This window comes from Schistosoma haematobium, chromosome 2, assembly GCF_000699445.3.
Source record: "Schistosoma haematobium chromosome 2, whole genome shotgun sequence".
Lineage (NCBI taxonomy): Eukaryota > Metazoa > Platyhelminthes > Trematoda > Strigeidida > Schistosomatidae > Schistosoma > Schistosoma haematobium.
In genome coordinates, this window is record NC_067197.1 from 46,133,761 (window position 1) to 46,194,708 (window position 60,948).

At 36.2% G+C, this 60,948-nt stretch overlaps 1 protein-coding gene across 1 annotated transcript; it reads right to left on the reverse strand.

Moving 5' to 3' along the window:
• Positions 1-10,432: 10,432 nt before the first annotated feature.
• MS3_00007110 (uncharacterized protein) lies at positions 10,433-59,682 on the reverse strand. The gene is made up of 9 exons (XM_051215366.1): positions 59,377-59,682; positions 58,969-59,339; positions 58,660-58,785; positions 57,371-58,574; positions 51,318-51,391; positions 48,331-48,814; positions 31,814-32,041; positions 17,443-18,035; positions 10,433-13,056 (listed from the first exon to the last, which is right to left on the reverse strand). Exons 2-9 carry the CDS (start codon positions 59,001-59,003, stop codon positions 12,837-12,839), a joined length of 2,964 nt encoding a protein of 987 aa, XP_051068580.1. The 5' UTR covers positions 59,004-59,339; positions 59,377-59,682; the 3' UTR covers positions 10,433-12,836.
• Between the last annotated feature and the right edge of the window lie 1,266 nt (positions 59,683-60,948).

The window sequence follows — 60,948 nt, forward strand, 5'->3', positions numbered from 1 at the left end:
AAAGTCAATTACTAGAACTTAATGGTCATCCAGTTCTTCTAAATTTTCAATGGTAGTCTAACCTTGATCGGTGGATGATCATGATTTAAGTATCATTCTTGACCTACTATAAGCTCATTTGCACACTGTGTATGTAATCTCATATGCTGATTTCCCAATGTCCAGCTAATCAGTTCATTTAGTTGGCAAATACAACCATATGAACCAATTGTACTTCATTAATTTGCTTGAAATAATCTAAACTTATGTAAATATGACAGATTGTGAAGGTAATTGATGTAAATCAGTATTGGTTAATGATTCAAAGAACTCATCTTCGATATTACTGACTACTATCAACTGACTAGATATCAAATTCATTTCTTCTTGTTTAAGATTACAATTTATGATGTACATCACATAATAAGTCCAACTAGGAAACCTACGGTAATCAGAGGAGACTGAATATCAGTATAGGGGTTGTGGAGATCAATACGTTTTTGATGGCAATGATGAACCGAATTGCCGAGGAGCCCCATAATAGGACGAAACGGCCGTCGAGTGCTTCTAGGTTTCCATTGGTAGTCTAACATCAGTCGGTTCATGATCTCAATTGGAGAATGAATAGTCGTTTTTCCATAGTTTGAATGTATTCAGAAATGTACAACCACAATTAAACAAAGGATGTAATCCAAGAACTTTAAACCTAATAGCGAATATGTTACATTTAAACGGATGAATTTGTATTTATTCAATCCTTAGTATTGCATGACTATAAACCATTGCCATCAGTGATAACTTTCACACTCCTGATATAAACTGAAGTCGACCAGTCACATTTGTTTATTGAAACTTTGGAAATCATTGCCCAACAATAATGACTATTACGGACTAACCTATCAGGTATGTAACAGATATCATTCACATCAATAGATAATACTCATGTATGATTGCTGAACCTCTGAATTGTAAATTATCAATGGTTACATATCATCAGAATGTTTTGAAGATTCAGTACATACCATAAGAGTTGAAGATGCTGACTTCAATCCTTGATGAAGAGATGAATACTACTTTCTTGGTGGATAATCAACCATTCTTCACCTATGATTAGTTCATGATGACAATATACCTTTAGAACACTATTCCTGTTTCTGTTCGTTGGAAACGTTGGATTATTTTTGGTAACATATAACTAGTGATTCTTTTCCAAGTCTTTAAAGCGTATTTATCATATACTTTGTCATATTGTGGTAAATGGTTCAATAACAATCAGTCTAGACCACCAACGTAAATGTTCTATGTTGAACGATTGGGGGCCTACTCAAGTTAGATGAAAATGGTATGACGAACCAGCTAACTTCGAAGTCACACCTCACCGTCAGCATCTAACGTAGATTACTCATTCAACGTTTCAAATTATTATGACTGCTTTGAAGACCGTATAAGACAAGGGACGTTATTACGGAAATATATTAGTAAGAATGAGTAAAGATAAGTCAATGAGACCACCACCGAATGGGCCAGTCCATGTTATATGATTAATTGGTGGGCTTTGATTGTCGTTGACTTTGACAGAAATCGATTATCTGTTCGATATTCAGTGATACAATTACCGGATGATTTGGCTAGGGTTCAGTGGCATTTCACTGGCTCTACAAGTCTATCATCTATATTTATTCACTTAAATTTCATTTGAGTCTTATCCTTTTTTCAAAAATAAATAAGGCGTTGATCAGTGTTACATTTGAAAGCTTTGAATTCATAGGAAATCTTCACAGTTACATAAGAGATAATTTCAACTTGATAACTTAGTTTAATCTTATCGAATAAGGTATACAGCTGTATTGATGTTTCAACGAGTGTGTATTTCTGCACGTACATATATCTAGAATTTAATAGTTGAATTCATGAGTCGATTTAAGTTAGACCACCATGAAAAGCCTAGAAACACTGGACTGCCGTTTCGTTCTAGTATGGGACTCCTCAACAGTGCGCATACACGATCCCGCTCTGTTTGTCTTGACCTGCATTTATTGATGTAAATGGGATAGAAAGGCCTGGTCATCTGCGAAGTCTAAATTATCTAATTGATTCCAAGCTAACCATTGTATCCCGTGCATGCCCTTCAGATGTACAAGTCTCCATAATCCAGTCGATCACCACCAGAAGAAAGAGTAAGAGGGAGATTTGACAGCCTTTTCTGACTCTGGTCTTTACTTGGAATGTGTCTGTCAGCTGTCCTCAATGACACATATGCTAGAAACAAAATACAAGGTGGAAGAATTACTAATGTACGGTATTGCTACGGTAACTGTCTAACTACAATAAGAAACAATATGAGTTGTTTTTTTTCATTTGTAAACACTATTTAAGCAAATATTTCACTAGCAACAATGCAGTTGGTCATATTAATGATGCTTCAATGAATGTTTGATACGTGATAAGTGTCCCTCAATAAATGCATTAGCTATTTTTATCATTTCATAGTAAACTATAGTTATTTTATTGGTGTATATTCCGGTTACCATAGTAACAAAGTTGAATAATATCGAAACATTTTCAACAATAAATGTCATAATGCTAAAAAATTCCATTCAAACTTAACCTTAGAAAACTATGTAAAAACACTATTTAGTTTACATTGATTTTTGATACAAATGTAAATTATGGTATTCACAATAACTATTAAAAGTTGTATAATTTTTGATGGAGTTTTGTTCTCTGAGCTAGATGGTTTAGTCGTGGAGCTTTCATCGTTCTCCTTAACGACATCATCGGCGCAAACTTTAGATAGAAGTTTATCTAGCTCATAGAACAAAACCCCATCAAAATCATCCACTTGAACTACAAATCTTCTCCACTATCTCGAAGGTGTATAGTTTGCAGCAGTAAATAAATCCCTAAAAGCAATAGCTCTGTAAATTTTGGACATTAGATGCTGACCACATTAATTTTAATCAACTCATCTACCTGAAGGCAATCGGTTATGCGTTCGTATCAGATCACGTGTGGGAACGCCGTGCTCAACTTCCTTTGCAATCGCTAGCCAGTTTAGATCAGTCGATTCTCGATATATTGATATCTTCGAACCTTTTCGATTTCGACTTTTGATTTCACTAGAGGGGCACGATTCATAATAGAAGTTGTTACTGGTTAAAGCGTTGTCAAACTCCAAATACCTATGGCATCTTCAAGTTAATCAAGGACAATAACAATCTTCAAATGATTATGATTATTTCCCTATGATCTTCAATAAACACAACCAATAATATTTTTTTAAAGTAGAAACTATGATTTTAACACATTAAAAACAAAACAAAAACCAAATTGAAAATGTTTTCCAGAAATATCAATATTAGTAATTGATAGATTTATATACAAAGAAATGGACTGTGGTGGATTTCAGTCCCGAAGTGAACATCGACTCTGGGATGTAGGTACATTCAGCTAATGAGTCCCAAATAGGACGAAAAATCCATTCTGGATTCCACTACTAGTCACTATTCATCTTTGCTTATCAGACAAGTTTCTTTGTTTAATAAATAATTGAGTGGATCCTTACACTTAAGTAAGTGAATTTAAACTTACCCCATTACACAACCAAGTGGCTATCAGCTTCTCAGTAGCTAAGTGGATAACACGATGAAGTTTGAAGCAAATGGCACTGGGTTCGAGTCTCAAAGTGAACATCAACTCTGGAATGCAAGTGCATTCGTCTGAAGAGTCCTAAATAGGACGAAACATGCATCGAACTGGATTCCACTGTTAGCCACTGTCCATATACTCTTAGAATGACGTAAAGCGATATCGAGACACTTTGGACAGAATAACAGATAATATTGATAGGTTTACCTGTTTTCTGAATAAATAGATTTATTAGACTACTATAGAAAACCTGGAACCATTGGACAAATATTTAATCCTAGTATAGGACTCATCATTTACCTAAATAAATGGTTTCTCTGGCTTTCAGAGGGGGCATCAGCCTCGTGGCTTCCGAAGGAACTCGGTTTTCACCATCAGACATCATGACGCTTCTAAATGAAGACCTTCTAACTCCCAGGGCAGAGTTTATATGGGATGCTCAACTCCCCTCCTTTATCCGGGCTTGAGACTGACAGTAGATCCAGAGTGGCTCCAGGCGGAGTTACATAAATGGTACCACTATTTATTTATACATTGATTACATACATTCAAATAATGGTTACTATTCAACAAAAGTATTAAAACATGATTCGCTAATTAACATTGTGTATGTCATCTTCTCTACGCATTCGTATTCTGTTTTTATGTATTATAGGTGTGGATAGAGGTACGTATTGATGCCAAACTATAAGTCATTTTTCCTTACACTATGTAAATATCTATCACATTTATTGATTATTTATTTTATAGAATAGGATGTCCTTAATCAAGTTTAACTGTGCATATACCATTGTTGACAGGAGAGAGAGAGAGAGAGGGAGATAGTAACACATTCACACACAAAGAGATCAGCTGATTTGTTATGAAAGTACAACAACACGCAAGGTGTATGTTAACAAAAACAAAGACAATGAGACTGTAAGGGAAATTTGAACAAAACATACATCAATTAATTTATATTTATATTAGTTCTAGACAAAATATCGTAGTTTTAATGATTAAACCTTTAACTGACATTAAAATACGTAATACTTGTTGATATGTTTTGCGTTATACAAAATGTAACCATAACTGTTGTTTCTAAAAACGTTTTCAATTTAATTAGAATTATTTTTAGCCAGTTTGTTTTCTACAGGATGGAGTCGCTAACCCTATGCTCAACCCTCCACCTTTATCCGAGCATAGGAACAGCAGTAGACTCAGACGGGCTCCAGGCGGAGTTTTTTTCAATCTGGACTATATATTAAATGCATCATATGGATCTAGTTATTGTTACATAAAACATTAAGATTATAAACGAAAGTGAAATGGTTTTGAATTAGACAGTTTTAGTTGGTATATGTACGTCTTGTGTAGATTGTCTTTAAAACAATTCCAAATTACAATAAAATGGATATTCATTGCACAAGTAAATGAATAACTGATGTTAGTAGCTGATTGGATAACGTGTTGGGCATTTTAAGTGAAAGGCGTTCGGTTCAAATCTCGAATTGAATATCAGCACTAAGATACAGATATATCCGGATGATGAGTTCAAAGTAGGACGAAACTAGAGTCTTAGATCTGACTTCAAGCCATATTCTATCTATTCTGTATAATATGATTGTTTAATGAATGAGTCAATAAAAGGCATTAACTTGATTGTATTGCAGTTGATGTTAATGACAAAAATGTTTGTAAGTAGTACGTAGCGGAAAATGGCGTCGAATTCGTAACAATTTTCAGATTGAGTGAAGAGTTTCAGTGCTTCGAAAGCATGGCTTCTGCAGAATACTTAGAGACCAGACGAGAAGACAGTTCGGATGGTACAGTAAACCGAATGGTGCAAAAGGACGGTTAGACGTTATGTATATGTATTAAGTAAATATTTTTTAACCTCTTGATTAAGCGTAACTCAGTGTTTATGGTCAGACAAAAATAAGGTACAGATATTCGATGAATAGAATATGCAATACAAACACATACGCCCATATAAAAACAGTCTGGGTTAATAAACAGATAATTGACAAGATCAAAATGTAGCTTGAGAAGAATGAGTAAACTTGTCTCTCCGGAAGCCAGAATAACCCATATGGGCTTGACATATTAATAGACATTATAGGTGTATGCTATTTATGTGGACAAATATAATTAGTAAGTAGCAGGATTTGTGAGTAAAATGCTTATCAAAGAAAGACTGAAATAAGAGAAGCGAAAAGAAGAAAAAGAGCAATTGCATTTATTATTTATTTATTTATTTGAACACATAAATATTGGTACAAAGGGGCACCGGATACATATGCGCCACACTTGATTTAAGTGTGGGTCGTGATACTGCCCGAGTGCCCAGATTGTATCAGGTGGTTTTCTTATGGGGCTATACCAAGAGCCTTCTACCTGAAGGTCTGATCCACAAGGCAGTGGAGTAACGTAAGGAGATACAGTCCCATGATAGCCAGTGACCAACAGTTGGTTCATACGCCATTTGTTCCTCCAGGATAATGGAGCCCATGTGCACCATTGGATAGGAATCAGGGATTTTTAAACTCCCCTAGATGGATCCTCCATATCCACCAACGTGGTTAAGGCGCCGAACATTCATTTTTCGTCCTCTCAATTTCGTAATCAACAGTAATTCTGCAAGAATGTAGTTGGTAGGACTTACCTGTCAGTGGCTGTATACGCGTGGCCATGTGAGAGCATTTCGAGAGGGAGAGTTAACTCTTCCCACCGTCGACCATTTGGTGACAATCGGAATAACAACTAAGAGTCCCAGAAATAACGCGATTGGATCAAGAAGTACTAGATAAGCACGAACTAATGTACTGTATTTGAAATTCGAAATCAAGCACTCAACAAGTACAAAGGAATCATTAGTTCATTTAAAAACCACAGTATAATAGTTAAAGAATCACTAAAATCTTTGAAGTACTGAAGAGTTGTTTTGTTCTTATGTAAGATTCTTCAGCAGTTTCATCTACAACCAGTTTTGACTACTGACGTCTAACATCAAAAGCAGTTCGAATATTTGACTTCAATTACCATACAATAACACATATGATGAATGAACTCTATTATTGTCACGACTTTATTTGAAAACCGAATGTGGATGTGTTCACCTCAAGAGTCTCTTATTAAAATGAAACAGGTATTTAATGTTTTTATGATTTTCAACGGTTATTTATCTGAAGGACGTTTTTTGGAGATTTTATTAATTTTTAGAGTTGAATTATTGAGTCAATTAAAGCTAGACTATCATACAAAACCTGGAAGCACTATGTAGAGATGGCTTCCCAAAACTACAAAGGAGACTCCAGAGGCCCAGGATCAGCCGAAGAGTCTAATCTAATCAGAACATGATGAAGCTTTCTAGAATATCAGTGTGGCATTCTACTATTGGTCAGTAGCATAACATACATCTTTGCGGATTGGCTGATTTATGTTGATATAACAAACAATAATATCTATAAATACACATGATTTTCTGTACATTTTGATTCTTACCCAACCAATCTAATCTCAAGATAGTGCACGCAATGTCGAGTCACCTAGACTAGTGGCCACATTGCAACTTGGTCTATAGCAATTGATTTGCACTAAGAAGGACTTGACACACATGACATTACCACCACCCAGTGATCAATCAATTGTGATAACATCTCAGTCCTACAGGAGGTTAGTCGCGGCTCGGATAGCTCAGTGGTAACGTCTCTGACTGTGAAACTGGGTGACACGAGATCGAATCCATCAGGGAGCACCAGTCCCCTTAAGATTACAGGCACACCTTGCTAACACGTGCCAAATAGCACGAAACCTGGATCCAGGGTTTCCTGTTGACTATCTCCAACCACCATCTAATCTCAACCAACACTTCTCCAGCTTACTTCTGTTTTCTGATTTTGTGACTTGGTGGGTTCTAACATTCCAGTGCTCAAGCTTACACGTTTCTAGGACTCTTAAAATTAATCCATAATACAAACTAATTTAGAATAGAATTCTCTCTATAAATCTATCTCATAACAATTGAAATCAACTTGAGGTAATGTCTGGACATTTATTTATATTGACAAACATATTATGACAACATACCGTGTTTCCTTTTTTGTTTAGTCCGCTAATCAATACCAGGAACTAATGGTTTCTAACAGTTTTTATAGATGTCTGACCTTTCATATCAACATTTTCATCTATAAAATGGTACATTTTTTAATATAAATCTTGTTGTTATGATGGTGATTATAAAAGAAATGACTCATTTTCAGAATACATTTTTTAAAAATATGTTTGACTCATCACTATCACTTCTAAATCATAACATTCTTCTATTGATTATATTAGGATGGTTCAGTATGACCATTCTGTTTTCAACTCTATTAAATATTTATCCAATAATTCATGTACATGAATAGGCATCAGTAAGGTTTATTTGAGAGCTTGTAGTGTGGTGTCGAGTCACGGTTGACTATGATCACCACTAAAGGAAGACTACGTGCCAGTTAACCGATAAGATCCCCTGTAGGTCAAATATCAGAAGGCAGTTGATGGCTGTAGTCGAGATGTATTCGTTGGCGATCTCGTGATATCGAAAGGATATCGAGATCGTGCCAAAGAAGTACAAGTGTGGTTACTTAGCCTAACCAAATTCGTGCAAGGTCGCAATCAAAGGAAGGAAGAATATCTTTAGTACAGATAAACAAGCAAGTACAGTAAAACAATCACTGGTACAATTGGTTATAATAATAATTGTTTCCGTTAAACCAGTCGCGTTCTCTTGATAAAAGTAGGTCACTACATGCTTGAATAAATATATGCCGCAGTCGGTTTGGTCGACTTATAGCATAGTCATGTTTAAATTAAGCACTAAACACTTCAAATGATGGGTTCACCATCCAGTATACTAATGAGTCGTGACAATAATATTTATGTCGCTATTTATTTGTTTGTAAACTGAAAAGTAACTAATATACGTCAAATGGTTTATGGCAATCGGTAGGAAGTCCTAATGGATTGGCTAGTTGTAACTCTTTATTAAAGTGTGTCTGAAATAACGAAGGTACTGTTGAATTTCATGGGATTCAAATCAACTTTAACTAGTGTCAGTTAAAGTGAAATTTACACAAACAATCGATTGCTACTTAGTGATAAAGCAATACTGTAATATTTACCCTACTAGTTGCAGACAAAATTGACCAGTAGTAAATGTCTCAGATGGCTTCAAATTTTTTGAATAGCGATGGTTGCTTCAAGACATTAGAAATACTGTATTGAGGAATATCTACTAGCATGAAACTTGGGTCATGTAGCGTAATTCGCTCCCTATCTACAACCACTGAGAATCAAAAAGCCACTTGGACTAGTAGGCACATTTCAACTTTATTGTTGCACATATAAAGATATTGTGTGATTGAAGTATAATAACAGAAACTTTTCTGATGTGTTTTCATATGGGGCATAAGACTTGAGACAGAGGTAAGCGCTCACATCGGTGGATCAACAAAAGTCAAAATGATCTCATCGTTGCTCAAGGTTATTTGTGCAAGTCTAGGTGTTTCATTGGCCATGTTATAAGTCAGAAAACGGACTAGTATACTCATACTAGAAAAGAATTTATCAAGATTTCTATTGATGCGTTTCTTGCCCGAACTATTAATAAAGGAAATAAAGTCAGACATAGAAGTAACTGGAAATATTCACCACACTCTAGGAAGGAAGAATTGGGAGAGGGAACAAGTGACAACAGATTGGAAAGAAGGATATCTCATCAAGATACCAAATAAAGATCTCAGCAACTATGAGAACTACAGAGGCAATACAGTACTATCGGTAACACCAAAGGTTTTCAACAGTGTCGCTGAACCGGACGAAAGACTCAAAAGACGCCCAACTTCGAGATCACCAGACAGGATTCCGTAAGAACCAGTCGTGCACAGACGGGACGTCGGTTCCGTTTAGCGTCCACATCTATTCCACTGAGTAATCACAATATATATAATACAATGTGACCAAGAAATGTGGAATACAATCGATCGATTTCCTGAACAAGTTTATATATAACAGCATGGTGAATTACATTTTTACTGTACGATCCTTGAAAGATATTTAAGGGTTCAAAAACTTAATAAATCAATACATCATATTATTACTAGTTAAGTCTATCCTACCCTGGTGGGCGGCCTATGCTCCAGCACGAGGAGTAACAGGCGTAATTAAGTAAGTATCCTACCCTAACTTTATCATCACAATGGGGCATATACGAAAGCCTTGAAGTTATGAGGGAATATTGTAACTCAAGATGTATTGAGTTCACTTGGTATTGTACTTATTCTATTAATTTCATTGTAACATTTATTCATTGACGTTTACAACAATACCATCTAAGCACATAACTTACTTACTAATTATGAATTTCTATAATCAATAGTTTGAAGAGAAATATCGAGTCAGTCCGCACAGGATGCAAATATGCCAACAAAAGACCGATCAATTGCAGTCCTAAACATCAATGGGAAGATACAAGTAAACAACACCAAGTGAAAATAATTTCACCGCATTGCACAAACAGGTGGCTATCAGAACTCAGTAGCTAAGTGGATAACGCGATGGCGTTTGACGCGGATGGTACTAGGTTCGAGTCCCGGAGTGAACATTAACTCTCAGATGCAGGTACATCCAGCTGACGGGTTTCAAATAGGACGAAACGTGCGTCAAACTGGATTCCACTACTAGTCACTATCTATCTTTGCTTATAAAGCTTATGAATTAAGGCAATATCGAAGCAGTCCATACAGGATATGCCAACAAGGGACTGATCAATTGCAGAAAACAATAAGAATTGTGACAATCAATTATTTTTCGACAAATAATAAAGAAAATAATATCAATAGATAAACAAATGAAAAAGAAACTGAAAAAAAAATAACAGCAACAAAATAACCCAGAAAGAAGCACATAAATGAAGGTAGTTAAACAATACATTCTTGTACTGAGTAAAGGCATGGATATACAAACAAGATAAGTTGCATCACAGAATGTGATTGAGCGAATGAATATGCATGTGAGTGTGTGTGTGTGTGTATGAATCGATTATTGGACATACAAAACAAAAATCAGAGAACCAAACAAGCATCTTCATAACATTGAATGATTGATCTTGAACAATCAATCAATAATGAGAATGCAAACTAATTGCGCACACATCCACAAATATACAAAGAGATAGAGGTATGTAAACAATATTGACAAATAAATGAATAGTCTACAAAACATTTTCACGAAAGAAGAACTTGATAGTAAAAATCAATTCTTGTAAATAGATTCATGTATGTTTGCATGTGTGAAACTCATCTCTTGTTACAATATCGTTTTCTAGTGCATCATAGATGATCATAATTCAACGAGTTATTGATCAATATAGTTAGTATTATTTACTATTCACTAGGTAAAGTTACCATTATCATCATCATCACCATACACCCTTCACAACTATTAAACATTACACGATTGGGAGAGAAAAAAAAAGGTAAGTACTGTCATTATTATGAATAAGTTTAGTATCTAATCTGTGTGCGTAATGTATGGATAAGTGATTAAGTTGGGAATGAATAAGAGATATACACACCCATATAGAATACATACACATAAATTAAATTGTATGAAAATCCAACAGGTAAAAACCATTTTATCTGTTCGCTTCAAACATTTTAACAATGATGAAAGACACAAACAAAAGTATTAAGGAATCCAATAAAACATCAATAACCTCCCACAAAACGGGACAACAAATCAACTACACAGAAAGACATTTCAAGAAAGAAACAACCAGTCTTCAGAAGCAAAAAAAAACAGAACAGAAATGAAGAAATAAACAACAACAAAAAACGAGTTTATAACTAATCGCTAAGTGATTAATGACAGTAGAAGTAATAATAAAATCACGTAAACATCATTGACTAGCACTGTATGTGTGTATAGATATATGAGTTCACATAAGATACTATTATACTAAATGGCAACTGTTATCGAACTGTATATTCAGAGGGGTATATATGCTCAAGTATACAAATAATTAACAAATTTAAGTAGTGCAAAAAGGTAATAAATATTAGTGATATAAGTTATAATAACAATATCAATTGTAATATGAATGATAATAATAGTAGTATATACATTAAAATATTGTAAATCCAATCCTATCCAATGTGATAAGAAATGAATTATTCACTTGTATATAGACATGACATATGATTGAATTCTTATTCATAGAGGATCTTGTAACTTTATATGAAATGGTATATGTTTGTATGGAATTCATCAACGTGTGGAATATTCGAAGAGAGAGTACACATAGTAAAAAGGTGAATATTCTCCCAAACTAATCAGAATGATGGATGGATGGATAAACGATAGTCAGAAAGATAATAATAAAGTATTTTATTATTATGTAATATACAATTTCTAAACGTTATAACTGAATATTAAACCGATAGAGTAGTAGTAGTAGTGTAGTGAACAAAAACACCGGTGGAGACAATCGAATGTATTTGAACACGAAATGACAGAACATCTTACTAAAATCTGAGAACCATATAGTAAATACTTCATTTACAAAATATCAATCCATTGTCTCAAACTTCACTGTATCTTTTGCAAATATCAGTTCATTGTTTCAGATTTCATTGTTCATGTATTTTCATATCAACTGTGTTCCGTTTTCGTTCTTTCCTTATTGATCTTCTACTGGAATACATTTTATGCCTGACCACCATTATATATTACTCATATGGATATAAGTAACCCACACCACTGTAGTAGTAGTAGTAGTAGTAGTAGTATTCAGTCAAACCGTAACCACTGAATATATAGGCACAAAGAAGAAAAATGCACAACTGTGTGGTGATATATAGTTAGTATATTAAAGAATAGAAAGAAGTAAAAAGCAAGATATATATGTGGGTGTGTACGTAAATATCCCAAGGAGATAATATCACAGTAAGAAAATAAACACCAAAAAAGGAAAACAGAGAACTGAAGCCCATGCACATGAACAAACAATTAAACAATTTTAACAAACATAGATGTAAAGGGGGAATATATATATATATAGATAGATATAGATACTTGTATAGGTTTATGAAAATAAACGAATCATTGAATGAATTTTCCATAATCTTAACTTGGAATTGATTTATGGAAAAAACGAATGAGGCAACATCAATTAGAACATTCTTGTATTATGTAATCTTTGAATGATGAATTGATTTTTGATATTTTGTTATATTCTGATGACGTGTTGACCATTTTTTTGGTGAATAACGTGGATTTGATGGAGCATCAACAAATGAACGTAATTCATAAGTTGCTATACGTGGATCAAATTCAAATTTATCACGTGAAAATATTAAACGTAAATCTGTATGAAGGTATAATTTACCTGAACGAGTTGTATGAAATCTATACAAAACAAAAATTGAGAATATAAAGAGAATAAGTTATGATGTTTGTTCTAGAATACAAACCAAGATTATCACATAAAAACTATATATTAATTGACTAGCAAATGATCCAATTTCTTGAAACATTTAGAAGTCATAACCAGTGGAATTCAACCGAATCTATTGTAGATGAAGTTACTCATTGAGACAATAACGAACGTCGAAGCAATTTCATGGAAGCATTAAAGTTGGATATTAACATGGTTGAATGACAACTCAGTGGTTTAAATGTTAATCGTTCACATGAGAGACCGATAGATTCTGCGTTCAAATCTCACGAGTGGGATAGGGGATGCGCACTGTCGAGGAGTCCCGTGCTAGGACGAAACAGTCGTCTATTGTTTCCAGGCTCGCTTCCATGATGGTTCAGCTTTAATTAACTCATGAATTCAACTATCAAATTACTAAAATCTCCACAAAACCCACTTCTGGAAAAATTTATCAAAAAGTCTTAAATTTGTATAAAATAATTCTGAATGATTAATTCAATACTTATCAAGTATATCGAAATAACCAATCAGAATGAAGTCCAATGTGACCTTAAATCCTATTGGTTAATTATGAGGTAAAAGCAATGTATATAGGAAGCCAATCAGAATCGAGAAAATTCTTGGACGAAATTCGAAAATGAAAAACATTTATCTTAGATAAAATTCAATTATTTGTATATAGATTGTATGTATAAAATAAATTAAACAAAAATCGTCACTAGGATCAATGTACTGACTACTTATAAACTATATGAGTATTTGAGAACGTGAAAAATTCTAAATCTATATGCATGGACTTATAAGTCAATATTTTCAATTTTCAGATAGAAAAACTTGTAAAAGAAAAAGAAACTTTTCCCTCATAAACTGTTGACTTACGATAACGTTTTTAAAGAATAGTGTTGGAACAACTTACAAGAACTATGATAGAGACTCTAGAGGCCTCAAACGAGCAGAAGAGGTTCCATCCAGTCAGAAAGTGATAGAGCTTTCTAGAATATCAATGTGACATGCTACTAATGGACAGTAGCATAACATAACTCTTTGCGGATTAGTTGAATTATAATATTGATTTACCAAACGCTAATATCTACAAATACCCATGATTTTCTGTATATTTTGATTCTTACCCGACCAATACTTCTCTAGATTCCTTCTGTCTTCTCATTTTGCTACTGTGGTGTTCTATATGTTCGAGTACTGTAGTTGTATACCGTATCATGCGTTAATCAGATAGTGAACATAGCAAATAGCTCAAACTAATCCCTACATCATAATTATAACATTCATGGATTTAGCAATATGCTGAAAAAAACGTCTGGTCTTTCATAGAGATGGGCCTTAATTATTCACTGATGGTTCGTCTAAATTAATGAATTAGCGGATCAACAACCACTAGACAGTTGTAACACTACCTTCCACATACTAATAACGTGATTTAAAGCCGAGTACACGAATCAATACATGTTTAGTAAGTGGTTTCAGTGTTTATATTGCTCTGTGGATAATATCCAATGAAGAATTAAGGTTAGGTGGATTTCGATAATAGTAATTAAGTATGTTTAACATTTGATTGAGTTATTATTGATTGAAGTGTTAGGATTAGGCGTATTAATCTAAATTCGAAAGATTACTTAAAAACTGAAGTTCACTCTCCTGTTACGACCAAAGTCACTCGGTCAGGAGACGTACCTGGCAAGGACATTGGATTAGAAGTGGTCTTAGTAATAATGTTTAATAAAACACTAATTGAACGTAGAAAAATGTTACCGGTAACCTATGGTTCGTACGCGATTTGTTTCCTCAGGATCTTGGAGCCCATGTGTATCATTGGATTGGAATGAGGGTTTTCAAACTCCCCTGGATGGATCCTCCATATCCACCAACACGGTTAAAGTGCATTTCGTCCTCTCAATTTCGTAAAAACATACCCCCGCCTCGAGAAGGCAGTGAGTAGGACTACCCTAGCAGTGGTGGTATGCACATGAGCATTTGAGAGGGATAGCTGACTCTACTCATTCTCGGTCGTACCAGGGAATTTGGGGGTTTAAATGATATCTCTAAGCACAAATAAATCCATACAAGGTGAATCCATAAATTCAATAGTGTAGATTAAATTTTAATGTTGTAGTTCCATTTAACGAAATAAGTGAGCTGAGTTCAACTCACAAAAATGAGATCCCATGAATACACATTCAACGAATTCTCGTGATTTACCATTAAGAAGTGTAAACATAGGAGTTGATAGTCATTTTCTTTTGAATTATACACCTTCTTACCCTCCAGTGTGTGTACTTGAGAAACAGGGGAATAGAACAACATAGTGATCAATATATCACATTGTTTATAACTGCTAATTTCATCACGAATTGATAAAAGTAAGTCAATTACGACGAAGTGGATAAACACACACATACGCATAACAATTACGAATGAATTCATATCATAATCCGATTATGTATTATGATACTTGGAGTGCAAGTGTGTATGTGTGAGAGGGAGAGAGAAAGAGAAAGAGAGAACGTGCAATAGAAAGAAACACGCAGATCAAGATAAAAGTGCATATAATGTGATAAATATGATTAGCAATTTTAAGGAATAAACAATTCAGATAATCATACACATAAACGAACAAACATAAATAAACTTTTGGTAAAATATGGTAACCATACATTGAATACTTCATTAGTAAAATTCCATCATTTGTCTTACAAATTCAGTATGATTCTTACAGTTCCATTCTCTTTCCGTTTCTGTTTTCTCTTTAACGTGATCTTCTTAGTTTTCTGCTGCCAGCGTTTTCACTTCCAATTAGTGTTACATGCTAACCATAAAATAGGTTAAGTAGTGGTACAAATCCATGAAGTCACTGACAAGTGGACTGAGCCATGTTGGTAGATGTAGACTACTTGGTTGAGATCCGCGAGAAGATAGAAACCGATGGTTAGAGACCTTGCATGACATGGCTCAAAATCGTTTGCAATGGCACAGGTTCATCCACTCTTTGTGTTCTCCCAAATTCTAATCTTCTGAATTCTTCATGTCTCTTTGCTTTTTCCCTTTCCAAATTTATTTTACTGGATTATACTCATTGGATAACATCTTTAAACCCTAATGTTTCCGATTACTACTAATACTCTTACTAGCTCTACCACTACGGGATTTGAATAGACAACTGCATCTCTGTGCTGATGTGGTATGGCAACTCAAACTGATGTACGTATGTACGAAGTTCTACGTTGTTAGTGACTGACTGCAATGTCACTCTTGCATATTTTCTGTTGATTAGGATTGACTGGCAAGCGACAAGTATGAATGCCAACGGAAGGAGAGAGTGAATTCTTCTTCAGGAAATCAGATACATTTTAGTTGATACATGTTAACTAACATGAAAACAAAGCTAATAAAGACTTCCTGTAGATAACTTCCAACTGATAAACACTAAACGAAATACGTATTGGTTGTAGCTGCTACTTTGGTGTGTGGTTGGTTGAGTTTGCAAAACATGCTGAATAAATTGAGTGATCATGACTGGAACGCAAGTTCTTTTATGTATGTCATATCATGGCCAGGAAGGTTAGTTGAATAGCGGTAAGACTTAAAGCAGCAACACTAAATTCCGATGGAGGAGTCTATTATCGACTATGCTATAATGTGACGGGAGTGGGGTATTTCTATCAGCAAACTAACACCAGTGGTCTACAGATTAAGTTTTCAAGCGCGAGACTGATAGGTCCTGGGTTCGAATCCCACGAGATAGGATCGTGGATGCGCATTGTTGAGGAGTCCCATGCTAAGGCAAAATGGCCGTCCAGTACTTCCAGGTTTTCCATAGTAGTCTAGTTTGAATTGACTCATGATCTCAACTATTGAAATTACTATAATATCCACAAAAAATGTAACGAATAATAATTGTGAGCTAAAATTGTCAACAATCTATTGGTCTGTTTATAAATAACATGATTAACCAGTTCATGTTGTTGGTTGACGGTAGTGAGGTATTTCTATTAGAAAAATAACACTAGTAGTCTACAAGTTAAGTGTTCATGCGTGAGACCGATAGGTCCTGGGTTCGAATCCCACGAGTGGAATCGTTGATAGGCACTGCTGAAGAGTCCCATAACAGGACGAAACGGCCGTTCATTGCTTCCAGGTTTCCAACAGTAGTCTAACATCAATCGGTTCATGATCTCAATAAAAAAAAATCTATTGATCTATTTATAAATAATATGATTAACCAATTCATGTTGTTAGTTAGTTTAAATCATTGTTTATTTAATCATTATTAAGAAAAATAAGAAAAATAAAGTTTCTCTTGATTGGTTTTTTTTTCAACAAACAATGAATATTATTACCTTAAATGAACTAGATATCGTAAGTAGGCAGGTAATTCATTACGTGTATTCAATGACACACCAGCAATACCAGTAGTATTAGTATTAGTAGTAGTAGTATTACTATTAGTAGTGTTATTATTATTAACAGCATTCTGTGAACCATATGAACTTAATGAACCAATTGATGTAATAGACGAACATGAACATGATGATGAATAAGATAGAAATGATGGTGTATTTGGTTCAGTTAATGATTTTGATGATATATCCCATAAATGATCTGTATTACAATTGGATAATGTATTATTCATTGATACATTCGTATTTATCATTGATGTAATAGGAGTACTATTACAATTTAAATGATTCGTATTAGTATGTGTTGAATGATATTGAGGTTTATGAAATGAACAAGTGGAATTGTTATGTAGAGATGTTGATTGTGTTGAATTGGAAATTATATAAGATGAATGAAATTGATTATGTTGTTGAATTGGCATATAAACTGTACGTTGTCTTAAGAATGTTTGACAATTTGGTGGCATATCAGCTAAATCATATACAATAACAAACATTTTCACTACAAGACCAGTTGGATTGAATAAAGTTAACTAAAAATAGAAAGAAAACAATAGTAACATTTAAAATAAAAAACGGATCAACGATAGTAAATAATATTGATGCCCACAAATGACCTGATATGGCCGAGAGTGGGGAAAGTCAGCTCTTCCTATCGAAATGCTCTCACATGGCTACGCCTGTACAACCACTGTCAGGGAAATCCTACTCACTGCCTTCTTGTGGCAATATTGTTGACTACGAAATCGAGAGGACGAAAAGTGGTGGACCACCAATGGTGCACATGGGCTCCATGATACTAAAGGAACAAATGGCGTATGAACCAATTATTGGTGACCGGCTACCATGGGACTACATCTCCTAACGTTGACTTGTGGATTAGACTTTTAGGTCAAGGGCTTTGGGTGTAGTCGCATAAGAAAACCACCTGCTTGGATCTGAGTACCCCAGCAGTATTACAGTCCTCATACAAAGCAATGATAACTGCCATTAGTTTCATTGTCATTGTGTGGCCTACATGTATTTGGTGCCCCCTTGTACTGATGTTTATGTGTTCAATTTATTCATTAATAGACATTTTGTTACAGTAAATAATTCATCTTCATATGCAATGTTTTTTAGTGCAGAAATAGGTTGAAGGAAACCTAGAATCCTCTAAACAGAGACGTAGGATCAACCTATAAACTGAACCATGTATATAGGTGCCAACTATCTGGCTGTGATCCATGCCATTATCATAATCCATGATTGGAAACTACTTTTCTTTAAGGACTGAAATCAACCTAGTGAAATAATGAAATCCATGGAACAATGAACAGTTGTTTTGCCTTATTTTCAGATTACTAGTCAGTAATGAGTACTCGTGAAATATCAACTTCCACAACGACCATATTATCGTTATCATGAAACTCGGCTGATATCCACATAGTTCAACTTCCCTATTGAGTTCATTTTATGATGTAATCTAAGATATATCTTACTCTGAAGAATCTTTCCGGTCAGTCGGAAATGAGCTGTTATGTTTGAAAAATATCGAAAACAATCAAAAAACTGATTTATGACATGATTTCTAAACTCTAATAAATCTAAAACCATGGAATCTCTAAATATATTAAAAAATAGGTCGATTCAGTTTGGAATCAGTGTTTTCCAACTCCGCTAAGTGGGTTCAATTTATCCACTAACCCGGTTAGGGCGCCGAACATTCGCTTTTCGTCCTCTCAATTTCGTAAACAACACCCCCACCACGAGAAGGAAGTGAGTAGGACTTCCCTGACAATGCCTTCTCGTGGCGTTACTGTTGATTACGAAATTGAGGGGACGAAAAGCAAATGTTCGGTGCTTTGACCGGTTTGGTGGATACGGAGGATCCATCTAGAGGAGTTGAAAAATCCTGATTCCAAACCAGTGATGCACATGGGCTTCAGGATCCTGAAAGAAACAAATAGCATATGAACCAATCGTAGGGTACCGGATACCATAGGACTGCATTGCCTAACGTTGCTCCACCGTTTTTTGTATCAGACCACCTGGTTTGATCTGGGCACCCTAGCAGTATTACAACCCATCTACAAATCAAGTGACTTATATGGCACGTATATATTCAGTAATTGCTTGTACCAATACTGATGTATTCAAATAAATAAATAAAATTTTGAACACTAATTTCATTAAAGTAAAAACAAATCATAGCAACAAAACTATACTACTGGTACAATTCTTAACTGAATTATTGTCAGTCTAATCACTATAACAAATCATATACAATACATAAATGTTGTTTGCATTTTTATATCAATTTCATTTTCATAATCTGAATTTTGAATTAACTGAAGAAACATTAGGAGATCTACAAATAAACCAGCACCAGTACACACATATACATACATATAATCGAATATGAATCACAAGACAATACAAATTAGAAGGTAAAACGATATGAACTAGTTATGTATAGGCAGAATGTTTATGATGAATTCATTTTATGCGTATGTACAAGTAGTACAAATAATATATTTATGTTAAATAATCGTTAATGGTGAATCTAAGCTGTGTTGCTTATTGATTGCTGATCTCAACAGTATGACTAGTTATTGGATCCCATTTTTGGTGGTTCAAATAGGAATTGAATCTAGAACATTTATACGTTACGAAACCACTTAATTGTTGATAGAATACGAGATCAACCAATTATGTCCTTAACGAATATCAAATACAAATGGATAAGAATAAGTATAGTTACATAAATTTGTTAATTTCATATTGTTTGGTTTACAGGGTCAATTGATCAAGTACAGCTAATACGATTTACAACACATAAATTAATAAAATATGAAGCGTGACGTAGTAAAGAAATGTCCGTTCGGTGATTAATGACTTGACAGTAACAATAACGATACTAGGGTTCAAGCTTACGACATATTGGATAAATGTAAAGTATTTTAACTCTAAGGCGAGATTATAATTTATGAACGAACCTATCAGAATAACGATAACAGGTCTTCGATTTTGGAGCAAAAACCATTCACCCATTTGGTTAAATAGAGTTTTGGCATTATAGCTGATGTCAGCTCATGATGAAAACCCTAACAAAAACCATCAATTATAAATTATAATCTTCATTCATCAAACTGATTTATAACCCTCATTTAGAACTAGTAAGTAGGTAGACACTCTCAAGGTCACTTCGCCATCGCCGCTCAAACGTCGGCCATAAATTATAGTCTCACCAACTCTACTTAAATAACACAAACAATAGAAACTATATAATAGACTTTACAACGCATAGTTCATCTGATGTCAAATGCATCAATTAACGAGATCTACAAGTGTGTGTCGAAAATATTCCATAACACAAAGTACAAATATCCATACATTTGTCTTCTTCATCAATTAACCATCTACAAATTAATGTGAATCAATGAGTTGAACAAAATTGGAGCATATCCACTGCACAAAACTGTACAACATCATTAACATCAACAAACATAACGAATGAAAATACAACGAATAAGAGTGGACGATAATGATTGAATAGTTTTGTTACCAATCTCATTCGAGTGAGAAGGTCAGTTGACTGAGTGAGTTGTGTATATTTAATCAGAGTGTAGATATTTGTGCGAACATCTGCTGTCATTTTAGAACTGTAGTAACATCAACAAACGAATATCATCATCCACTTCCTTTAAATGAATACTCATTACATCATCAAACCAACAGTACAATGATACATGTGTTATTCTATTCTTTACAAGTGGATTGTATATCCATAAGTCTAAACAATGAAGACTGTTTCGATCAACAACAAAAAAAGAAATCTCATTGAATGTTGAAGAGTGATTACATAAAACAGTATGAAGATAGTTGATGTAATTTTAAACTGAAATATTTCATGGAACGACAACAACAAGAACAACAACAGCGATAACAAAACCGTCGTTGTTGTGTGCAGAATGTTTCGATGTGCGAAATACATAAAGTTATATGAATTTAGTTGAGGGTTTCATTAAAGCATCATAAATTGAGAAAGTTAGTCCATTGTTATGTTAACAGGCGATAATTGAATTGATGATGAAGTCAACATTTACAAGCCTGCTCTATTTAAACATTGTGAGATAGTGGACGTGATGAATTTGACATGCATCTGCGAGTGATATGAATCAAAATTGATCGGTATCAATAAAGCCATCGGTGAGCATGATTGTGTCCGGATTCAGCTTGTAGTTTCACCTTCTTTTATTGAATGATGAGTAAACTTTGAACTGGACGTATCAGTGATAAATGATGATTTATTAGAAATTGATACAACAGCTAGTTAAAGGTCTTTCGTTAGGTTTTGTAGTACTCATCATCAGTACTTGACGCACAAAATCATTTTCATAAAGTAGTATTGAACAGAGGATCTTAAGAATCTGGCCACCAACATTAAGATATAGTTAGGCGAATAAATCGTAACTCAATAGTTAACAATATTACGTAATTCAGTCATTCAAGATCGAACTGATGTACGTACGTACGACGTTCTACGTTGTTACTGACTGAGTGACTGACATTCAAGATCATTATTATATTATGGTGTCATTGCTGATTTTTGTCAAAAACCATTTGCAACAATTTATGTTTACCTACTATTATTAACACACTTATGTATTTTTTAAAAGTTGAGATCATGAGTCAATTGAAGCTAGACGACAAAGGGAAACCTGGAAGCACTGGACGGCCGTTTCGTCCTAGTATGGGACTCCTCAGCAGTGCGCATCCATGATCTCGCCTAGCAAGATTCGAACCCAGGACCTATCAGTCTCGCACGCGAGCGCTTAACAATTAGACCACTGAGCCGACGTCCAACGGTCTTAGTGTCTAACTTCAACTAATCCATGAAATTGGGCGACACATTCACCATTGTTTTCAGGAGGGATCGTGGATGCGCATTGCTGAGAAGTCCCACAGTAGAACGAGACGGCCGTTTGGTGCCTCCAGGTTTTCCACGGTGATCTATCTTCAATTGACACATGATCTCAACTATTAAAAATTACTTTAATATCCATAAAACGACTTCTGATATCTATATATGTAGGTTTGTATTTCTTCGTTTAATGAATGAGAAGTGCAAATCAATGAAAAGTGCATCTTCAAAGACAACGAAGATATTAAGACATTGAACTGACTGAACATATTTAATCAATTATAAAATGATGTATGTGATTAAAATGAATACAAATACATACAAGAAGTTTTTATTGTAATGTAATAAATGTGATTAGCAGTGGAATGAAGGACGCGCATCTCGTCCGTTTCCGGACTACTCAACATGATATATATATATATATATATATATATATATATATATATATATGCAAATGTCGACGTTAACGATGAAACTCAAATCCAACATCTTTCGCTTTAACAAGACGAAGTTACAAACCCTTACAAAAACGTTCATACACGTTCAATATATATTAGTGGTTATCTAGACTTAATACCTCAGTGGATAGAACATTAAACGTTTGAAGTGAAAGGTACTACTAATGGATTCGAGTCTCACTATAATTTTCAGCAGGATACACGTACATCCTGCTGACGAATCCCATTTTAAGACAAAAGGTCAGTCCTCGACCTCACTGTTAGCTATATACTAAATCAGAAATGTTTTGGTTTGGTCGCCCCTAACTTTCTTGCAACCTACTCTCACACCATAAAGCATCTCTCGTCGAAATAGTCGGTGGTTGGGCATACGTAACACGTGTCCCAGCAATCTCAACTGATGAAGTTTCATTACTTTATCAATTGATTTGCCATCCTTACCTAGTACCCGTTTCCTAACAACTGCATTACTTACTCGATGGTCCCAGAATATACGAGCAATGTTTCGAAGCCACTTATGATCGAATAATAGTGACCTACATATATCCTCTACTCTTACCGGTCATGTTTCACAGCCACGAAATAGGACGGAACGAACTGCTGAGCAGTAAACCCATCCTTTGGTTGGTAGACGGATATCACGCCTACGCCATAAATGACGCAAGTTGGCAAAAGCTAGTCGAGCCTTCTGTATCCGTGCTGAGATTTCGTCACACACTAAACCACAAGGGTTGATGAGACTTCCAAGATAAGTGAAGCGGTCGACACACCCAACTACTTCACTCCCTATCACTAGTTCGGGTGTCGATGTAACCCAATCCTGAAGCAACATTTTGCATTTCGAGGGAGAGAATCGCATCCCGAACATGCTTGCATTGTTGCTTAGAGTGGTCAGAAGACTCTGCATTTTGTCAACGTCTTCGCCAAATAAAACTATGTCATCAGCATATTTTAAGTCAACAAGTGAACCTCCCGGTAGAAGTTCAACCCCTGGAAATTTAGATGAGGAGAGTGTTATCTCTAAAAGTACGTCGACCACAAAGTTGAACAAGAATGGGGAGAGTGGACAGCCCTGACGAACACCACTTGAGGTAATCAATTCTGATGACAGTTCGCCATAAGCAATTGAACAATAACTCTCCATGAAATATGAAACTGTTGTCAATTCTCATCTGAATTATTTCAATAAGTATAGGTCAACTTTATATAGTTTGATATTAGGTAATTAAAAAAATGTTTTTGAAAAGCTAGGAAGCTTTGTTCTGGGCTAATTAATATTTTTGCAAGAAAAGTTTATTGTCTTAATCCATTAGGTATACAGAGAGCATATTATCATTGAACCTAAATTGTCTGTATGATGGTTTGTGATACTGTGAAACACAACAGTAGGCAAGAGATGTGCGTTTGCTGCGAGTAGTTACAAAGTATTGATATAATACATATGTATAGCCTGCAATCGTCCATTGTCATCTTTCGGTTTACTCTATTATCTGAACTGTCTTCTCGTTTGGTCTCCAAGTTTTCTATCAAAGCCGTGCTTTCGAAGTAATGAAACACTTCACTCCATCTGAAAATTGTTGCGAATTCGACACCAATTCCCGCTATACACTACTTATAGACATCCTTGTCAGTATCGTCCACTACAATACTATGCGGTTGCCTGAACCAAATTAGATGGAGATCAGTTGTTACTTATGCCAATAACTGTTTTAAAGCCAAGCATTTTGTTACTAAACAATAAACCATTGTTCTAGTAACAAAAATGAAGGAGTTTACTATAACGTCAAGCACTTATAATTGTCTTAAATTCACAATCTGATCTAGTATTAAGATAATCAATTGATCGATTTGTTAATAAACAATCATACATTAGTTTACCTCCGTTATAACATACCAATTTCCCGATTCAAGAAGGAAGCTAAAGACTGACAAACATCTCTCTCTCTCCACTACAAATAAGACGACTTAGCAGTAGTAGGAAAAAAGATAATTTAATTCTGCATCCATTTAAAGTTTGGTGAATTATATATATCTAAAAGGGGTTTCGTGGAGATTTTAGAAATGTCATAGTTGAATTCATGAGTCGATCAAAGCTAGATCACCATGGAAAACCTGGAAAAAGTAGACGGCCGTTTCGTCCTAGTGATTGGCTTCCTGAAGTTCTAGTGAGAAGCCGTGATCAGTGGAGTTCAACCGGGTCTGTTGTGAGATAGTAACTCATTGAAGACAATGGCGGACGGTGGTGCAATTTCGTGAATTGGTTGAAGTTAAACATTAACACCATTGAACGCCAACCAGTTCAGTGGTCTAGAGGTTAAGTGTTTGAATACCGCGTGTAGGATAGTGGATGAGCACTGCTGAGGAGTCCCATACTAGAACGAAACAGACGTCCAGTGCTTCCAGGTGTTCCACAGTGGTCTAGCTTTAATTGAATAATGAATTTAACTATTAAATTATATATATGTGGCCATGTGTATACAATCACTATCAGGGAAGTCCTACTCACTACCTTCTCAAGGTAGGGGTGTTTTTTACGAGATTGAGAGAACGTGAAGCGAATGTTCGTCGCTTTAACCGGGTTGGTGGACACGGAGAGTCCACCTAGGGGAATTGGAAAATCCTCATCCAAAACCGATGGTGCACATCGGCTCCAGAATCCTGAAATATAAAAAGGGGTATGAACATATTGTTGGTCACCAGCTACCATGTGACTGCATCTCCTGACGTTGCTCCACTGTCTTGTGGATCAAACCTCGAGGTGAAAAGTCCGGGGAGTGGCCTTTTTAGAAAACTACTTGCTTCGGTTTGGGCACCTGGCCAGTACCTCAGCCCCAATACAAATCGGATGATGAAGTGTGGTACATATCTATTTGGTGCCTCCTTGTATCAATGTTTATGTAGAATTATACTACTGATATAGTTTTATTTCAATAACCGATCTTAACAATACGAAATATGAATACACTTTAATATCCAGGTCTATGGAAACATATAATACAATCCGATCAATATATAGACAGACCGATAAAATAAAAAGTTGATTAAAATTTGTAATACCCTCTCAAGAGATCAAGACATCAAATGTTAAAACAAAACACAATAAAATCACAAGACTTTTTGCATTTTTGTTTGCACACACACACACTCACACACACAAACACAAACAAATAAATAAACAAACACAAACACTCAAAATGGATCGATCGAAAGAAAATGAAGACCATATGCTTTTCATATCTTTATAAATAATAATTAATAAATAATTAATATGAGTCTTTATCACTTAGTTACTAATTTATTTTATAATGAATGAATAAATATAAACATGAAATGAAGTGTGTACAGTTCGATCACTGAAAATCTAGAACGAATCTAGATCGAATAGAAGATCATAAGTTAGCCATAATCCTCATAGAGTCTAGGAAATATAAGTGTATTAGTACAAAACACTGAGGATATTGTTCACGAAAGTGGAATTAAAAGGTGAGTGTACGAAACAACCCAAGATTGACAAGAAGATAAAAAGCTAGTTGTTCATGTGCGAGACCGAAGGCTCCGGGTTCGAATCCCACGAGCTAGATAGTGGGTGCGCACTAATGATGAGTTTCACAATAGGACGAAACGACCATGCAGTGGTTCCAGGTTTTCAATGATGATCTAACATCAATCGGTTCATGATCTCAATCAAAAAAGTGAATATCAGCTAGTCTCCAACCAAGTAGTTGGCATCTACAGAGTTCAGACCAGTACTCGATAACTATATGGTACGATGTCATGTTTTAATTTGTTCAACTCTGGCTTTATTCCGAACTACTTTGACATCAGAAAATATTGACAATTGAAAAGAGTGCTAGTTAGATATAAGTAATAAATACATGACCTCATCACCGCAGTCAACGAAAATTTACTAACTCATTAGTCGTTTTGCCATCTTTTCCTAGTACCGTATGCCTAACTGAAGTATTGTTCAATCATTCGTTTAGCGATATGTGATCAGTGTTCATAAGACGTCTATGACCGAAGACCTGAGACCTGAACATACCTCCTAAATTAACAGAATATGTTTCACAACCATACAGTAATAAAGAGCGGACTGCTATTGAGTAAACTCGGCTTCTGGGAGGACATCTTGCCTACATCATAGATAATGTTACTTGATAAAGGCCAAGTGGACTTTCTAGGTCTGTGCTACGATCATATTAGACACCAATCCACAAGGGCTGATCTTCGTAAATTTTGACTAATACTGTTTTGTACTTAGAATATTCTATACTACTGACTTCATTTGTTAACGGAATATCCCCAACGTAAACAGGTGAGGCTGGAATCGTAATAATATTAATGGATGTTGCAATTTGAAGATCAGTTTCCGTTATGATCAAGTATGAATGTAGTCAATAAGTTAACTGACTTAACATAGACAAAAACTTTATGATTCTGTTTGACAGTTTCAATCAATAACAAAACATATCTCTATGGTCTCGATAGAATTCACACTCTTTTATAGAGGGACTAAAGCTTATACGATTTTCAAAGTTAAAAGCTAGTTAATGCTACTTTTGATCTATGTACAAATGAGTCAGCTAGTCAGTCAGTTAAACACAACATGGAACCAGATATATGTATACAACGGTTCAAGTTGCCATAATCCTATTAGCATAGTGAGATGAGATGGTGGAGAAGATTTGTTATTTATTATTTATTTGAACACATAAATATTGGTACAAGAGGGCACCAAATATATATGCGTCACACAATAACTATGAGAATTCGAAGAGAAGAAAAAAGAAAGTAATGAGCGTTAAAAACAAAGAACAATAACAAACAGATTAGTGTAAGGTAGTGCAATAATAATAATAATAATAATAATAATAATAATAATAATAATAATAATGTGGGAAACGGAAAGGTACAATCAGAAGAAATCTTTCAGTTAAGGAATAAACAACCACTTTTATGAAGAAAGTAAAAGAAGGTTACAGCAGGATCGCCACTGGCTTCTATTCTGAGCCATATCTGATTACGTATCTAGCCACTGTGTAGCACCATCTCTCGGACCCCAACCAGGGAGTCGTGAAGGACCAACAGAAGCCAGTCCTTTGCAGCTTTCTTTCATACCACGACACCATGTCACGCACTGACCACCTCTCTGCTTCTTCCAACCAGTCCCAGAGCCGGCAAATAATGCACAACGTGGAATTCTCTGGGACGACATTCGTAGAACATGTCCAAGCCACCGAAGTCTCCGTGCCTGGACACACGATGCCGAACCTCTGCATTACTGACATGGTGTTGCCACTGGATGTCAGCAATACTTCGGAGACAACGATGATCGAACACAGAGAGTCGTCTAACGTCCTCAACTCCGAGAGGCCAGGTTTCACAAACATAGAGCAAAACTGCTCTCACAGACGCGTTGTAGATCCGACCTTTTACAGCCAGACTAACATCACGAAGGCTCCAAAGGTGGCCCAAACTGGCATAAGCCGCTCTGGCTTTCACTATTCGTGCATTGATCTCATCACTCACGCCACCACCAGCACTTATGCAGCTACCCAGATACATGAACTTCTCAACTACGTCTATCTGCTCACCATCCAGGGTGAGTACAGGATTGGAATCCTGCCAGTCTTGTAGGAGTACTTTGCACTTCGGAGGAGCAAAGCACATACCATACCTACGGACACTGATTGCCAACTGATTAAGTGCGGATTGCATGCCTTGGGCATTATCGCACAGTAAGACAATATCGTCCGCATACTCAAGGTCGAGAAGTCTTTCTCCAGGCAACAGATCCACATCACCATTACTTACATCCATCAGAGCTGTTTCCAGAATGTCATCGATGGCAAAGTTGAAGAGGAATGGTGAGATTGGGCAACCCTGCCTAACCCCACTGCTCGAATGGAACAGTGGAGAGAGGTGGTTGTATGCCCTCACTCTGCCTGAGGTGTTTTTATATAGGGCTTTTAGGATGTTAATAAACTTCTCAGGCACACCCTTCTTCAATAGACAATCCCAGAGAACAGTCCTATCCAACGAATCGAAGGCAGCCCTGATGTCAAGAAACACTACGATTGTTGGCCTTTGATAAGTATGGCGGTGTTCTAACATTTGGTGGAGGGTGAAAATATGATCAATACATCCTCGACCAGAACGAAACCCAGCCTGCTCCTGGCGAGTCAATCTCTCTCGGGTTTTGAACAACCTACGAAGTATGACGGAAGCCAATAGCTTGGACGCAATCGGAAGTAGACTTATCCCCCGATAGTTGTTACAGGAACGACGTGAACCCTTTTTAAAGATAGGGACAACTATCGACTCATTCCATGACGTTGGTACACTCTCTAGTTCCCAAACCTTTGTAAACAACGTCGTCAATTCCTTAGTCAAAAAGTCACTACCATCTTTAAAAAGAGCCGGAGGTAAGTCATCTGGGCCAGGTGATTTGTAACGCTTCAAGAGTTGGAGTTCCTTGCGGACTTCCTCCTCGTTTGGTGGATCAGTTGTCACCGGCCATGGAGGGCAGGACAGTCCGACCGATGTTGCCGGAGCAGCAGGCCAGTTGACCTGCCCTTCGAAAAATTCTGCCCATCGTCCAAGACGTCGATGGATGTTAGTGATTGGCATCTCATCATCCTCGCAGATTGTTTCACTCACACCAGACTTCTTGCTGCCAGTGGCTCGGATGAGCTGGAAGAGCTTCCGGTAGTTACCAGATGCAGCTGCTGCTTCCAACTCATTAGCACGATTCGACCACCAGGCTACTCGGTCCTTACGCAAGCTTTGCCCAATTTCCTCACGTAACATCCTTCGTTTATGGTCAAACTCACGGTCACCCGGAGTAGACCGACGGGCTTCAATGAGTTGTAAGGAACCTGAAGAAACCCAGTGCTTATAAGCGGGACGTTTCACGAACCCACAACTGACTGTACCCGTCATTTTCATGGCGTCATGAAATTGCAACCAATGCTCATCTATAATTTTCGGTGGAATGGTAGCTAGCCTAGAAGCTAGCTCGGTTCGATACTTTCTTGCAACAGAAGTTGCAACCAGCTTGCTAACATCAATCCGTTGGTGGAGGTCACTTCGTTGGCCACTGAAAAGTAAAGTAAGATTGGCGCAGACCAAGGCATGGTCAGAGTCCAGATAGATACTCCAAAAGGAGCAGCAGTCTTTTACACAACCACGCCAGCGGTAGCTGATCGCGATGTGATCAATCTGAGTCCAGGCTTGAGGTGCAGAGGGAGGACGCCAGGTGGCACATCGGCGATGACTGTGCCGAAAGTTAGTGCTAGCCAGAACCAGGTTGTGGTCTGTGCACAGTTGCAGTAGACGGTCTCCGTTATCTGTCCTGTGACCAAGTCCCCATCGGCCGACTGAACGACTCTTCTGTGCCTAGACGCCCGACCTGAGCATCCAAGTCTCCGGCTAGTACTACAATATTTGTCGAACGCACTTTCTGGAGAAGAACAGTTAACTGGTGGTAAAACTCATCCTTGATTGCATCCGGGCTGCAATCTGTCGGGGCATAGGCGGAGATGACGAAAAGACATCGTTTCTCACACCGATTTCTTCTCACTTTGATGGAACTTTCTAATCTAACAGCACATAACCGACTGTTAATGGGGATCCAATCGACTAGTGCTGCCTCAGCTCTAGCGCCTAGTGCGACACCAACGCCAGCAAGACCAGACGAAGATGCCACAGGGTCCTCGGATAAGCGCACGTAAAACAAGCTTTTTGAAGTCACAGATGTAGAGCGAATTTGTAGTACATCACCAGAGTCTTGAATACGGGTCTCGGATAGACAACAAACATCAATATTAAGACTTTTCAAAGGCATAGCCAGCCCTATCTGTTGACCAACCTGAATAAGTGTGCAAACGTTGAAGGCAGCCAGTTTGAATGGCGCACGTGGTTTCAGAAAAACTGCTTCAGTACTCATATTCGATGGTAACATACAATTTTCAACCAGGCAGTGACTCGAGAACGTTTAGATAGAACCGAGTTTCCACCATAGGCGAGCTGCTGTATAAGTCGAAAAATAAGGATACACAGAGTGGGAATAAAAGAGAGTGAATAAGTGACGTCAAGATAATAATAATAATAATGATAATAATAATAATAGTAATAGTGTGAATCATTTGATTGTTAATCGAAGCAAGACAAGTATTTTCCATAAATATCGACATTTCATCATATTTGTGTGTGGGCTGTGATACTGCCTGGGTGCCCAAACTAAAACAGGTGGTTTTCTTAGGGGGGCCACACCACGAGCCTTGAACCTAAAGGTGTGACCCACAAGGCAGTGGAGCATCGTGAGGGGATGCAGTCCCATGGTAGCCGGTGACCAACGATTGGTTCATACGCCATTTGTTCCCGCAGGATACTGGAGCCCATGTGCACCATTGGTTTGGGATCCGGTTAAAGCGCCGGACATTTGCCTTTCATCCTCTCAATTTTGTAATCAACAGTAATGCCACGAGAAGGCAGTGAGTAGGAATTCCCTGGCAGAGGCTGTGTGAGAACATTTCGAGAGGGAGGGCGGACCCACCCCACTCTCGGCCATACCAGGGCATTTGGTAGTTCAGGTGGATGATTTTTCTGGAGTTTTGTTCTCTGAGCTAGATAGACTTCTATCTGAAGTTTGTGCTGATGATGTCGTTCAAAAGAAAGATGAAGGCTCCATGACCAAACCATCTAGCTCAAAGAACAAAACTCCATCAAGAAAATGTAGTGAGATGATACTATCAAAGCAAATCCTAGAGTATTAGAAGTAGCAATACTATTGGTGATTATAGAAAAGATTAAGAATTGAGACAATATAGGTCATCATTAACGTATCATAGAATAATGAGTTAGATGCATTAACTAAACAAAATAACTAGCTATCTAATTAACTAAATGATTGATAACAACTTACAAACAACAACAATGAACTTACTTGAATAGAACCTTTCTTCGGTATATGATAACCTTTATTACTAGGTAATTGTTTTAAATCAGCATAGCCTAAATACGGTGATGGTGCATTATCATCAGATAAATTGAAAAAATATGCTTTCATTGGAAGACGTATATGATTTGGATAGAATGAACCACTAGCGCCTAATTCAATTGAAAATCCTTCAACTTGTCCAACTGGATGTATACGTCCATTAAGCATACTTTCCTATATGTGTGTGTATTTAGAGGGTGAATAAAAACAACAACAAAGCAAAACATATATGATATATAGATGTGAGGGGATTACAAGATCATAGATAGAAATATGCGTAAAATATTGATGACAAATGAAGTAGTGTGAAATTATTTTTTAAGGAATCATGTAAGGTGTTGAGTCAGTGGATTGTACCATCTCTGTAACCCCAATGTCATGTGTATCAAGTCCTTTTTAGTGTAGATCAAATGCTACAGGTACAACTTGCTGACGGGTGCCAAAGAGCACGAAAACCAAGTCCATGGTTTCCTGTTGACTATCTCCAACCACCATCTAATCTCAACATAGTGCATACAGTGTCGAGTCACCTAGACTAGTAGCCACATTGCAACTTGGTCAATAACATTTGATCTACACTAAGAAGAACTTGATATTAATCACCACCCAGCGATCAACCAAATGTGAATAACTATATGAGAATCACTTTGTTGGTTAATATTACCAGTTGTTTTTTAATACATTAAAACTAATGACAAAATCATAAGGTTAATTTGGAATATGAGTAATTTCAGTATGCGGTAAATATAATTCACATGATTAAGTCGGTATTTCTATAAAACATATATATATATATTCCTAAAATAATTCAACTGTTTAATTGTTTACTGTACTGTATACATATATATTAATGACTTTCTCCGAGATTGTAAATAGGAAGTAATCATTTGTGAACTTAATCAAATAGGAAGTAAATACTATAATACTTGTTAACTATACACCCTTAATGAAATGGTATCTCGTATTGATTACCAGAATTCAACTCTACGATTTGAATTCAATACGACTCTTGTTTTATTTATTTTAACAAATAGATATTGGTACAAGAAGGCACCAAATACATATGCGCCACACAAATCTCATTTGATTTGTGTGAGTACTGTGATACTGCCTGGGTGCCCAAACTAAAACAGGTGGTTTTCTTAGGTGGCCACACCCGGAGCCTTGGACCTAAAGGTCTGATCCACAAGGCAGTGGAGCAACGTGAGAAGATGCAGTCACATGGTAGCCGGTGACCAACGATTGGTTTATACGCCATTTTTTCCTTCAGGATACTGGAGCCCATGTGCACCATTGGTTTGGACTCTCCATGTCCACCAACCCGGTTAAAGCGCCCGACATTCGCTTTTCGTCCTCACATTTTCGTAAACAACACCCCCGTCACGAGAAGGCAATGAGTAGGACTCCCCTGACGGAGGCTATATACGCGTGGCCATGTTTGGTTGATTACATATGATCAATCCAAAACTACGGATTACTATCATGTTTCTGATTAAAATCACGAATTAATTGATGTTAGACCACCATTAAAAACCTGGAAGTCTTGGATGGTTATTTCATCCTAGCATGGGACTACTCAACAGTGCACATCCACGATCCTGTTCATACCGTACCGTACTATTTACCCGGCAAACATTAAGAACTCATTATTTTAACTAATGTAATATTTAGTTCAAGAAACCAATCAAATTTCAGATTCTCAAGCCATTAACTTCACTTTTCAAATAAAATATTGGAAAAATAGGGCTTTCTAGCATGAAAATGTACTATTCAACTTTGAAGAAGTGAACTAATTCAATTATCAGAAATAGGATTTTGTATTGATTGTGGTAGTTTAAGAGTTGAATTCATGAGTCGATTAGAGCTAGACCACTATGGTTAACCTAGAACCATTGGACGGCTGTTTCGTCCTACTGTGGGACTCCTCAGCAGTGCATATCCACGATTCGCTCGCGGGATTCAAACCTAAGGTCTTCGGTCTCGCGTGAGAACGGTTAACCTATAGATCACTGGGCAGGCTGGCGTTCAACAGTGTTATTGTGTAATTTCAACCAATCCATGAAATTGCACCACCATCCACCATTGTCTTCAGTGAATCACCGCCTCACAACAGACCTGATTGAACTCCACTGGTCACGACTTCTCACTAGAACTCCAGGAAATACCTCTTGAAGACAGTTACTAATGAGCAGATCTTGAGTGAGCACCATTGAGGAATACCACATTAGGACGAAACGACCATCCAGTGCTTCCAGGTTTTTCATAGTGATCTAACTTTAATTGACTCATGAATTCAGTTATTAAATAATTCAATGCATAATAAAAGGAAACATACACACACTCAGGAAGGAAGAATCAGAAAACCGATATATGATTCAAAGAAGAGATCAATGATGGTATTTTTTTCGTTGTTCTTTTTACTATAAATTTTATGCTTTGATCATATGATATACACAATAGTATCACATGTAAACTAATTGTGTATGAATCAAGGAGAAAATAGGCTTCTTTGTATTTAAATAATAATAATAATAAACAAAACGACCAAGGAAGTTAGCTGCATAGAAACATTCTTCATAGTTAAATATATAAAGGTATAAATCACTTGGGTTAGAATCATATTCACTAAAAGTACTTCTATGAACTGTGTATTTGTACGTTTTAGGTTGTTACAACAACAGCAACAACAAAAAAACCGATTTTTTTTGTTTCTAAGAGAAACTAGTATGTTAAGGATAGGGATTTTGTGATTTGTATATAAACAACAAATATAGTTTTGTTTTATAAGCAAAGATGAATGGCGTCTAGTAGTAGAATGGAGTTTAACGTGTGTTTCGTCCTATTTGAGACTCGTTAACTGAATGTACGTGTTCACTCTGAGACTCGAATCCACTACCGTTGGGAAGATATAAGTAAACAATATCAAGAGAAATATAGTTTTTAATATAGGTCTAAAGAAAATATTGAAAGTAATATTTATTGTATGTTTAAAATGTCGATGTTCAAAATGTACAAATTTAATTCAACGATCATTAGTTGATGATGAATATAGAGAATAAAACGGTCTGTAGCTATAGAGATTTCAGTAAAGTAGATAGTATAACTAGTTCCTGTTAGTTAGCCATGGCATAGATAGCACAACACCTTGGAACTAAGCATTTTACTAGTTGGGACTTGTCAAGAAGAGATATTTGAAGTCTTAGGTGAACTGATGATCCTTGTGAGACTTGGATCGGCATCACTGAGCATCATTTGAGCCATAATTAACCTCCTGTAGGATAGAGATATGTAAATTGTTTGAGCATTGAGTAATGAACAATATCGTGTTTGTCTAGTTATTTAGTACTGATTGAGTTTTGTTAATTGTAGGCACACGTTGCTGATGAATACTAACTAGCACGAACCATAGATACAGGATTTACTGTGGACTACTTACAAACACCGAAAAACAAAATAAAATGAACACAACATCGAGTCACTAAGACTAGTAACCATATTGCGAATTGACTAATAGGATTCGATGAACACGGTGAGACTAAACAAAAATAATGTTGGTTATTAATCAACGATCATTTAATTATAACTAGTTCGTCTAAACATTAATTGTAACTAGTAGTAGCCTAGCATATACAAATATGAAAATGTTTGTTGAATTAAACTATTTCACACTAGACAAAGAAAGTGATAGATATCATTGATCCACTGACATACATACACCAAATACATATGCGCCACGCAAGCCACTTAATTTGTGTGTGTGCTGTGATACTGACTGGGTTTTCTTGTGAGGCCACTCCCTGAGCCTTTGATCTAAAAATCTAATCCACAAGAGAGTGGAGAGACGTCAGGAGATACATCCCTATGGTAGCCGATGGCCAACAATAGGTTCATACGCCATTTGTTTCCTCAGGATACTGGAGCCGATGTGCATCGTTGGTTAGGAATCAAGGTTTTCCAACTCCCTAGGTGGATCATCCGTATCCACCAACCAGGTTAGATCGCCGGACATTCACTTTTCGTCCTGTCACTTTCGTAAACAACATTAATGCCACGAGCAGGCAGTGAGAAGAACTTCCCTGTCAGTGGTTGTACATGCGTGGCCATGTGCATTTAGAGAGGGAGAGATGATTCTTCCCACCCTCGGCCATTCCAGGACATTTAAGGGCTGATAGTAAAATAAATAAATGAAAATTGCCTATAAGATCATAATTTTCATCGAAAATTTTATTTCAAGCTCTAACTGTCACTGTATCTGCCTTTCGATTTGCTCATTCAAGTTGGAATAACTTACAGTAGAATGTTCATAAATGACAAATATATGTATAACTTTAGAATAATTAAAATAAAGTCCTCAACGTAAATCACATTTTTATATGCAACATTCCCCTTGCTAAATAAACAGAAAAAAATGCTCGATATCCAACTGTTCTTGAGAACCCCTTACCCTCTCCCCATACTATTTAATATAATGCCATTTTACAACTAAACAATACACATGGATATATAACAATACCAAAGTTGGACTTGATCATTTCAATTAAATTGAGTATTGAGTAGAGAGTTGATAATAAGTATACAATTTGTTATATCCCAATGAGTAGGTGAATTATATTTCTGATGTTTCGTGACTTAATGTAAGCCATTTCTTCAAAGTAAATAAATAACCGATATCAAATTACCACAGGTTTAAATGGTGTTAATTTATTTCCGGTTTTTTTGATTGACATCATGAATCGATTGATGTTAGACCACCATTTAAAACCTGGAAGCACTAGACGGTTATTTATTTACTCTGAAGAAGTGAATTACATTAAGTCATGAAACGTCAGAAATACAATTTTTCTACTCATTGGGATATAATAAATATATATTTAACATCAATTAATTCATGATCTCAACCAAAAACTTAACAATCTCCACAACCCCCATACTGATATATTTAATAGTTGGATGCATGAGTCAATTAAAGTTAGACAACCATGGAAAACCTGGAAGCATTGAACAACCATTTCGTCCTAGTATAGGAATCCTCAGCAGTGATCATCCACGATTCACTCGAGGGTTTCGAGCCAAGGACTTTCGGTCTCTCGTGTGAACACTTGACCTCTAGACAACTGGACCGGCCAACATTCAACAGTGTTAATGTTTAACCTCAACCAATCCACGAAATTGTGCCACCGTGCAACATTGTTTTCAGTGAGTTACTGTCACACAATAGACACAGAGGAGTTCCATACTAGGACAAGACGGCTGTTCAATGCTTACAGGTTTTCCATGATGATCTAGCTTTAATTGACTTATAAATTCAACTATTACATTACTAAAATCTCAACGAAACCCTCTTCTGATCAAAAGATATTTATTAATACAGATTGATATTAAAATAACAAACAAACAAGCAAATCAATTAGAAGAATCATTGCCTTTAATCATATTGGATGTGTCAATCGACGTAGAAAGTAGACATATGACAGTAAAAAAACGCACACACACAAACACCTTAGTCGGTATTTCAATGTTTCTTACAGTTACATTGAGCACATACATATATGTGTATGTTATGTAAGCACGAACAAGTAATCTGATACTTTTGTTCCATTGATATTTATTACAAATGATAAAACGTGAATGACTACAAGTAGATTTATAAAAGGTGATATATATGATTAGAAACAGACAAATTAAACATAAAAGATGGAGTGTTAGTAACTATGACAGGTTTGTAAAATCTGACACTATTTGTTAGGAAAATAGACAGTTTTTAACAAATTAAAGGATAGAAGTTATTATTTTCAATAGTTGAAATCATGAGTCAATTGAAGCTAGAACACCATGGAAAACCTGGAAGCACTAGACGGCCGTTTCGTTCTCCTGTGAGACTCCTCAACAGTGCGTATACACTAACCCGCCCCCGCGAGGTTCGAACCCAGCGCGAGCGCTTAACAATTAGAATGATAGATTCTGGGTTCGAATCCCGCGGGGAGGCATCGTGCATGCGCACTGCTAAGTCCCACAGTAGAACGAAACGGCTATCTAGTGCTCCCAGGTCTTCCATGGTGATCTAGCTTCAATTGACTCATGATCTCAACCGCTGAAATTATTAAAATCTCCACAAAACCCCTTCTGAGAAGTTATTATATTTCTATGAATAGTAGAGTTTTTACTTAATAATTTAGAAATAGATTGGACGGTTGTTTGGCGGCCTGTTTGAACATCTGAGTTACATGTGCCTGTCATTAATCGCATAACCTATTCAGGCACTTTTCTCAAAAGCGTACAACTTTTCGTTGTACAAGTTACAAAAAGCCCAATCAGAGATATCGTGGTTGATGGCAATATGCAGTGAAAAGAATGTACATTATATCGATGCCGGTTTACTGGACTGCGAATTTCTAACTAGTGACCATTCAATATGTTATCATAAGGATCGACCAAGAAGTAAGAAATGGGACGCAGACTACTTGGTTGGGGTCCGCGTGACTATCGTAACCAATGGTTGGAGACTCAAGGTGACATGGCTTAGAATCGATCACAATGGAGTAGGTGTATACACTCTCTACCGTCCATTAAACTATGAGATTAAAATCGCTTCATATCTTTCTTTCTTCGTACTAAATCTTTCTTCCTGCATTATATCCTTATACACAATTTTTCTTCTATATATTACCACCATTTAATTAAGTACTTCTATGAATCCAGTGTTCATATTGTTGTGCTAATGAAGTATGGCAACTTGTGCCTGGTACTACGTTGTAGCTGACTGACTGACTCTCAATGATGCATAATAATAATAATAATAATAATAATAATAATAATAATAATAATTAACGTTTGTATATCCTGACTGTTCAATAATCCATTCTTGGCTATTATTGACTACAAATAAGAATTCTCTCCTTTTGTCATTCTTTGTTGTTTTTTTTAAATGATTGATGAAGATTTATTTATTTAGCTATTTTAGGTTGAGAATAAACACAAGAAAAAAGCAACGCCAGTATATGATTTTCTTAATATACTCATTTATCAAATTTAGTTAGATTAATCCTTAAATTCTCTGGTAACGCCGAGAGTGGGGAGAGTCAGTTCTCTCTCTCTTGAAATGCTCTCACATGGCAACGTGTATACAGCCTCTACCTTGGAAGTCTTACTCACTGCATTCTCATGGCATTACTGTTCTTTACGAAATTAAGAGGAAAAAAAGCAAATGTTCGGCGCTTTAACCGGGTTGGTAAACACGAAGTATCCATCTAGGGAATTGGAAAACCTTGATTCTAAACTAATGGTGCACATGGGCTCCAGTATCCTGAGGGAACAAATGGCATATGAACATATTGTTGGTCACCATGGGACTGCATCTCTTTACATTGCTCTACTGCCTTGTGGATCAGACCTTTAGGTCCAAGGCTCCGGGTGTCGCCCCCTAAGAAAATCACCTGCTTCGGTTTGGGCACCCAGGCAGTATCACAGCACTCACACAAGTTAAATGAGATTTTTGTGGCGCATATGTATCTGGTGCCTTCTCGTACCAGTATTTAGGAAATGAATGAGAATCTGGAATCATTCATCATAACCTATCCACGAAATCAATGCCAAAGTTGGACATGATAGTTACAAATAAATCAAGTATTAGGTAAAAAGTAAATAATAAAAAAATATTTCTGAGATATCCTAGTGAATAGAAAAGTTGTATTTTTGATGTTTCGTCACTTAATATAAGTCACTCCTTCAGAGTAAATAAATAACCGAACATAAAATCTTATACAAGTCTGAATAGAACAAAAGGAGGAAATGCAGATTTTTAGTATAATCAAAATCATAATAGAGGTGAACATGTTAATATTGTTATTTTGGTCAAGGTATTTATATGCAGGTATGAATTTGTAATATAAATTAACAGTACAGTTTTTACATTAAATCGGTGACCCGTGGAGTTCAACTGGGTCTGGTATTAGAAGGTAACGCACTGAAGACAATGATGTAAAGTGGTGCAATTTCGTAAATTGGTTGGAGTTAGAAATACCGTAGGATTCCAGCTCAGTGGTCCAAAATTTAAGCGTTCACGTACGAGACCAAACGTCCTGAGGTTTGAATCCCGCGAGTGAATCGTTTACGCGCATTATCAGGGTGTCCTATACTAGGACGAAACGGCCATCCAGTTTTTCCATGGCTGTCTAGCTTTAATAGACTCACGAATTCAACTATTAAAGTACATCGGTAATTTCTCCTGGAGATTTAATCCACAAGACAGTGGGGAAGTCCTCTAGTCGGATAAAACATCTATCCAGTGTTTTTTGGTATTCATCGATTGTATAACTAAGCTCACATCATAATGTAAATCAGAAGACTTAACAATCTTTATAAACCCCTTTGAAAATGTTTGAATTTCAACTATTCAGTTTAGAATTCAAGGAATTATAAAACTGTTGTCTAATACTTCGTAATTCTTAATGGTTGTTGAAGTGAAACCATACTAGATCAAATGTTATTATTACTATGATGATCATGATAGATAATAATGTAATTTATTTGTCATAGAATCATCATTAATATCAATGATTAGTGTACTTTTCGAATGAATCCTATTACCTTGACTTAATTTTGTTTAATGGTTAACCTTAAAGGATAAATCAATTTATAATTTTATTATTTTATGTATATAATAATTTATTTATTTATTTGAACATATAAACATTGATATAAAAACGGGCATGGAATAGATATGCGCCACATATGCCGCTTGATTTGTGTGTGGGATTTGATACTGACTGGTTGTCCAGACTGAAGCAGGTGGTTCTCTTAGTGGGCCACATCTGAAGCCTTCCACCTATAGGTCTGATCCACAAGACAGTGGATCAATGTGAGGAGATACAGTCTTATGGTAGCCAGTGACCATTAATTGGTTCATACGCCATGTGTTCCCCTCAGGATACTGGAGCCCATGTGCATCATTCGTTTTGAATCAATGTTTTTCAACTACCCTAAGTGGATCCTCCATATCCACCAACACGGTTAAAGCGACGGACATTCCCTTTTTGTTCTCTTACTTTCATAAAACAAACACCCTCACATCGGGAAGGCAGTGAGTAGGACCTCTCTGGTAGTGGTCGTATACATGTGGCTATGTGAGAGCATTTCGAAGGAGAGAGATGACTTTCTTCACTCTCGGCTGTACCAGGGCATTTAGGGGCAAATGCCTGCTTCAGGTAAGACATTGTATTGACGTTATTCTAATCTATAAGAAGACATGTATTTACTCGTAAAATAATCAAATCAAGCAAAATACTTATATCACCAGTTTATACTACTGATTTTTGAGGTCTCACGTTTTTACATGAAGCCTACTAAACAAAATTAATTATGATGAAGTTTGAACCAATAATTTATTCTATTTGAACGTTGAGAGATAAACACGCCAAAGAGATAAAAATTAAAGCTATTTAATAAGTAATAGCGCGAATGATGAATAGAATAGGGGAATGATTCTAATGTTACTTGAAAACACAAATGTCACAGTGATGACGCAGTTTTATAGTTATTGTTCCCGTTTGCATGAACTCTGATGCTGTCATTATATAATTATTTAGTCGCTTACGCCTATTACCCCTCATGGAGAAGCATAGGCCACCAACCAGCATTCTATCATTTGCAATTCTTTCTAGTCGCTACCGTCATTTTGATGTCTGTTTCCGATTCCCGATGAAGTGTGTAATTTGGTCATACAATTTTCCGTTTCAATTCAAGATTTCAAGTTAGCGATTGCCTTGTGGTGTAGTTTGAGAGCCAAACACCACCCAGGCTTAAATTTTATAACCCCAGTAGTACATGTTCAATCCCGCTTCACAGTAGAACCAGACATCGTATAGGCTTTAACAATACAATCTGAATAGTACAGCTCAATACTGTGTCGCAACTACACAGGTACCAAGCAACCTGGCGGATCATTCGCACCATTCATATATATATTCACGTCACATGTATAGTTATTCCGATCAATGATCATGTGAATCAATTATGCACAGCATGAACAGGCCAAAGTTGACCTATTTCGCTTAAACGACAGTCAAACTCATTAATGTTAGCAATGGTGACATGCCTTACAATGTCCCAATGACAACGGCCCTTGAAAACACTGAAAATCAACCACCAGTATGAATGAAATCGGTTAACCAGCAAACCAATTTTGTGCATGAACAGTCAGCCAAAGCAATGCCAAACCCTCCACAATATCAATGGCGAACCTCCAGTCTCATATGAGACCTTCAGCTCTACATAACCATATTAACTTAGCTTATAGCTTATAACAGTAATGATACATAAATAGATATATTGAATCTCTTCCATGCCTTTTGCCCCCAACTCAATGATACTTCGTGTAGATATGATTATTAACCAATAATGAAACCGTAGATAAGAAATTTCATGGCGAAAAATAAGAGAAGAGCAGATTATGTGAAATATTTTATAGCTTTTTTGGATTTTACTAGAATCAAATAAGTGAATGATGACACCGATAAGATTAACATTAGAATAGTAAGTAAAATAACTTCAACTGTAACTCTTCTAGAATTACGGCCGAACCCAAGCCCAGATAAAGAAGGAAAGTTGGGCATAGGGTTGGCAACCTCATCTTGCTATAAAAAAAAACGCCAACCAGTATGTAAGTAAATAAGTACAAATGATGAATTTGTATACATTTTATCGATTAAATTGTTTTAAAAACATCCACTATGGATATTTTTTTAATCACTAACTGGGTTTCTTACTTAACGTAAATATACTATATATGTATAATAAGTAAAAGAGAATAGATTGTATATAAAAGATAGGGGTGAAATAGATCAGTGTTTATAAAGTCATTAACTATAGGTCAATCAATAAGATTATGAATTTGTTAAGTAAATTTATACATATTTTGAGTTATTGTTAATTTGTAGTTAGGTTAAATTGAGAATAAGATCAAGATGCAATTTAAGGGATCATCGATTGTTGATCCAAATTATGTAGAGGATCCAAATTATAATAACAAGTTTTTTAGTGTTTTGTATATATCAGTTATTGAGTTTAAGGATTAGAATTGATTAGTCCCTATTGATATATGTCAATCTTGAGTGGATTTCTAAGACTTCAAAGCTAGCCAATGTTTAATATTAAAAAAAACACTTGTGATTAGATGAAAATACCAAGGGAATTAGATCAGGATCCACGTGTCCTTAAAAACAAAACACACATCCAATTGAACAAGCTAGTGGCTAAAAGGACTCAGTAGTTTAGTGGATAACAAGTTAGGGTTTGAAGCAAAAGGCAATGGGTTAGAATCCCAGTATACATATCGACACTGAGATGTGCATATGCCCAACAGATGAACTTCAAGTAGAACGAAACATACATTCTGGATTCTGCTGATACCGATCATCCAATTTGAACAAAAGAATAGCCACCAAATGATTAGAAAATCTAAACAATGTGATTTAGGATCGACCAAGATAAAACATATGAAATTATCCTTTCCTAAATCTTAAACAAACTGAGGAACTTCTATATGCTTAGGAATTGAGTTAGACAATTTCTGTGTCTGGTAATTAATTCGTACAATTGATTGTTCACTGATTAGTGACGGTCGAATTTCGTCGATCAATTTACAATGTGGACACACACAAGTGCACGACGATGCTATGTCAATTATATCGACAAATCAATTTAGAGTCTTCAATTAACATTTAGAAGTCTGAATATAGCAACTACTTAACTAGTTCTATGATTTTATGGGGTATTTACCAAGTGAACTATGAAAGCTGCTCCTAGAGGTCAGTTAAAACTGTGTGAATTGGGTTACAACTCATGAACATTATCGGTTTCCTCAAGATTACAGATAAGCCAACAGGAATAAAATTTAGCATAAACGTCGTTATCTGCTGACTATCTACAGAATGTCACGGGAATTTACGATGATTTAACCCTAAATCATCAAAAATATTACACAAATTGAGATTAAAAGTCATAACAAATCAGAATGATGGATTTCGGATCGAAAGTAGCTTCCAGAACATTTGACAGAAGCACTCCAAGTAAGGACAGGAGTCAAACAAGGTTCCCAACTCTTCCTCATTCTCTTTCTTCTGGTGGTGGTCGACTGGATGATGAAGACTTCTACATCTGAAGGAAAGAACGGAATACAATGGACAGGTTGGATGCAATTACACGATTTGAACCCTGTAGATCACCTAGTCCTTCCATCTCATATACATCAACGAATGCAGGTCAAGACAAACACTGTACCAACAGCTTCTGCAGCAATAGGCCTCAACATACATAAACGAAAAAGCAAGATCCTCAAATACAACACCAACCCAATCATACTTGATGGAGAAAATCTGGAAGAGGTGGAAACATTCATATATTTGGGAAACATAGTCAATGAACGTGGAGGATCTGACATAAAGGTGAGAAATGACAAACAAGGACAGTACTTCTTCAACTGAAGAACATATGAACCTTAAAACAACTGTCTTCAAGCCAACATCAAATTCACAATCTTCAATGCGAATGCTAAGATAGTTCTACTGCACGAAGCTGAAACTTGAAGAACTACCACAACCATCATCAAAAAGGTACAAGTAGTTGGGAAAAGACGTTGGAAGTGGATATGACATATATTGAGAAAATCACCAAACTGCACCACAATGCAATCGCTAGCTTGAAATCCTGAATTGAAACGGAAAATTGTAAGGCCGAAGAACTCACTGCATCGGGAATCGGAATTAGACATTAAAATGATGGATAGCAACCGGAAACAAGTGGAAAGGATTGTGAAGGACAGAGTTTGATAGAGAATGCTAGTAGGCGACCTATGGTCCATGACAAGGCGTAACAGGCGTAAGTAGCTTCCAGTAAGTGTATACAGGAATAAAAATATAACTCACACAACTAAAAAACCGACACTTCATCATGTGGACTTGATTTCCACCACACTTATAATAAGCTTTAAAAGGTTTTCACACACACACACAGACACACAACATAAAGATATCCACTTCAAACCTTACAAGATTCTTAACATTAGATACAGAAAATCGATAAATCGATTTTTATAGTTTAAGTTCCTTTTCATGAATAATGACTGTATGAAGATGAAGTTTAATTTGTTCTCTAAACGATCAAGATAGCAACAATAATAAGTACATCGATACAATTTATTCAATATTGATTTGAGCAAAACAAACAAACTATAATTGTAAATTAAAACAACACATTATGGATTCACGCTACTACCAGTAGTAACACATGATTATATTAAAGGTACAAAATATCAACATGTTTATGCAATAGATATATAATATGTGTAGGCCTCTTCATATATATATATATATATATATATATATATATATATATATATATATATAAAGAGCGGATATTCGAAATGGACTGTTATGCAATATAGTGATAACGAAGATCAATTTTTGTGTTAGAAAAATATATTGTGGAATAACAAAACTGTATAACTTCTATCCCAAATGAACTCAATTCATTTCACATGTAAACGTGATACATACATTCGGATTTTGAGACGATCAGTGTTATAACCAACACAGAATCAGACAAATATGTGTATCCGTTCAAGTTCTCATACTGAAGTAGTTGAGCGGGTCGAACGATTCACTTATCTTGAGAGTCTCATCAGCCTTTGTGGTCTGGTGTGTGACGAAATCTTAACACGGATACAGAAAGCTCGACTAGCTTTTGCCAACTTGCATCATTTATGGCGTAGGCGAGATATCCGTCTACCAACCAAAGGACGAGTTTACTGTACAGCAGTTCGTTCCGTCCTACTTTACGACAGTGAAATATGGCCGGTAAGAGTAGAGGACATTTGTAGGTTACTAGTATTCAATCATACGTGACTTAGAAGCATTGCTCGTACATCCTAGGACCATCGAGTAAGTAATGCAGTTATTAGGAAACGGGTATTACGTAAGGATGGAAAATCAATTGATAAAGTAATGAAACTTCATCAGTTGAGATGGCTGGGACACGTGTTACGTATGCCCAACGACCGACTGCCTCGACGAGAGATGTTTTATGGTATAAGAGTAGGTTGCAAGAAAGTTAGCGGCGACCAGACCAAAATATGGCAAAAACCCATGAAGTCACAGACAAGTGGACTGAGCCATGTTGGTAAGTGTAGACTACTTGGTTGGGATCCGCGAGAAGATAACAATCGATGGTTAGAGACCTTGAATGACATGGCTCAAAATTGTTAGCAATGGCGCAGGTGCATCCACTCTTTGTGTCCTCCCGAATTCTAATCTTCTGAATTCTTCATGTCCGTTTGTTTTTTTTTCTTTCCAAATTTATATCACTGGATTATACTCCTTAAATAACATCTTTAAACTAATGTTTCCGTTTACTGCTTATACTTTTACTACCTCTACCACTATGGGATTTGAATCAACAATTGTATCTCAGTGCTAATGTGGTATGGCAACTTGAACTGACGTACGTAGGTACGAAGTTCTAGGTTTTTACTGACTGACTGCCTGACCAACACCGAAACGAAATTATAAAAACAAATATCACAGTAGTAGGATTAGTAGTAGAAGTAACAACAGCATCACTGACAGTAGGAAAGATTAAACCTAGACAGTATGATTCGAAAGGAAAAACTGAATTCACCGAATCAAATGTGTGAGGCTATTTTAAAACTCAACATATGAATGAATGCAACTACTTCATTCTGACCAGTTCTAAACAACGTCACTCAATCTTTTCAACCATTGATTACAGTGATCATGTATACAGGAAGCAAGTAGTTTGTATGTACCAATACAGTTCAATCCAACAGTCAATAACTTCATGGAATAAAGTAATGTTTTGATCTACCTTCACCTAGATTTCTTACAGCTCACTCATACCTAAGCAAATATCATAAATGACGTAAGTTGGCAAAAGCCATACGAACGCTTTGAATCCGTGCAGAGATTTCGTCAGACACTAACCCATTAGGGCTGATCAGACGAGACAAGAAACAATTTAGTTACATTTCAGTCAAAATGAACAATTATAGATATAGACAACAAAGTTATTACACTTTTATAATTTCACTGTTCAGCATCTGCCGAATTTTTTTCAATAGTCATCTAATGAATATCAAATCGTGATGTTGTCAGACTATCGACAGAAAAAAACATAAGGGGAACTTGATAAGGAATAATAATAATAATAATAGAGGTTAAGCGTTAGCGTGCGAGACTGATAGGTCCTGCATTCGAATCCTGCGAATGGGATCGTGGATGCGCACTGTTGAAGAGCCCCAAACTTGAAGGAAACGGCCGTCCAGTGCTTCCAAGTTTTTCATGATGGTCTAGACTTAATTGATTCATGAATTCAACTATTGAATAATAATAACGCCGATTTCCGTGTACAGATTAAAAAAGACGACAAAGTGTCCAAAAAAGATAAATAATCAAAGAATGAAATAACAGTATTCGAAATTTCAAGAAAGATATCGAACCAAATCACACATGAAAAAATGTTCCATTACAGATCATAGTGACTTCGTAAACATTGACGAGAAATTAAGATTAAAAATCAAACTAACTAATTCATTAGGTACTTGGGTATAAGTAACACCTTAAGTGTGACGTTTAGTGATACTATTCGGTTGTCCAAACAGAAATAAGTAGAGAGGGGTTCAAGCCTGGGACTTAGTGGCTGAAAGTTGAACGCCTAAACCACTGAGCTATCGCTTCTCTCACCAACCACCAGAAGACCTGTGCATATGCCAACATGATTAAATCGAACTTTTGATGACATGATGTGCAACTGTCATATCCTGATTCGATTATTCCAAATGCCTTGATACGGTCGAGGCTAAAGGAAAGTTCGCTCTCCCTCTCGAAATGCCCTCACATGACCACGAGAATACAGCCTACTCATTGCCTTCTCGAGGCATTACTGTTCTTTACAAAATTGAGAGGACGAAAAGCGAATGTCCGGCACTTTAATAGTGTTGGTGGACACGGTGGATCCACCTAGAAAAGTTGGAAAACCCTCACTCCAAACCAATGGTGCGCACAGGTTCCAGGATTCCGAATGAACAAACGGAGTGTGAACCAGTTATTGGTCACCGGCTATCATGGGACTACATCTCCTTACGTTGTTCTACTGTCTTGTAGATCAGACCTTTAGATCGAAGGATCTGGGTGCGGCCCCCTTACAAAACCATCTTGCTTCGTTCTGGGCATCCAGGCAGTCCACACATAAATCAAGTAGCTTGTGTGGCGCATATGTTTTCGGTGCCCCTTTCTACCGATATTTACTTGTTCAAATAGATAAACAGGATGCACATATGCCAAAAAGAAGCTGACCAATTGCAGGTCTTAACTTCAACAACGGGAGGATAGAAATATCCGCTATAAATGAACTAACGTTAATATCCATTTAAAGAAGGAAGAGATAGAACTTACTTCAAAATTGACTAGCAAATGTTGTGAACTACCATGTGGTACTGGTGTACATGCCATAGTATTTGCTAAACGACTTGTTATATTTTTATGTGGTTGAAAACCACGACCTCCAGACGGTGGTGCACTACAACTTAATTCAATTGAATCCATTTCTACAGGATAATTACGTCGTCTTGCTCCTGTTACTGCATGTCGGTTATTAGAACCGCCAATGATAGAACTATTAACAGTATTACGTTCAAATGATTGTTCTTGATATTGAGATGTAAATCGTAGACTAGATGGTCGTCGACGAAATGATGTAATAGTTTGATTTGATTTATTGCTATTAGTTTCATTATTATCATTACTACTGTTATCAGTATTATTATTGAATTTTTTGTCAGATTTTAAACTTTCCATCCCTGATGAAGGTTCTTTAACATGATCTGTATTGATTTCACTGGAATTTTGCAAATTATGATTGTATACCATACAAATAGAGCTAAAAAAAGAAAATAATGGGTATTGAACAGAATCGATATATAAAGATATTAGGAAAGAAGAAGAAGAAGACAAAAAAGAGGTCAATAATTGAACGTGATCGGTAATTATATTCTATATAATTTGAACAGATGATAACATTATTTGATACCCTCCGGAAACGCAAACTTTTAACCTAAAGAACCTTGTATGTTTTCGATTAAGTATGAATACACATACATAATATAGCCATAAGATACCGGAAATATTGAACCATTTAGTAGTGGTGAAGAGGAAGGTTGAGTAACACACGACGTCGGGAAATAGAAGCAGATATGAAAAGGATGAATAGCAACTGGAAAGGTTTGACCAGGACACGGTTGGATGGAGAGTGCTGGTGAGCGGCCTATGTTCTTCCGTGAGAGGTAACAGGCATAAGTAATTTTATATCATGATTACAGATATTTTTATTGTGAAAGGCAGCGATAACAATTTTAAAAATTGATGTTAGAACCCCTTGACAATTTCTTGGGACTTTTAGAAATCAGTAAAATGTTAAGACTTCTCCAAGCAATCAGCGTTTTTTATTAATACGATCATGAATTTGTTATTTATTTTAGTATGCTATTAACAATTTTTTTCCGGAATCTCAGGGTCACTCATAATCCTGTGAATACCCTTGATTTTTGTACACTCATCAATCTTCGAAGTAAAGCTTTTTGTATACTCCCCAACTTGTGTTTTCTGTATGGAGTTCTCGAGTAGAAGACTTTTTACGATCAGAAAGCTATTATAACTTCTAATTATTATTTATGCACAACATAAATCAAGAAATTTTGAACGAGAAATAAAATTTGATCGTTTTAGAAAAATGAAATGCTTCTATTATCGTTCTGGACAATAAGATCAGTGTCCGACTCAAGTATAAGTTAATCGACGTAGGTACTGACGAGATAGTCCAGAACAATAACGAAAGCAAACTAAGAGAACGCAACAGCCTGTGATTTAATTTTATGAACCAACCGTTGGAAGTCAGGTTTAAGTACCACCCATCAAGACCTGACGTAAAACTTTAAGAATAGTATCTACATAGAACCTGGAATGCCTTAGAATGACATTGCTTATGGAATCGATACTGATCGAAGTTGAAAGCTGCCCTGGTACGGCCGAGGGTGAGGAAAGTCAGCTCTTCCTCTCACAATGCTCTCACATGGTCACGTGTATACAACCACTGACAGGGAAGCCCTACTCACTGCCTTCTCGTGGCATTACTGTTCTTCACGAAGTTGAGAGGACGAAAAGCGAATATACGGCGCTTTAACCAGGTCGGTGAATACGGAGGATCCATCTAGGGAGTCGGAAAACCCTGATTCCAAACAAAATGGCGTATGAACCTATTGTTGGTTACCGGCTACCATCAGACTGTATCTCTTGACGTTGCCCCATTGCCTTGTGGATCAGACCTTTAGGTCAAAGGCTCTGGGTGTGGCCCCGTAGGAAAATTACTTGCTTAGGTCTGGACATCCAGTCATTATCACAGCCCACACGCAAATCAAGTGGCTTGTGTGGATCATATGTATTCAGTGCCCTTTTGTACCAATATTTGTGTTCAAACAAATAAATAAAGTGGGGTGGAAATCATGATCTATTAAAGACAAAATTATTCTGTCTCAGTGTTTAGGACTCTTTAACTACAATTAATTCATGATGCAAACTATGAAAATTCAACAACTCAAATAATCAGTTCCCTCTCCCACCTGTAGCAATACAAAAATTGTCTTGATAAAAGTGTTTAGTTTTGCATTAATAATAGTAATAATTAATGTATGTATTGATGTCTAGGACTCCAATTGATCAATCTCCTATTGGCATATGTGCATGCTCTGTGGATGGCCTCGATATTGCCTTAATTCACAAACATTCTAAGCAAAGACGAATAATGGATAGCAGTGGAATCTAGGATGAGTGTTTCGTCCCATTAGTGACTCATCAGAAGGATGTAACTGTATCTCAGAGTTGATGTTTAACCTGAGACACGGCTGACACATTTGGAAACATCAAATCACTCAACTTTATTTATTAATCAACCTTTTATTTATTCATTTTAACCATGTAAAATCCTTTCACCATTATTAATTCTAATCCATAACACCACCTATGATCAAATAATCACAAACTTTTTATGCTAAGACTTAGGCTACTACTACAACACCACCGAATTCCATACTGAACACTTAGGTAGTTGGAAGTAGTCAGAGAGAAACCTTGTTTTCCTGAGGTTCTGTACTAATTGGAACTTATAAACAAGGTGTATCGGCAATTCGGAGGTGTCGCCAAAGAGCGATTCAGGACATCACTGACTTCATGTACGAATTACATATCTATAATTGATTGATCGTTGTGTATTAATTAACATCATGCTTGTCTAGTGCTTTAATGCTGACCATATTCTACTGATCAAGTTGTAATGTAGAATACTATAATTATGGTAAAATTAAAACAAAGAAATACAATTTGAATTTTACCTTCTAGATGTTTTCATGCGATTCAATGATAAATCGAAATCAAACTTTCCACTTGTACTTCTTTTGAGAGGAACCTAAAAAGTATAAGAGAGGTGATACATATTTCAAAAAGATTGAATTAAATCAGCAAATTGATTAATCAAATGATAATGGTTGGACACAGACAGTTGTCAAATATCTTCAGGTAAGAGATCTTGGGTTTTCGATATTTGGAACAGTATCTTCAACTGGAGCACTTTATTCTTTATTTTCAGAACAAAGCTGGAATGATGCTAGCTTAGAAGGGTAACTTAGATCCATATATTTCTTTCGTTTTTATTATACAAACAGTAGATTTATGTGACATATCACTAGCATCAAATCCAGACTGTTGCCTCAATTCTTGGGAAAAATCAAGGGGTACGTCATCTGATCTGTGTTATGAAGTGTCTCAGCATTCGAAATATCTTTTAGAACGTATCATTTAGGCTGCCTAGATTCAATAGTCATGAATTAAACAATAGTTAGCAGAAATAGCTGGACAACTCAGCTAGATGAATTAATTGACAAAGGGATTTTATCTGTTTTTTTAAGCGTCTAGGTACATCACTCCACTTGCAGATTGTTTTAACAACATCTACTTTTGTGCATTTGACAGCTTGAATAAGATGGAATAAGTTACAGACGATAGCCAAATGTAGCTACATCTACCATCTTTACAACGCATTTTGATTTCTAGGTTTTGTGGTTTTTAAGTATGTTCACATTAACAGTTGGTTTTTACGAGCTAACCCCATGTTCACTTACTACTAGTCAACAACTGTCATACATTAAAGAAGACAGAAGCTGGTTACATGTAAAACAATCTAGTTAATTGAATTATGACCGATTCAACTATTTGCACTGTCTATGATTGCTAACCTAAATGAACAATACACACTTTTTGTTGGTCTTATTAGATCAAAGTAAGCATTAAGAAATATATATACCCACAAATACCCTGGTGCAGCCGAGAGTGGGAAGAGTTCGCTTTCCCTCTCCAAATGCTCTCACATGGCCATATGCATGCAACCACTACTAGGGAAGTCCTGCCTTCTCATGGCAGGGGTGTTTATTGCGAAATTGAGAGGACGAAAAGCGAATATCTGACGTTTTAAACGGGTTGGTGGACACGAAGAGTCCACTTAGGGGAGATAGAAAACCCTCATTCCAAACCAATGGTGCACATGGGCTCGAGTATCCTGAAGTAACAAATGGCGTATAAACCAATTGTTGGTCACCGGCTACCATGGGACTTTGACCTTTAGGTCGAAGGCTCTGAGTGTGGCCCCCTAAGAAAACAACCTGCTTCGGTTTAGACACCCGGATAGTATCCCATCACTCACATAAATTGAATGATTTATCTGGCGCATATCTATTTAGTGCCTCCTTATACTAATTTTTATGTTTAAATAAATATAAATAAATAAATAATCATATATATGTGACTTACATACATTTCTCCAAACAATTCACTGTATGGCATAATTTCTATCTAATTAACATATAAATATGTAATTTAATAGTTGATTTCATGAGTCAGTGGAAGCTAGACCACCATAGAATATTCTGGAAGCAATGGACGGTCGTTTCTTCCTAGTACGAGACCCCTCAACTGTCCAATGCTTTCAGGTTTTCCATGGTGGTTTAGCTTCAATTGACTCACAAATTCAACTATTAAATTACTATAATATCCATAAAATCCTTCTCTGAATATAAATATGTCCTATAGAGAGATAACTTGCGTAGGTTAGTAAAACATAAAACAGTCTTTATATTTATGTAATAAGCAATCAACCATAAAAGTCTATGAGAAATCGAACGTTAATGGAATGGTCTATACGTTACTTAATCCACCTAGTGACAAATGAAAGTACCATATATATACGTTTATCCATTAAGCCAGCGGTTGTCTGCTTCTTAATAATCATAACTGAAATAAATTACATTTATTAGTTTATAATTGAAAATGTACTAAAAGTGTATTATTTATAGATTGTTTTACGTCTTATGCTAATGTTAAACTCCTTCATATTCAATTCATAAATTGTTTTTCATGTCCTAGCAACCTCTTCCCCTCCTCCTCCCTTCTACCTTCCGAAAAAAAGTATTAGAACATTAAAGTGTAGCAATAAATGGAATTCCTTTTTAAAATGACATACGTCATTTTAACACAGAGAAAAGTAATGTAAGTTTTATTAATACACAAATTACACAATATTACCAAATATAGGTATTGTTATTTCAATCAAAAATAGAGAAATAAACATTCAATGTAAAACAAAATAGAGCAAAAGATAACATGAAATGATTATGTAACTCAAGTATCAAATACCAAATAGTGTACTCAGGTTTTAGTCATAATTTGTGCATATAGAGTAATGATATTATTATCCAATAGATCAGATCAAAAGCGAAACAGAATTCAAACTTATAATCTCGTTGTTAAAAGTCAAACATCTTGATCATTAAATTATCGCTTTACGGAGTAAGTAAGTGATCAAAATGTGGAAAAAGTACTCCATTATAATTGCTGTACTACCTTTTGTAGTAACTAAAATGTATTAGAATTTTGGAGATAAAGTATAAGACATTGCGAGCAATGGTTATATATATAGCTTATGCCAGAGAAGTCCTACTCACCGTCTTCTCGTGGCAGGGACGTTGTTTACATAATTGAGAAGACGAATAGCGAATGTCCGGCGCTTTAACCGAGTTGATAGATACGGAGAGTTTACCTAGGGGAGTTGGAAAACACTGATTCCAAACTAATGGTGCACATGGGCTCCAGGATCCTGAGAGAACAAAAGGCGTGTGAACCAATTATTGGTCACCGGCTTCATATCATTCTACGTACCAATTCTTTCTTCCTGTACTATATCCTTATATGCAATCTTTCTTTTATATATTACGACCATTGAATTAACTACTTCTATGAATCCGGTGTTCATCTTGCTGTGCTAATGCAGTATGGCAACTTAGACCGATGCATATATGTGCCTAGTCCTACGTTGTAGTTGACTGACTGACTGACTGACACCGGCTACCATGGGGATGCATCTCCTGACGTTTCTCCACTGCCTTGTGGGTCAGATTTTCAGGTCAAAGGCTCCGGATGTTACCCCCTAAGAAAATCACCTGCTTCGGTTTGGGCACCCGGGTAATATCACAACCCTCACACAAATCAAATGAGATTTTTGTGGAGCATATGTATCTGGTGCCTCCTTGTACCAATATCTATGTGTTCAAATAAATAATGTTTCAATGATTCATAAACTCAATTTCTAAACACTCAATAATTCTTTCAAAACAAATGTATAAGATATATGGAAACTTTACAAAACAGTTTAGAAAGAACATATCTTCATTTATTACATCAGATTATATCATGTGATTAAACTTCAAATTTATAATAATTCATATTTGAGTGGGACTTAGTGATAAGAAACTTCACTACTGATAGTTACAGTGTTTAATTCATCAATTAAGGCTGTCGGAACGTGTAATATGTATACCCAACCACCGCCTACCTCGACATATGATATTTGCTTAGGTATGAGTGAGCTGTAAGAAAGCTAGGTGAAGGTAGATCAAAACATTACTTTATTCCATGAAGTTATCGACTGTTGGATTGAACTGTATTGGTACATACAAACTACTTGCTTCCTGTATACATGATCACTGTAATCAATGGTTGAAAAGATTGAGTGACGTTGTTTAGAACTGGTCAGAATGAAGCAGTTGCATTCATTCATATGTTGAGTTTTAAAATAGACTCACACATTTGATTCGGTGAATTCAGTTTTTCCTTTCGAATCATACTGTCTAGGTTTAATCTTTCCTACTGTCAGTGATGCTGTTGTTACTTCTACTACTAATCCTACCACTGTGATATTTGTTTTTATAATTTCTTTTCGGTGTGTAGGTATAGTGTGGGGACTTGAACTGATACACATGTTTGTCAGATTTTGTGTTAGTTATGACTGACTGCCTGATAGCCTAAGTTATTTTAGCACAACTACCACTGTAAAATTTATTGTTCATGGTATTTGGAAGAGAAGCAGCTTAGTTGGATACAGCTAGGACTAAGATAAAAGATCCGTCGCTTCCGTCATCTGTCGAATATAACTGATCAGAAAAGTCTGTCGGCTCACCTACTGGTCAAGCAGTCACTGGCTATTTTTTCAGACTGACTGCTTAAAACTTACTCTTCTAAAAATTCCTAAATGTCCTTTTTTATATTCACTTATAAGACCAGTGAACTATAAATGAAGGTTCTGATATGAACTTTTGGAATTATGAATTGATCTTTCAGGTTTTATAACACTGAGCAACATGGCTCAGAACTGATTGCAATGGTGTAAAAGTATTCACTCTTTAACGTCCTTTAGATCTGAAGTTCCAGTATTTATTCGTTTGTACCTTTTCATTCAATCTTCTGGAACTATATTCTAAAACTTGAGTCTTTCTTACGGTCATTGTCATTACAACTGCTTCAACTCTTAAGCTGTTGCACTTATTAATTTATTCTCTTTGTGATGATGTGAGGTAGGGAGTCGGACAAACGTATATTTGTGAAAGGTTACATATTGATTATGACTGACTGAGTTATCTTTGCACATGAAATTAAATCCAAATTAGTAGTGACTCTAGACAAGATGATGTATCAGACTAAGGATTTTCTTTATAACGAGCTCTGATTCAGAGGATCACATAGATCGTAAGCTCGAATTTTTATCAACCCGCTTACATTTGAGAAGCTAAACGATGTTACTAACCTGAACACCAAAATATATCGCTCATAGCTGAGTAGAGGAATTTGTACTTGGTTAATGAGTGGGATCGGTCAACTAAGGCCATGACTATTTAGCTATTAGATAGAAAAAAAAAGAATGAATTGCCATATAAACCTTTAACTCTGTATAGTTTATAGGCCAGCTTGGTACCAAGTTGAATTATATCTCTTAAAAGCGACATTGTTGCAATAGTGAAATAATTACTCTAATGCAAGGAAAACAATAGCAATATGCTACAAATATTTCGCATTATTACAGTTATTTAGGCACATCGAATAAAGGACAAAACTGTAGATATGTGCCAAAAGCCACAACCCGAACTATGAGGTATCATGACACTAACGAATGAACTTAGGTGATATAACATTGAAAACTGCAATAACCTTCAAATGATATGCAGAACAAACTCCCAAAGAATTGATAATAACTTGGAAATGAATAAGATGGCACGATGGAGTTTATCTATACTCAAGCATAGATTCACAAATAATATTTTTGAGTGAGTGTACTAAAAAATTGATAACGAAACCTTGATATCACAAAATGATAATGTTTACGTTAACTACCAATTAAAATAAGCTATTCACTAGGTATTTGAGTATGATCCACACTCTAGGAGGACTAATAATACTACCCGGTAACCTTAGTCAAGGTAGATGGAGTGGATTTTGGATATCAGTCGAAAGTTAAACGCACTAACCACTAGACGACAGTTAAACAGTAGTTGAATTAATAGAATTTTCGCCATTTAAATCAAAGTCAGGGTAATATGTAGGATATTATCTTCCATATAAATAGCTGCAATACTAATTTATAAAATGTGATGACGAGTTAATTATATTTTAAGATATGACTTTGCCATTCATGAAGTATATCAGTTACAAAACGATCCTAATAGAAAATAGTTTTCACATGCCATTATGAAATATCCCGGTTCGACTTATCACAAATTAATCTTAATAAAACCAGCATAGTATGTTTAGTAAGATAATGGAGGCTAACAACCCTTGTGAGCACTCATACAGTCAAGATCTGAGTCTGCTTTTAATTTTGCTCGCTTAAGAGTCACACAAAGAACGGAATGCTTCAAGTCGAACACATGTCGCCTAAACACATCTACTTCAGGATATCATATACAGTTGTATATTAATAATTTTATGTACACCTGCCAGATGAGTGAGAGAAGAACGTGTTATCGGGGTTTCGAAAAATCATTGGAATTCGAAAGACCAGACTTACCGGAGATGATTGTAAAGGCAATCCAGTACGGCGGTTGAAGAAAGGAGTACCGTCATTGTGAAACGATGATGAAGGCCAGACGGAGACGGAAGTAGCGTTTCGTCTCCTGCTTAATCTAGGCACCGGTTGAGAACTAGCACTCGGTGATGTTAATAGTACTGAGTCCTCTGAATCTGTGCCTAGCTGAGATTCAGATGCATGGTCACGCTTTTTAGCCGTACTATAACTGAGTTGGCTACATTGTATGGAGTCTCTGTGCACATCGAAGGAAGAAGAAAAACAGGCATTAACAGGTGGTATACATACTGAACCAATATTCGAATCGTCAACTGAGTTCATAATTAGGTCACGTTCGACATTCAGTAGCGTGAATTCTGCAATTACTTTGTTAATACAGCCTTCACGTTGCACACCTGGAGTTTTGTTTATGGTAGGGGTGACGGAAGAGGGCATTTCATTGGAGTCGTCTGAATCTTTTGTTTCGGAACTAAGTTCATGAGCGTAACAACTGATACGTTGCTGTTTACGGGGGGGTGACTCTAGAGGAATTTGGGATATTCTATTGGAGTCAGTCAAACGAGATGACTTTTTTGTTAAAGTCGAGTGACCTGATTCGGTACAATCCAAAGAAGAGCAGGGTGGTAGGATGTTGTAAAAGGGGTTATCAAACGTAGATTGTATAAACTTTTCTTCTGTATCTGCCATGACAACAATAGGACTTCTGACAACTTCTTCGTTTGAAGAGCATTTAGGTAAGTTAAGAAAGTTTGGCGGATGTACATTAGGCTTTCCGTAGGTTGTACGAGAAACGAGTGCAGTGTTCCTTTTACGAACATCCAAGTCAACAAGAGTTTCAGGTGAATGACATCTAGCACGACTAAGCATAGTGAAGCTATCTTTATTCGTTGAGTAAGTTGAATTTAGGCAAAGTGGACAACCAAGAAACTGTTGGGGAAGATGTTTTAGAGTTACAACAGTGATGTGCAAAATCTCCTTTTCACTAATACAAACAGGTGTAAAAACTCGTTTAATAGGACTTTCACAACCATCCATCTGACGAACTATTTTTGAGACTGAACTACCATCATGATCATCATCTTGACTGTTTTTATTCCTGTCACTTAAACAGCCCATACTCAGTATATCTGATGCATCCATAAGAAAAGAATCACCCACTTGAGAAATGCGATCACATACATAGGATCTGTAAAGGAAGACAAACAAGAATGGAGTTAATAGTACTAAAAAAGACAACTAGTTACTAAGTTTAGAAAAAAGATGACACCAACCTGTGAGTAAGCTTATATCTGCGAGGACGACCTGGTTCTTTGATTGCAGCCATTAAAGGGGATGTTTGTATGTAGTCCAAGAGCTCAATCTGACAACCGGAAATAGAGATTCCCCTATTTTTAAAACTGAAAGTTTCAAATGAGACAACAGACAAAATCAAATTGAGTGTACTTAAAAACAAATAATATGACTAGTAAATTCAGGCAGATTGCCTCAGATTACAACATTCTAAATACCCAAGACACAGAATAATAACAAAAAATCAAATAAAAGTGTGTGTGAGCACATTAAAAATATCGTTGAATTACTTATGAGGGAGAACTTGGGCTGTCCATTGCTCCATAACATAGACAGGAAGCTGATTATCTCCACAGTGTTCTAAACAGTTTTCTCCGACAAAAAGTGTTTCGATGGTTAGCGTCAATTTATCGCACTGAGAACTTTGCCGAACATCATCACAACAATTATCCTAAGAAAATGTGTTAATCGAGCAAGCAACATGCCTTGGTAAATGCTTTAACCCCTTCATTCTTATTAATTCTAGGTGTCCCGACACTAGCTCCATCTATATATTCAACTAATCCTCCATAGATTTTAGATTGCTGAGACAATATGAACCTGCATATACATTGTAGGACACCAGGACTTTGGTTGCTACCACATAACTTAGAATTAGGGACTTGAGAAATTAGTAATACTGTAACGCCTGAACCTACTTGGTGCATTTTCTAAAGAACCATTGTCAATCATGCTTAAGGATTTCGGGATTTAGTATTAATTTGGATATTTAATTAAATAGCTTTGCATGTATTCACAGAGATTGTCCCAGACGTTCTAAGGCAAAGCTACCGTTTTGTTTTTGCACATGAGTGTTGAAAACTGCAATTCATACATCTGTTATATTTCTAGCTTGTTACGCCTAAGTGATAAGCTACACGCCACGAATGACAATCAGCTGTTTCGATGATGAAAACTAGAAAACAGCTGATAGGTCGGGAGGGTCCAGGTAACCTTGATAACACTTCAAACAATACTGAGATTTTAACTAACAAAGAAATATTTCGATGCTAATCACTATAAAATATTTTGTGTTTGTTTTCAACTAAAACTTAAAGTTTCAATTCTTATAATCCTAAAGCAGACTACTCCTTTTTTCTACTTACAGTATCTGGATTCAGATTCTTCGAGTTGAGACTGAAAGTCATAGTCCTGAGTTAGTCCTTTTGTAGCATGTCACTATATTTATCCAGCTTTCTTTCGAAAAAGACGATGAAGGCATCAGATATTATTTTTTTCACCAGCAGATTCTAGGATATGATCGTACTGGGTAAACTGGTAGTTCTTTGCTTCCGCTTTAATTCGTTAACTGTTCTGAGTTGCTATAATTTACTTGATAGGTTAAAAGTCATTTATTACCCTACTGTCCACAATGCTTAAGTTATCTGTTTATCTTGTAGGGCCAGCCAAATGTCACTAAGCCCTGGCCAAATCATCCGGCAGTTGGGTCATTGATTATCAAACAAATCATCGAACCTCGTCAAGGTAAAGGACAACCAGTGAGCATCAGTTAATCGTATGCCATGGACTGGTCCGTGCGGCAGTGGTCTCACCTTCGTTTGTATCTACTTCAACTAACATATTTCTGTAGTAACGTCCTCTGTACTGTACAGTCTTCAAAGCATCTATAGTACCTTGATACGTCAATCGGGTAGTCCACGTAAGGTGCTGACCACGAGGTTTGACATCGACGTTCGCTAGTTTGTCGCACCATTCACGTCTAACTCGATTAGGCCTCCAATCATTTTCGACATGGATCATCTACGTTGGTTATCTACAATCTTATATCGACGCGTAGATTTAATAATATGTAGGACCGGTGAAACGTCACTGACCCCTAGCCAATTCATCCTACAGTTGGGTCACTGAGTCTGGAGTAGTTAATCGACCCTCGTGAAAATCGAGAGCAACCAACATACACCAATTAGTTGCATGCGATGAACTGGCCCATGCGTTTGTGCTCGCAACTTCTCCTTTGTACCTACTGTTACCAATACATTTATGTAACAACGTCCTTTGTGTTATGGAGTCTTCAACGCAGCCATAGTACTTTGATACAACGGAGAGGTAATCCACGTTTACTGCTGACAGCAGGGTGTGACTTCTAACTCAGCTGTTGGTCACACCATTCCCGTCTAACTCTAATAGGCCCCCTATCACTTGGCATAGATCATCTGCATTGGTGATCCACAGATTTCTATAAACACGACGCTGTAAGTGCTATCTTTTTT

What these genes read in the sequence shown, in the direction of transcription:
- MS3_00007110 (XM_051215366.1), bottom strand. Translation starts at nt 59,003, where the DNA reads ATGGAGCAATGGACAGCCCAAGTTCTCCCTCATAA. An exon ending in AGATATAAGCTTACTCACAG is followed by an intron (nt 58,575 to 58,659) that starts GTTGGTGTCATC and finishes CTTCCTTTACAG; the next exon opens with ATCCTATGTATGTGATCGCA. An exon ending in TGCCTTTACAATCATCTCCG is followed by an intron (nt 51,392 to 57,370) that starts GTAAGTCTGGTC and finishes TATACTTTTTAG; the next exon opens with GTTCCTCTCAAAAGAAGTAC.